The 72,089-nt window shown below is 39.7% G+C and overlaps 2 non-coding genes and 1 pseudogene across 2 annotated transcripts; all 3 read left to right on the plus strand.

Moving 5' to 3' along the window:
- The first annotated feature begins 10,700 nt into the window (after positions 1 to 10,700).
- LOC122049742 lies at positions 10,701 to 10,794 on the plus strand (annotated as a pseudogene).
- A 2,830-nt stretch (positions 10,795 to 13,624) lies between these two features.
- On the plus strand, positions 13,625 to 13,822 carry LOC122050045. The gene has a single exon (XR_006131259.1). It is a non-coding gene; the product is annotated as a U2 spliceosomal RNA (small nuclear RNA).
- A 2,532-nt stretch (positions 13,823 to 16,354) lies between these two features.
- Positions 16,355 to 16,553, plus strand: LOC122049749. The gene has a single exon (XR_006131028.1). It is a non-coding gene; the product is annotated as a U2 spliceosomal RNA (small nuclear RNA).
- The last annotated feature ends 55,536 nt before the right edge of the window (positions 16,554 to 72,089 follow it).

Raw genomic sequence — 72,089 nt, forward strand, 5'->3', positions numbered from 1 at the left:
ACTTGACACGAAGAGAAAAGTCCAAGTGGGTCAAAGGGATTGACCGGACACTTGGTGGGGAGTCTTAGCAGGTCAAGGGAGTGACCGGATGCTAAGCATGATGTACCAACAGGTCAAGGTTGACCGGATGTTGGTTTGGAAGGTTTGGGACTTGGTTTGGGCAAAAACCAAGCTCTGGATCGATCAGTGGATCGATCCAGTGATACACTAGGTATCTGGATCGGTCTGGTGATCGATCAGTAACCAAACAGTAGCCTACTGAGTGTTATCTGATCGGTCTGCAGACCGATCAGGAAACAACGATCAGAAGGCAAGAAGTTCAGGAGAAAAGGAAGGGATATACATGCTGATCAGCCCCCAGGACCGATCAGGGTACGCACAGAGAGTTGGGCAACTCTCTGTGAAGCGTTCTGATCGGTCTGGGGACCGATCAGCATAGAGCCTGATCGGTCCCCACGACCGATCAGATCAGCCCCAGACCAATCAGGGTGAAGCCTGATCGGTCTGGCCCTAGCCGTTGAGAGACAACGGCTAGATTCTTCTGCTGTCTTTGGCCTCTGTTCTTCTCGCAGGTGGATGCAGGCTATAAAAGGGATGAGGGCTTCTACAGTGGACTCTCTCTTACTCTTCTTCTGGTCTGAAGCTTCTGCTTCTTCTTCTTCACTGCTGTGATTTGAGCTTTGGTGAGCTCGCTTCTGCTTGAAGCTTCGTGTGAGCTTCATCGGCTGGGTTCCTGCTGTTGTAGGCGTCGCTTGAAGCTGTTGCTTCATCCAGTCGAAGAGAAGGCAAGTAAGCGATGGTTTTACAGTTGTATTGTATTTTGCTTCTTGCTGTACTTGTACTTCTTCTTGCTGTTGTAAGTTTTTGTGGCGAGGTTTCTCCACCCATAAGGAGTTTATATTAGCCGGTTTTCCGGGGACTCATCCACCGACGGATTGATAGGCTTCGTCCACCTTACGGACACACCGAGGAGTAGGAGTTTCATCTCCGAACCTCGTTACATCGTCGAGTTCGAGTTTGAGGTTTGATCTTTCCTTTTTGCGTTTCTATTTAGTTATTTCCGCTGCGCTAACCCTAATCGTAGGAAGAAACGAGCAATTTGGGGTCGACTATTCACACCCCCCCTCTCTAGCCGCGTCCATCGATCCTAACAAGTGGTATCAGAGCGAGGTCGCTCTTCGTTGGATTGACACCCGGAGGAGCACGAGCTAGAGAATGGAACGATTTGGAGAGGACATCACGATTCCACCATTCTACGATCGCGACGACTTCGCGTATTGGAAGGTAAGAATGAAATATTTTCTTATGACTAATCTTGAAAATTGGAGGTGTGTGCAATTAGGTTTTACTCCTCCATTGGATAAAGAAGGAGAACTTTTGGAGAAGAAGATGTGGACGAAGGAGCAAATCCACCAATCAACCATCAATGATGAGGTAACGAAAATCATTGAATTTTCTTTACCTAATGATGTTTTGTGTAGGATAGGTGGATATAACGATGCCAAGGAGTTGTGGAATAACTTGGCAAAGTTCCATGAGGAGAACTCCACGTCAAGTCATGAAGAGGAGTCAAGTGAGCCAAGTAGCTCACATCATGGAGGCATGGATTTAGAGGTTGAGGGCTACTCAACATCTAAGGAAGAAGAGGAGGAGAGTTCCTCTTCAAGATCGGAGCAAGAAGAAGAAGCTTCTATCTCCGGAAGGGATGAAGAAGAGAGCTCACATCCATCCTCAACCCTAGGTAACTCAAGCCATTTAATTTCAAATAAATTACACATAATGTGCTTTGAGTGTAGGGAATTTGGGCATTACAAGAGTAAGTGTCCAAAGAGGGTTAGGAAGACTCCACCGGCGCCAAAGATCAAGGAAGCCGGAGTCCCGATACGCAAGAGCAAGGAGTACGTGATGTGCTTCCAATGCAAGCGAAGGGGACATTATCGGAGCCAATGTCCGAGGGGGAGGCAATCTCACAAGGATAAGAGACCGAACACATCGATAGGGGGAGATAAGGCAAACCCTAAGGTAATCTCTAAGGCACATTATTGCAATACTAGTAAGATGCATGCTAGTAATTTGATTGCAATTGACAATAATGATAAGCATGATAATTATAGAAATCGATACACATGCTTAGGTGCCAAACATGTGAGCCTAGATAAGGATAACACTAGGAAAGCCAACCCTAGAATTAACCCATTTAAGGTTAAGGATAACCTAGGTAGAAATCCCAAAATAACTAGACATATGCCTAGGAATACCTCAAAGACAAATGACAAGTTAAAACTTGAGGTCTTAGAAAAGGAAAATCAAGTCTTGAGGTCAAGACTTGACTCTTTAGAAAAGACCCTTAAAAATTTGGAAAAGTCAAATATAGGGTCTAAGGGGCAAAAACCAAAGCCCAAGGACATGAAAGGTTTGGGTCACAAACCTAAGTCCCAAGTGGTCAAGCCCACTTATCACAATGTTCCATTAGATTATGGAACAAAATCTAGGGCAAGGAAGACCATCACCAAGGTCACAAGGGGAGTCACCCCTAGAGTTGATCTTGATGAGTCCCAAATGACCAAGGCTTCAAAGCCTAGGAGGGTCATTAGAAGGGTTTCTAGGGAAGTCATCCCTAGTGAATACTTAGTGAACCCAATGAGCTCCAATAGGTATTGGGTTTCTAGGAGCGTGATTCCATCACACTAGATGGTTTAGGGTGTGCCAACCTTACTTGAATAGGTAGTTAACCTAATCATGGCAAAAGGTGGCACCTTAGGAATTTTCAAGGTCTAATCAAGCCTTGAAAATGAAAGTGAAAATTATTCCTAAGATAATTAGGATGTGCCAACCACATTTGAGGAATTTTCTAGAGTCAATCTAGTTGGCACATAGTGATCTAAAAGTCTTGAGGATATGATTTTAGGTCTATTACACTTAGGAATATAGAATTTATGGAAAAATGATCAAAATTATCAAAAATGACAACTAAAGCTAGAATTAGGTATTTTCTATACTTTGACATGTTATTTGCCATATATTGTTTGTCATATGTCATGTCATGACATCATATTTAATCTATGATCATTTGAAATGTCATGATAATGCTTAGGTTATTTATATGTCATGCTTTATTTAAGTTTCATACTTTATGCCATGACATCATGACATTGGCACATGTTATTATGTATGATATCATTTTATGTCATGTCATCATTTCTTGCATTTATAATCAATGAAATTGATTTAAGGTTAAAAACATAATTTGATATGGAGATCAAATTGATGTTTAGAAAATGCATGAGACCTTAGCCTAAGATAACCTAAACCCATATCTCACATCAAAATTGACTTGGATGTGTTTGATACACCTTAGATGTGTGTGAGATATTAGGATGATGAGTTAGGAACAAGGTGCATAGTTCTTGTACCTAGATGAGCCTAATTCAAAATTGGGGATCATAGGGAAAGCTTATGTACAAGTCATGTACATTTAGCCCTAAGATTGTGGTCCTAAATTGAAGGGTTTAAAATCATTTCAAAATTGATTTGAAAAACCTTGATGAAGCTTTTCTAGTGATAGCATTCATCATTGAACAAGGTGATACAAAGATGAGTTAACTTTGAGCTATTTCAAAGACTTGTGAACTTTGTATCAAGATTGAAAAATGGAAGCTATTTTCATAGAAAACTATTTTTCTATGATAGTATATGTTATGAGGAGTGTATCCTCAAAATTTTACAATTTTTGAAATTTTCTGTGATTTTCTAGAGGTTTCTGAATTTCGGGAGAAGAAAAATTCAGAAATCAGAGGTCGTGGACCGATCAGGAGGTTCCCTGATCGGTCCAGGTCTGTGTGGATCGGTCACTGGACCGATCCAGAGGGAGCCTGATCGGTCTGGTGACCGATCAGGGCGTGCCAAATTGCTGAAACTCGACTGGTTGTCTGAAATTTCAGCTCGGAAGTTGGTATTTTGAAGGTTTGAAACTCTCCAAGATATTGTTGGTGCAATGGTCAAGGGGGAGTTGACCTTTAAGGGGAATTTTACCTATTAGTCAAGGGGAGTTGACTTTTAGGGGGAGTTTTTACTCCTAAAGACTTGAGTGATATGGGATTATCACTAAGTTAATTGTTGGACCTTAGTATCAAGGGGGAAATTAAGAGTTTCAATGAAAGGTATGGGACTTTAATTAGGAAGAAACTCTTGACCTTGATTCACTCTTTTTGATGTGTGTCAAAAAGGGGGAGAGTAGAAAGGAGAATGGAGAATGTCTAGAGAATGTTCAGGGAAGAACATTGGAAAACCTAAGTTAGGTTATCGGGTTAACCTAACTTGATTATGGGTTTGTTTATGGGTTTTGTCAAACATCAAAAAGGGGGAGTTTGTTGGTGCAACCTTAGGTCAAGGTTGACCTGGTTGACCAGACTCGAGTTGACTTGACTCAAGTTGTGTTTTGATGTTTGACGAGTTATGTTTGACAATGTTTGACGTGAACAGAAAAGTTGTATATTGATGTTTGACAAGGATACAAGCTTGGGAGATTGTGCGTGCAACCCGTGGTTAAGGTTGACCTGGTTGACCCGAGGTGAGTTGACCTGACTCGGAAAAGTCCAAGCAGGTAGCTTGGCACGGGAAAAGTCCAAGCAGGGAGCTTGGCATTGGAAAAGTCCAAGCAGGGAGTTTGGCATGGTGAAAAGTCCAAGCAAGGAGCTTGGCACGGGAAAAGTCCAAGTATGGAGACTTGGCACGGAGAAGTCCAAGTATGGAAGCTTGGCACATGGGAAGTCGGAGAGGGCTCGGTAGCTCGTTCTCCGGACTATGGTCAGAGAGGGCTCGGGAGCTCGTTCTCTGGACCGGATGGAAGTCGGAGAGGGCTCGGTAGCTCGTTCTCCGAACTGTGGTCAGAGAGGGCTCGGGAGCTCGTTCTCTGGACCGGATGGAAGTCGGAGAGGGCTCGGTAGCTCGTTCTCCGAACTGTGGTCAGAGAGGGCTCGGTAGCTCGTTCTCTGGACCGGATGTGGAAAGTCCTGGTGAGTGAAGCCAGGCAGACGGATAAGTCCTGGTGAGTGAAGCTAGGCAGTGGGAAAGTCCTGGTGAGTGAAGCCAGGCAGTGGGAAAGTCCTGGTGAGTGAAGCCAGGCAGTTGTGAAAACCCTAGTGAGTGAAGCTAGGTGAAAGTCCTGGTGAGTGAAGCCAGGCAGTGGGAAAGTCCTGGTGAGTGAAGCTAGGCAGTTGGAAAGTCCTGGTGAGTGAAGCCGGGCAGATTGGAAATCCTGGTGAGTGAAGCCAGGTGAAAACCCTAGTGAGTGAAGCTAGGTGAAAGTCCTGGTGAGTGAAGCCGGGCAAGGGAAAATCCAGATGGATCAAGGGTGATCGTACATCTGGTGTTGAGAAGGTCAAGTAGGTCAAGGGAGTGACCGGATACTTGACACGAAGAAAAAAGTCCAAGTGGGTCAAAGGGATTGACCGGACACTTGGTGGGGAGTCTTAGCAGGTCAAGGGAGTGACCGGATGCTAAGCATGATGTACCAACAGGTCAAGGTTGACCGGATGTTGGTTTGGAAGGTTTGGGACTTGGTTTGGGCAAAAACCAAGCTCTGAATCGATCAGTGGATCGATCTAGTGATACACTAGGTATCTGGATCGGTCTGGTGACCGATCAGTAACCAAACAGTAGCCTACTGAGTGTTATCTGATCGGTTTGCAGACCGATCAGGAAACAACGATCAGAAGGCAAGAAGTTCAGGAGAAAAGGAAGGGACATACATGCTGATCGGTCCCCAGGACCGATCAGGGTACGCACAGAGAGTTGGGCAACTCTCTGTGAAGCATTCTGATCGGTCTGGGGACCGATCAGAATAGAGCCTGATCGGTCCCCACGACCGATCAGATCAGTGATGCATGATCGGTCTGGCCCTAGCCGTTGAGAGACAACGGCTAGATTCTTCTGCTGTCTTTGGCCTCTGTTCTTCTCGCAGGTGGATGCAGGCTATAAAAGGGCTGAGGGCTTCTACAGTGGACTCTCTCTTACTCTTCTTCTGGTCTGAAGCTTCTGCTTCTTCTTCTTCACTGTTGTGATTTGAGCTTTGGTGAGCTCGCTTCTGCTTGAAACTTCGTGTGAGCTTCATCGGCTGGGTTCCTGCTGTTGTAGGCGTCGCTTGAAGCTGCTGCTTCATCCAGTCGAAGAGAAGGCAAGTAAGCGAAGGTTTTACAGTTGTATTGTATTTTGCTTCTTGCTGTACTTGTACTCCTTCTTGCTGTTGTAAGTTTTTATGGCGAGGTTTCTCCACCCATAAGGAGTTTATATTAGTCGGTTTTCCGGGGACTCATCCACCGACGGATTGATAGGCTTCGTCCACCTTACGGACACGCCGAGGAGTAGGAGTTTCATCTTCGAACCTCGTTACATCGTCGAGTTCGAGTTTGAGGTTTGATCTTTCCTTTTTGCGTTTCTATTTAGTTATTTCCGCTGCGCTAACCCTAATCGTAGGAAGAAACGAGCAATTTGGGGTCGGCTATTCACACCCCCCCTCTCTAGCCGCGTCCATCGATCCTAACAATTAAGATTCTCTGCACATGTTGTTTTCTGAGGAACACGGGCTCTCCAGTGCCTGCCGTGAAGACACGGATGTCGTCAAGGGCATCCCGGGTCATGGCCGCATCGATGTTGCCTGTAACGACTATGACGAAGGAACCCGGCAATGTAGCTCGAAGGATCGACATCGGAAGTCGGCTAGTGACGAGCAAAGCGAATCGGGGGGATTAAACCCATAGACGGCTTCGACAGAGAATTTGATCCGCTTATGAGGGAGCGAGCCGTAGATAAGTTCTAGCTTGATAGTATCACGAGTATAATAATTAAATTATTAATTATAGTCTTTGATTTTTTTTAAATCTATAAATTTAAAATTTTATCGAAATCATGAGCATTGGGTTAAATCTAATTGGGATTAAAAAATCAAAATAAATCGCACTATAAGTTTTAATAGTGTTTAAAATATTTTAATTAGGATTAAAACTAAATATAAATCACACTATAACTTATAATAGTGTTTAAATAATCAAATTTTTTAACCAATTTAATTTTTTATTTTCATTTATTTTCATAATTGAATAAATTGAATAAATCAATGTTTTTTTATGAAATTGTGAAATAACTTAATCAAAATTTTAAATTTGATTAGTTTATTCAATTCAGTTGAGCTACCCTAATTACTGTGGTTTATTTTTTGAATTTGGTTAGAAAAAATGATTTTCTTCCACCCAATCATCTCACATCATTGGCTCCATAACCCCAAAAAGAAAGGTAAACACGTACCGAACTACTTCCTACGAGGGAAGATATTTAATCCTTAGGGAATAAACCCCATAGAATGAAACACCTCTATTACCAAAATAGCAATTCATCTACACCGCAAGGTTAGAGTTTGGTTCAAGTTTAACTTTAGGTTGGTGCGTTCAGATGTTATCAAGTTTTCAATTTAGTTGGTACTAAGTATTCAACTTTCACCAACTAATCCTGGGATGACCAATTCAGCCCATGAAAATTTTCCATCGATCCATCAGTCTAGCATTCTTAAATCAACCTTCTACTAGAGATAATTCATCCGTTAATTAATCAAAACTAAAACTCGGTTCTTAAATATTTGGGAAATTAAAAAAAGTACCCTACTGTTGTACCATTACAACGAGAACATCCTTATTTGATTGTTTAAAACTATTCAACTAGTTATTAAATTTAATAATTTAAACTTATTTTATTTATTTATTTTACAAGTTTATAAAAAATTTATTGATGATGATTATTCACCAATATACATGTTCAAATTTATTCGTAAGTTGTTCCAGCTTGTCAAATTAATTAAAATGATGTATATTGAACGAATATAAATAGTTCCGTATCAAGTAGAACATTAAACTTATTTCTGAACAATCGATTCATTTACCGCCCTATCTGGTACGCTTGGGATATGTACCGAGAGCACAATGTTGTTACCATCTAGATGATCTTGAACCAACTCTAGACCAATGCTTTGTATAAACGGGCTCTCTCAGTTAAACTGATAAGTAGATTGTTCGGTCACACCGAAAGAACTGGCCAAATTAAAGACCATGGGAAAACCTTACCCTACGGTCTAGGGAAGGCCCGAATTATAGGAGAATAACTCGGGGATGATTAGCTTGTGGGTTAGATTAACTAACATGTTAAGGCTCTTTCATGCAAGGAAACAACAGAATTGGGAAATAGGCAACAAAGTTCTTTGATATATTTTGCAATCGGAGAAGGAAGCACAGGGGCCAAAGTAAGATCGACTTTCCACATCTCTTCCCTTCCGGTTATTGTAGGTAGATATAAAAGAAACGAAATGAGTTCAATAGGACGAACCACCAAAACTTCAAGAGTAAGATGCATATCATATGAGAACAGCTAAAACTGCAAGAGTTAGATGCATGAATTAAGACTTCCTCAAAATATTTGATAGTACGATGATCCCTGTAAGTTAGCAACTTTGCCAATATCCTGAGACACGGAGTGCCTCATAATAACATGAGATGAAATTGAAATCCCCCATATAGTTTCAAAATATCTTAGAGATTTTCAAACTCTTACCGATTCATTCCTTAATCATTACCACCATCACTTTATCTTGGCTGACATACCATGCGTATGCCACGCGTCTTTTCCATTGATGATGTTAATGACTAGTGTGAAATGACAGGAGTTTGAAAACTTACCCTTGGATACTCCCAGAGAATTTTGAAAAGGAAGGTAAACTTCAAGAAGAAGAAATGAAAATTTCCTTTATTATTTGGATTTTATAGGCTACATAATACTTGTGAACATATAAAGAATACCTCTCCTGTACCGAGGTGTCTTCCACAAGGTTCGATATCAAATGATATTCTTTGGTTGGTGTGCTCAGATGATCTCTATAGTCTGAGAGGACATATGAAAGCTCATGATGGTTTGTTTACATTGTATAAGAAAAAAAACTACATTCATATATTCTGCAAGAAAAATCACATGAGTCTACCCTGAGAACAAGCAGTGAAAAATATGTTAATGTGTTGATTTAGATAGTAGTACTTTTAGTTCATTGTTTCAAGTAATCTCCCATGTTCATTGAGCATTGTCATCATTACTAAGTGACTTTTTTCTTGTTTGTTATGATTGTTCGTGACACACATGCATATCTATGATGAAATAGTACACAACTACTTTATTGCTTAAACTTGAGTAAAAAAATTTTCATGTGATCACTAGGAATGTGATGTACATTCAGATTGTATGTCCATGGTGAAGTATCAGTATGTCACATAGTTATCGACAGACATTTCTCAACAATCACATAAGAGTATATACGCTCCTCAATTTTAAACATTCGCTATTATGTCACACCCTGAGAATATACTTATCCTCTAAATTGGACGGTATCCCCTAGTGACAATATAGGAAATACAATATCGAAGTAATTCATGCCAACATAAAAATATCGATGTAATATAACAACACCAAGTCACAAAATGATAATATGTGTATATATGCATATACATGTGAACATATTGAAAATCTAATATAGAAAGAAATTGCAACCATAAACAACAGGACCAATAATATAAAGCAACTCAACGGAAACCCAACTTGAACGGGACTAGCAGCCAGGACCTCTGAGCGACACAAGACCTCCTCTATCTGTTAACCTGAAAGTCAAGGGAAAAGTAAAGGTAGTGAGTACAATCACTCAGTGGGTAAAAGAAGATAATACATAAATAATATACTGACATGAGATCAAAGGATGTAGTCTCCGGTAAACATAATTACTACAATCAAAGTTAACTGCGAAATTGAAATCATTACCCGTTCAGCAAGCATGCAAGCTTTGCCAGGAGTCCCAACACCAACTGCAATTAGTTTAACTCCTGCTGCATCAAATTTAGATGAGTTTGCAGGTATCAAAAGAGAAGAGCTAAACTCACCAACAAAAACATCCAAAATGCCTCATGAGCGCAACCACTGAAACTCCCTAATCCACACAAAAGTAGTTGATCATGTATCAATCAATCTGCCAGGACAATGAAACGGAACAACTAACAATTGCCTAATCGAACAAACTAAGAGCAGGTGGCAATTAGATCTAGAGAAGAAAGATTTAGAAAATCAGTAGTTATGCAAGATGAATGCAAACAAGTATGAACCAGGCGACGCAGCTCAAAGGATCGACATTTGATGCCGACTAGTAACGAGCTGAGCGAATTGAAGGATCAAGCCCACAGATAGCTTCGGCAAAGAATTCGATCAGCTTACGAGGGAGCGAGGTGGAGAGAGGGTGACCGACGGAGGAGAGGTCCTGCTCGCCGACGCAGTTGCATCGGCGAAGCAACAAACCTTAACTGCCTCCAGAACAAAATTGCAAGCAACAAGACTCTCCTTTATTTTCCGCAGCCAAGGAGTAGGAGACATGAGAAAGATCAAGGTTTGCAGTGTACTCTCGCCTCTTCTTAAAATGAAACTCTAATAGCCATTTAGACCAGGTGGAGGTGTACTCTCGCCTCTTCTTACAAAAAAAAAAAGAAAAAAGAAAAAAACTGTAATGACCTTTTATAGTAGATGGAGTTTAGAGTTTAGGGTGTAGAATTTAGTCCCATATTGTTTGTTTTTTATTGTCGGAGTGGAACTAGTGCTATAAAAGAAGAGGCTATGACTCTTTCTCATTCATACCTTTCTCGATTTTTTGGTTAAGATTAAGTGTAATATTTGTTCTTATCAGTTTAATATCTGATACATGGACCATTTGTTCCCGTACCCAACCAAGTTAAATTAAATTTTTATATTAAATTAAGTTTATTTTTAAATTATTAATAACAATCCATGAAATTAAAATCTTAAAATTTTGTATATTTAAAAATAAATGCAAAACACATAAAATTTATTGATTTTTTTATTGATTTAATTATTAATTTTTAGTTAATCAATAAGAAATTTTAGAATTGAATAAATTCATGTTTTCTTAGATGAAATTTTGAAATAATTTAATTACAATTTTAAGTTTGATTAGTTTATTCAATTTAATCAAAATAACTTAATTAATGTGGTTTATTTTTTTAATTTTGTTAGAAAAAATGATTTTACTCCGCCCAAGAAAGATAAATCAAGTACCAAAATAACTTGCTAATAGGGAGGATATTTAATCCTTAGGGAATAAAACATTTAAAACACCGATATCACCCGAATACCAATTTGGCTACACCGTGGGGGCAGAGTTTGACTTGAAGTTGGTCCGTTTACATGTTAATCAAGTTCTCAATTTAGTTGGTATCAAGTATTCAACTTTCGCTGACTAATCCTGGAATGATCAATCCATCCATGAAAATTTTCCATCGGTCCATAAGTCCAGTGTTCTTAGATCAACCGTCTATTAGAGAAAATTCATCCGTTAATTCATCGAGATTTAAACTCGATCCTTAAATATTTGAGAAACTAAAAAAGTGTCCTACCGTGGTACTATTACACAAGAACAACCTTACTTATTGCTTGAAACTTATTCAACTATTTATTAAATTTAATAATTTAAACTTATTTTATTTTAATTTATTTATTTAACATGTTTATAACAAAAGTTAATGATGATCATTATTCACCAATATACTTGTTCAAATTTATTCGTAAGTTATTGAAGCATGTCCAATTAATTAAAATTGTATATTGAAAGAACATAAATAATTCCATATTAAATTGAATACCAAACTTATTTTTGAACCATTGGTTCATTTACTGCCCTATCCGACACACTTGGGATATGCAACAAGGGCACAATGATAGGGCATGCTTGGGATGTGTACCGAGAGCACAATGTTGTTACCATCTCGATGATCTTGAACCAACTCCAAACTAATGCTTTGGATAAACAAGCTCGCTCAGTCAAACGATAAGTAGATTGTTCGATCATATAGAAAGAACTGGCTAAATGAAGGACCATGGGAAAACCCTAACCCTATGGTCTACAGAGAACCCGAACTATAGGAGAATAATTCGAGGGGTGATTAGCTTGAGGGTTAGATTAACTAACATGTTAAGGCGCTTTCATATAAGGAAGCAACAGAGTTGGGAAAGTAGGCAACAAAGTTCTTTAATATATTTTGCAATGGGAGAAGGAAGCATAAAGACCAAAGTAAGATTGACTTTCCACATCTCTTCCCTCTAGGCTATTGCAAGTAGATATAAAAGAAACAAAACGAGTTCAATAAGATGAACCCAGCCTCAAGAGTAAGATGCATGAATTGAGACTTCCTCCTCAAAATATTTGACAGTACGATTGAGAACCACCAAAACCTCAAGAGTAAGATGCATGAATTGAGACTTCCTCCTCAAAATATTTGACAGTACGATTGATCATGTCTAAAAATTGAAAAGAGGGTATGCTGGTAATGGTGACTTGGTTATTGATTGGAATAAGACTTTTTACTCTGAGAAAAGGTTTTCCTTCGATCCCGCACACACTAAAACAAGTAAACAAAACGTTAGTGCCCAGAAATCGAAAGAAGTCCTTGGTGATGACCCTCCGACGTTAATGACGCAAAGTCTCTGCGAGAGGCAGCCATGTGCACTGCCACCGGCCAAAATCGAAGAAAAACTCCATGGGTGTCCCTCAAGGCCTACGATGTCGGCAATTGGGGAAGTTCGCAACATGGACGCTATCTTGCCATGTGTTGGCAGCAGGCAACAAAATCAATCGGAGCAGCAGCAAACAAGAGCAAAAAGAAGGGGCAACGATTTTAAACAGGAGATTTGTCATGGATTTAGAACTAACTATGTTCTCTGATACCATTGTTGATATTCTAATTGCATGAATCAAAATGAATTAAAACGGTAAACACCTACAGCGATCTGCGGGATCTGCAATCGATGACGATTGGACTTGCTGTCGGAAGAGCAATCATAGGATCATAAAGCTCTCTACAATTCCACGAACCAAATCCCACCGTCTCAGAAGTTCTTCTCACTCTCTCGTTGTCTCTTTCTCTACACCGTGAATCGCCCCCCATGATCCTTGGATGCACCCGTTATAAAGAAAATAACCCAAGGGTATAGTGGACTTTATCATTAAGAGTAGTGGGGAACGTAGGCATATTCCCACGTTCCCATTTCTTACAAGATCAACATCTGAAGCCGACTAGTGACGAGCCGAGAGAATCGGGGGATCAAACCCATAGACAGCTTCGGCGAAGAATTCGATCAGCTTACAAGGGAGCAAGGCAGAGAGAGGGTGACCGACGGAGGAGAGGTCCTGCTCACTGACGTAGCTGCATCGGCAAAGCAACAAACCTTAACTGCCTCCAGAACAAAATCGCAAGCGATAAGACTCTCCTTTCATTTCTGCAGCCAAGGAGAAGGAGACGTGAGAAAGATCACGGTTTGCAATATACCCTAGCCTCTTCTTAAAAAAAACTCTAATGGTCATTTAGACCAGGTGGAGGTGTACTCTCACCTCTTCTTACAAAAAAAAAAGAAAAAAAAACTGTAAAGACCTTTTATACTAGATGGAGTTTAGGGTTTAGAATTTAGTCCCATATCATTTGTTTTTTAATTAACGGAGTGGAACTAGTGCTATAAAATATGAGGCTATGGCTCTTTCTCATTCATACCTTTCTCGGCCTTTTGGCTAAGATCAAGTGTAGTATCTGTTCTTATCAGTTTAATATCTGATACGTGGACCATTGGTTCACTATGATATTAAATTAATTTTTGTTTTGGGGAGGGATCATTACAGTAGCTTGCTATTGGATCCTTCGCGTGTCATCCCTGTGTTGCACTATTGCAGGGGTTCGGCACACCCGACCAAGTTAAAATAAAATTTTATATTAAATTATGTTTATTTTAAAAATACTTGCTAAACCACTACCAAATAACTTGCTAATAGGGAGGATATTTAATCCTTAGGGAATAATAATAGGGAGTTTAATCCTTAGGGAATAAAACACTTAAAACACTTGTATCACCTGAATACCAATTTGGCTACACCGTGGGGGCAGAGTTAGTTTGTCTTGAAGTTGGTTCATTTAAATGTTATCAAGTTCTCAATTTAGTTGGTATCAAGTATTCAACTTTCGCTGACTAATCCTGGGATGATCAATCCAACCATGAAAATTTTCCATCGGTCCATCAGTTTGGTGTTCTTAGATTAACCATCCATTAGAGAAAATTAATCTGTTAATTCACAGAGATTTAAACTCAATCCTTAAATATTTGGGACACTAAAATAGTGCCCTGTCGTGGTTTTATTACACAAGAACAACCTTATTTATTGCTTGAAACTTATTCAATTATTTATTAAATTTAATAATTTACACTTATTTTATTTTATTTTATTTATTTAACATGTTTATAAAAAAGTTATTGATGATCATTATTCACCAATATACTTGTTCAAATTTATTCATAAGTTATTGAAGCATGTCCAATTAATTAAAATTGTGTGTATTGGATGAACATAAATAATTCCATATTAAATTGAACACCAAACTTATTTTTGAACCATTGGTTCATTTACCGCCCTATCTAACACGCTTGGGATATGCAACAAGGGCACAATGATAGGGCACGCTTGGGATGTGTACCGAGAGCACAATGTTCTTACCATCTCGATGATCTTGAACCAACTACAGACCAATGCTTTGGATAAACAGGCTCGCTCGGTCAAACGATAAGTAGATTGTTCGGTCACATCGAAAGAACTGGCCAAACGAAAGACCATGCGAAAACCCTAACCCTACGGTCTACGGAGGGCCCGAACTATAGGAGAATAACTCGAGGGGTGATTAGCTTGCGGGTTAGATTAACTAACATGTTAAGGGGCTTTCATATCAGGAAGCAACAGAGTTGGGAAAGTAGGCAACAAAGTTCTTTAATATATTTTGCAATGGGAGAAGGAAGCACAAAGGCCAAAGTAAGATTGGCTTTCCACATGTCTTCCCTCCAGGCTATTGCAAGTAGTTATAAAAGAAACAAAACAAGTTCAATAATATGAACCCGGCATATCAAATGAGAACCACCAAAACCTCAAGAGTAAGATGCACGAATTGAGACTTCCTCCTCAAAATATTTGAGAGTACGATTGATCATGTCTAAAAATTGGAAATAGGGCATGCTGGCAATGATGACTTGGTTATTGATTGGAATAAGACTTTTTACTCTTAGAAATGGTTTTTCTTCGATCCCGCACACACTAAAACAAGCAAACAAAATGTTTGTGCCTAGAACCCAGGGGCAGTCTTTGGCGATGGCCCTCCAACGCTAATGACGCAAAGCCTCTGCGAGAGGTGACCATGAGCACTGCCACCGCCCAAAATCGAAGACAAACTCCGTGGGTATCCCTCAAGGCCTACGACGTCGACAATTGGGGAAGTTCACGACATGGGCACTATCTTGCCATGTGTTGGCAGCAGGCAAGAAAATCGATCAGGGCGGCAGCAAACAAGAGCAAAAAGAAGGGGCAACGATTTTAAACAGGAGATTTGTCATGCAGTTAGAACTAACTATGTGCTTTGATACCATTGTTGATATTCTAAATGCATGAATCAAAACGAATTAAAACTGTAAACACTTACAACGATCTCCCGCAGATCTGTAATCGACGACGATTGGACTTGCTGTCGGAAGATTAATCATAGGATCATAAAGCTCTCTACAATTCCACGAACCAAATCCCACCGTCTTAGATGTTCTTCTCAGTCTCTCGTTGTCTCTTTCTCTACACCGTGAATTGTCCCCCATGATCTTGGGATGCACCCCTTATAAAGGAAATAACCCAAGGGTATAGCGGACTTTTCCCTTAAGAGTAGTGGGGATCGTGGCCATGTTCCCACGTTCCCATTTCCTACAGGATCGACATATGAAGCCGACTAGTGACTAGCCGAGTGAATCGGGGGATCAAACCCACATATAGCTTCGGCGAAGAATTCAATCAGCTTACGAGGGAGCGAAGTGGAGAGAGGGTGACCGACGAAGAGAGGTCCTGCTCGTCGACGTAGCTGCATCGGCGAAGCAACAAACCTTAACTGCCTCCAGAACAAAATCGCAATCACCAATACTCTCCTTTCTTTTTCGCGGCCAAGGAGAAGGAGACGTGAGAAAGATCACGGTTTGCAGTGTACTCTAGCCTCTTCTTAAAAAAAAACTCTAATGGCCATTTGGACCAGGTGGAGGTGTACTCTCGCCTCTTCTTACAAAAAAAAAAGAAAAAAAAAATTTGTAATGACCTTTTATCCTAGATGGAGTCTAAGGTTTAGAATTTAGTCCCATATCATTTGTTTTTTTATTGACGGAGTGGAACTAGTGCTATAAAATAAGAGGCTATGGCTCTTTCTCATTCATACCTTTCTCGGCCTTTTGGCTAAGATCAAGTGTAGTATCTGTTCTTATCAGTTTAATATCTGATACGTGGACCATTGGTTCACTATGATATTAAATTAATTTTTGTTTTGGGGAGGGATCATTACAATAGCTTGCTACTGGATCCTTCGTGTGTCATCCCTGTGTTGCACTATTGCAGGGGGTTTGGCGCACTTGACCAAGTTAAATTAAATTTTTATATTAATTTAAGTTTATTTTTAAATTATTAATTACAGTCCATGAAATTAAATCTTAAAATTTTATATATTTAAATATAAACTTACGTTTTCTTAGATGAAATTTTGAAATAATGTAATTAAAATTTTAAATTAGATTTGGTTATTAAATTTAATTGAAATAACTTAATTAGTGTGGTATTTTTAAATTTGGTTAGAAAAAATGATTTTACTCCGCCCAAGAAAGATACATCATGTACCAAATAACTTGCTAATAGGGAGGATATTTAATCCTTAGGGAACAAAACACGTAAACACCTGTATCATCCGAATACCAATTTGGCTACACCGTGGGGGCAGAGTTTGGTTCAAGTTTGGCTTGAAGTTAGTTCATTTAAATGTTATCAAGTTCTCAATTTAGTTGGCATCATGTATTCAACTTTCGCTGACTAATCCTGGGATGATCAATCCAGCCATGAAAATTTTCCATCGGTCCATTAGTCCAGTGTTCTTAGATCAACCATCCATTTGAGAAAATTCATCCGTTAATTCATCGAGATTTAAACTCGATCCTTTAATATTTGAGAAACTAAAAAAGTGCCCTACCGTGCTACTATTACACAAGAACAACCTTATTTATTGCTTAAAACTTATTCAATTATTTATAAAATTAAATAATTTAAACTTATTTTAATTTATTTTATTTATTTAACATGTTTATAAAAAAGTTATTGATGATCATTATTCACCAATATACTTGTTCAAATTTATTCGTAAGTTATTGAAGCATGTCCAATTAATTAAAATTGTGTATATTGAACGAAAATAAATAATTCCATATTAAATTGAACACCAAACTTATTTTTGAACCATTGGTTCATTTACCGCCCTATCCGACACGCTTGGGATATGCAACAGGGCACAATGATAGGGCATGCTTGGGATGTATACCGAGAGCACAATGTTGTTACCATCTCGATGATCTTGAACCAACTCCAGACCAATGCTTTGGATAAACAGGCTCGCTCAGTCAAACGATAAGTAGATTGTTCGGTCACATCAAAAGAACTGGCTAAATTAAAGACCATGGGAAAACCCTAGCCCTACGGTCTACGAAGGGCCCGAACTATAGGAGAATAACTCGAGGGGTGATTAGCTTGCAAGTTACATTAACTAACATGTTAAGGCGCTTTCATACTAGGAAGCAACAGAGTTGGGAAAGTAGGTAACAAAGTTCTTTAATATATTTTGCAATGGGAGAAGGAAGCACAAAGGCCAAAGTAAGATTGACTTTCCACATCTCTTCCCTTCATGCTATTACAAGTAGATATAAAAGAAACAAAATGAGTTCAAAAGGATGAACCCAGCATATCAAATGAGAACCACCAAAACCTCAAGAGTAAGATGTCTGAATTGAGACTTCCTCCTCAAAATATTTGACAGTACGATTGATCAAGTCTGAAAACTAAAATGAGGGTGTGCTGGCAATGGTGACTTGGTCATTGATTGGAATAATACTTTTTTACTCTGAGAAAAGGTTTTCCTTCGATCCCGCGCACACTAAAACAAGCAAACAAAACGTTAGTGCCTAAAAACTAGGGGAAGTGTTTGGTGACGGCTCTCGAACGCTCAAATCAGTATAAATTCTGGATGGGTGAGTGAAAAATAGTAGAGAACATTCATGTTAGAGTAAGCTTGAGATGTTGAACAAAACGCACTCTGGCAACGGAGAGAACCCCTTTTTATACCACCTCTCATAACCTCCGTAATTATTAGGTAACAAAAAATGTTAAAGGTTGTTGGATAATGGAAAGTATACTGCTGGATCGAAAGAGTGCGATAGAGGGGGGGGGGTTAAAATTGCTCTTTTTCAAAAACTTTTCTTTTACTCTTTTAAATCAAAGTCGTGCAGCGGAAAATAAAGAACAGGTTCAGTTACATGGTTCAGAGCCTAGATCAACTCCTACTCCAATGCCCGCAATCCTTGATCACACCGTTGGGCAATCCACTAAAACTCTTCTTTCCGAAAACCTCGGAAAGAAGCAGTACGTATTATATGCAAGAATATAAGATAGTAACAACCTACTATCTTATGTGAATTTAAGTACAATGCAAGCTTTGTTAAATAAAAGTATATCGACATTAATATGGAAGATGATGCTCAGTCAGTGCTTGGACGAGGTAGTTGCTTGTGTGAGTTGTAGAGTAGTAGCATGAGCAGCAACAGCTGGCACAGAGTTGAACTTCGAATCAAACAAATTTTGTTACCCAGCCTCGGACCTCGAACTCACCTTTATAAGAGTCGTCGACGTTCGATTGACCGACCCCTAGGTTCAGTCGACCGAACTAGCTCCCTTCCATCTTCACTAAGATCTGATGCTGATTTGATCTTCAGTATTTATTGACATTAGTGTTTGGTCAACCGATCCCCTTGTTTGGTCGACTGAACAGAGATCCTTATCAGTTCACCGAGATTTGGAATTAATGCTGCATTGATGAGGTATTATTCGGTCAATCTATCTGCAGGTTCGATCGACCGATCAGCTTAGTTTCTTATGACTGAACTGATCAGTGCCACATCGTAAGGGTTCGGTCGACCGATCTTTTGGTTCGGTCAACCGATCCAGCTTTGATCGGATTTCGCTCTGCTTTGATTTGAACTGGTGTCTATTCTGAGTTAGTCTGGTTCGGTCGACCGATCCTCTTGTTCGGTCGACCAATCAGGCTGAATCTGCAAAACAGAGTTAAACAGTATATTCCTGCAAAACAGAGATTAGCACAGTAATAATATATAAAATGCATGAGTAATAAAAATAGATAGTTTAACTGTCTTGGTCTCAACTTGGAAACCTTCCCGATTTCTTCAGTTGGATCAACGACCTTAGGTTGTTCCTTTCAAGAACATGACCTCACTGTCGCTCCTCCAGTTATTTACCTCAACCTACCTATCAAACTTTGATCGATCCTCCAAATCTGTTTGAACTTTTCACTTAGCCTTGATCGGCTCGCCAGGACTTTCTCTCGATCTTCGGTCCTCCAAACCTCTCGATCTCACTGCCAAGTGTCGGGTCCTCTGGACCCACTTGGTCTTTCCACCTAGGTTCCACGATCTGCTAAGACTTCTCCTGTTTAGCCTCCAACTAGGTCTTTCCCGGTTGAGTAAGCAGCCTGCAAACTTAGTCAATTTGTTATATCACAATTAGACTTAACTTGAACCTTTGATAACATTAAAACTTAGATTTGATTCTGGTGCAACTTGCACCAACATATATAACTTGTGCAATAATTGTCCAAGGAATCTTCCCTTACCCACATGTGTATCTCTTTTTTCATTTATAGCTTATGTCATTGATGAGACAGTTAAAGAAATATGCTGTCATAAGTGGTCGGCTGATGAGAAACATGATAATCCCTGAGAAAGGTTCCAGAAGAATATTCTTTGACATAAGGTTGTTACTTTGACAGGTTATTAGGGTTCTCTACTCATGTTATCTCATGAGGAACATGAACTCTCTAGTGCTCACCATGAAGACACGGACGCCATCAAGGGCATCCCGAGTCACGGTCGCATCGATGTCGCTTGTAATGACTGCGGCAGAGGAACCAGGCGACGCAGCCCGAAGGATCAGCATCTAAAGCCGACTAGTGATGAGCCGAGCGAATCGAGGGATCAAACCCACAGACTTCAACAGAGAATTCAATGTGCCTACAAGGGAGCGAGGCGGAGATAAGTTCCAGCTTGATAGTATCACGAGTATAATAATTAAATTATTAATTATAATCTTTGAAAATAATTTTTTAAAAATTATAAATTTAAAAATTTATCGAAATCATAAGCATTGGGTCAAACCTAATTAGGATTAAAAATAAACATAAATCGCACTATAAGTTATAATAGTGTTTAGAATTTTTTTTAATTAGTATTAAAAATAAACATAAATCACACTATAACTTATAATAGTGTTTAAATAATCAAATTTTTTAACCGATTTAATTTTTTATTTTCATTTATTTTTAGAATTGAATAAATGGAATAAATCAATTTTTTTATGAAATTTTGAAATAACTTTATCAAAATTTTAAATTTGATTAGTTTATTCAGGGTGGATTATTTTTTGAATTTGGTTAGAAAAAGTGATTTTACTCCACCCAAACATCACTTATCGTTGGCTCCAGAACCAGAAAAAGAAAGGTAAATCACATATCGAACAACTTTCTAAGAGAATCCTTAGGGAATGAACCCTGTAGAATGAAACACCGTTATTACTAGAATACCAATTCGGCTACACCGCAAGGGCAAAGTTTGGTTCAAGTTTGGATTGAGGTTGGTGCATTAGACATTATCAAGTTTTCAATTTAGTTGGTACCAAGTATTCAACTTTCTCTAATTAATCCTGGGATGACCAATTTGACCCATGAAAATTTCCCATCGATCCATCAATCCAGCGTTCTTAAATCAATTGTCTCTTAGAGAAAATTCATCCGTTAATTCTTCAAAACTAAAACTCAGTCCTTAAATATTTGGGAAACTAAAAAAGTATCCTACCGTTGTACCATTACAATGAGAACAACCTTATTTGATTATTTAAAACTTATTCAACTAGTTATTTAATTTAATAATTTAAACTTATTTTATTTATTTATTTTACAAGTTTATAAAATATTTATTGATGATGATTATTCGCCAATATACATGTTCAAGTTTATTCGTAAGTTGTTCCAACTTGTCCAATTAATTAAAATCGTGTGAATTGAACAAATATAAATAATTTCGTATCTAGTAGAACACTAAACTTATTTCTGAACCATCGGTTCATTTACCGCCCTATCCGGTACACTTGGGATATGTACCGAGAGCACAATGTGGTTACCATCTCGATGATCTTGAACCAACTCCAGACCAATGCTTTGGATAAATAGGCTCGCTCAGTCAAACTGATAAGTAGATTGTTCGGTCACACTGAAAGAACTGACCAAATGAAAGACCATGGGAAAACCCTAATCCTACGGTCTACGGATGTCCCAAACTATAGGAGAATAACTTGAGGGGTGATAAGCTTGTGGGTTAGATTAACTAACATGTTAAGGCACTTTCATACCAGGAAGCAACAGAGTTGGGAAAGTAGGCAACAAAGTTCTTTAATATATTTTGCAATGGGAGAAGGAAGCACAAAGGCCAAAGTATGATCGGCTTTCCACATCTATTCCCTTCTAGTTATTACAGGTAGATATAAAAGAAACGAAACGATTTCAATAGGACGAGCCACCAAAGCTTCAAGAGTAAGTATTGACGATATAATTCATACATATTATTAATGATAGCATATGGTATATATAAATACCATTACAACTGAAAATAGGAAAATACATAAATTAGGAAAATAATAAATATTTCCTAATAATAATTATTCTCTAATAACTATGAAACAAATAACTATTTTCTAATAATAATTATTTCCTAATAACTAGAAAACAAATAACTATTTACTTATAATAATTATTTCCTAATACGCCCTCTCAAGATGATGTCCCAGAAATGATACCAATCTTGCTGCAAATAACAAACAACCGAGGTCAAGAAAGCGACTTTGAAAGTGCATCAGCCAACTGATCCTCAGCAGGAATATGAGTAACTCGCAGTTCGGAGGCCTGCACCAGATCACGAACAAAGTGATAGTCAATAGGCAGATGTTTCATCTGAGAGTGAAAAATAGGATTAGTTGAAAGATACGTGGCATCCAAATTATCAGTAAAAAGCACTACAGGCATGGTAACCGAAAGAAGCAGATCTGTCAAAAGTGACTTAATCCATTTGATCTCAGTTGCTGCAGAGGCAATGACATGATATTCAGCCTCAGTCGAAGAGTGTGCAACCATGTGCTGTTTGATAGATTTCCAGGAAACTAGATTAGCACCTAGAAAAATAATAAATGCACCTGTAGAACACCGACCATCTGGATCTCCTGTCCAATCTGCATCGGAGAAACCATGAAGAGTAAAAGGTGCATCTGCAAGAAGATGAATGCCAAGATCCCTAGTACCATTTAGATACCGAAGTAGACGCTTCACATCACCATAATACATCTCTGAAGGAGCATGCATAAACTGTGAAAGCTTGTTGACCGCAAAGGAAATATCAGGATGAGTCATATAGAGATGTTGTAAGCCTCCAACCACTTGTCGGAACTTAGTCGTATCAAAAGATGAAGACCCAACATGCAAAGTAAGACGAGAGCCAGCAGCAATAGGAGTGGAGACCGGCTTGGAATCAAGCATGTTGTGTTTGGAAAGAAGATCAGTGACATACTTTTGCTGAGACAAGAGAAGACAATTTGAGGTTGGGCGAACTTCAATACCACAGAAGAGGAAAAGAGCCCAAGATCCTTAATCACAAATTTTGCATGATGTTTACATACTATGACGTCAACAAAAGAAGCATCACTCCCTGTAATGATTAGATCATCAACATATACAAGTCAATAGATAATAGTATCATCCCGAGAATAAACAAATAAGGAGGTATCAAGGATGTGATAAAGCTAAGAGAGACCAAGAAAGCACGAAGCTCCAAATACCAGGCACGCGGAGCCTGCTTCAAGCCATAAAGCGCCTTATGCAAACAGCACACATGATCCGGAAACTCAGCATTGTGCATACCCAAAGGTTGCGGCATATAAACCTCCTCTGTAAGATGACCATTAAGAAACGCATTGTACATCAAGTTGGCGAAGACACCACCTCCAATTCACAGCCAAACTAAGAACAATGCGCATTGTTACTAGATTAATAACAAGGTTGAATGTATCATGAAAGTCAACACCAGGGTGCTGATGAAAACCCTTGGCAACAAGGTGAGCCTTATACCGATCAATTGAGCTATCAGAATTACGCTTAATGCGAAACACCCACTTATTACCTACAAGATTTTGGTCTGACGAAGGTGGGACAAGAGACCAAGTCTGATTACGGAGAAGAGCATCATACTCTTCATGCATGGCCTATACCCAATTCGGATCTTTGAGCGCCTGGGTGATAGAGGAGGGTTCACAAGGTTGTGGAAGACTAGTATGAAGAAGATACTTTGGATTGGGTTTGTAGATGGCATTTTTGGAGTGAGTTTACATGGGATGTTGGTTTAGAGAAGCGAGAGAGGGAGAAAGAATCGGTGGGCTAGAGGGTCAGTTTCCACCAGGCAGCATGGATGACCTAACAACAAGAGGTGATGATGGCGGAGATGATGGCGGCGATGATGACAATGGTGAAGAAGTCACTTGTCGATGGCTATGGTTAGTGGCAGGTTATGGCATCGGTGCTAGAGGGCCCCATAAGTGAACTGGTGCAGCAGAGAGCTCAGAGTCAGTGTCTATTACTATGGAATCCAAGGAGGAGGTGATGGTAAATGGAAAAATATGCTCCACAAACTTAACATGACGAGATACAAAGACTCTTTTGAGAGCTACATCATAGCATAGGAAGGCACTTTGGGTGAGAGAATAACCAAGGAAGACACAAGAGGTTGACTTGGGATCAAGCTTGTGGTGAGAGTAGGGGTGTAACCACGGAAAGCATAGACATTTGAAAACTCGAAGCTTAGAAAGATCATGAACGACAATGAATAATTTTTCAAAAGAGGACATATGGGAGAGACTGACCTTAGGCATGCGGTTAATCAAATAGACTGCAGCAGCAAAGGCATAATGTCAGAAAGTGAGTGGAATAGATGCTTTGTGCAACAAAGTGAGACCGATTTCGACTATATGACGATGATGACGTTCAGAGTATCCATTGTGTTCAGGAGTGTGTGGAGGAGTGGTAAGATGACTAATACCATGAGTAGTAAGAAAGGAGCGAAGGGCTAAGAATTCACCTCCATTATCAGTGAATAGTATTTTGATAGTCATCGAGAACCAATTTTCAACAAGATTTTTGCATGCAATAAAGGTAGAGTATACATCTGATTTATTGCGTAAAGGATAAAGCCATATATACTTTGTAAAATGATCAATAAAGATAATATAATATTTGAGTCCATCAAATGATGATATAGGAGATGTCCAAACATCAGAAAAGATAATATCCAAAGGAGCATGAGAAGAAATACTAGATTTATGAAAGGGCAATTTATGACTCTTATTAATATTGCACAAAGTGCATGAAAAATTAGACAAAGTATTCGCAGGAAATGAAAGACCCAAGGATAAAAAAAATGTTGCAAAAATTCTAATGATGGATGACCTAAATGACTATGCCATAAGGAAATAGATGACGAGACAGACATAGAAAAGGTGAAAGGTGATGATAGCGTTGACATAAATTTTGGCCATTAATAGACACCATCTCTATGGAGCCCGCTGACCAGTGTCGCTCCCATACGACGATCCAACACCTAAACATATTAATCAAAGAAAAGAAATGTAACAGGATTAGTAGCACAAAGTGCTACGATAGAAATCAAATTTTTTGACATAGATGGCACAAATAAAATAATGGAGAAAACTAAAGGGAAAGATGGAGTAGAGAAAGAACCAGTGTATGTAATAGTAGTATAGAACCATCACCAATGACGACGCTATCATTCCTAGAGTAAGGCTCATGCAACGAGAGAGTAGCGAGATCAGAGGTGACATGATGAGAGGCACCAGAGTCAACAACTCATTCCCGAGAATCAGACGAAGGTGTATAATGAACGGCAGTGTGTGCAAACAGCGCACTATACGTGGGACGCGGAGCACGCGGAAGCAGAGCAAGCATCGAGGCAGTCATATGACCGCACTGACGAGCAGAGTGACCTTGGACACCACAAATCTGACAGCGCCCAAGATAACAATTGGGACTAGACACAGCTGGATGTGCAGGAGGATGCGCAGATAGCCTAGGAGTAGACATGCGTGGCTGATGGGATATAGGCGGAACCTACTGGCGACCACCTCGATAGTTTGAATATCAATTATGAGAATTCCCTGTTGGAGCCACAAGAGCAGTCATTGACATCGAAGATGAAGATGGTGTTGAGACTTTTAACTGGGCTTCATAGCTAAGGAGCTACTTGAATAGCTCATCAAAGGTAATAAGGATGCCACGAACTTGTAGAGCATGTGAGATATTGCAGTAATCTTGGCTAAGACCATTCAGGACATGAATAGAGAGCTCATCAAAGCCAACTTTGACATTCATAAGTGCAAGAGCGTCAATATTTCTTTTGATGTCCTACATATAATTAGTGATAGACCTGTTACCCTGTTGAGGACTGGCAAAATTTTGACGATGAGTCATAATCCTGCCACGTGAGGGAGCGGCGTAGGTTCTCTCCAGCGTCTGCCATGCGTATCTAGCTGAAGTTGATGAAGAAATAAATTGCACATGAGTAGGTGTAACGCCCGAAAATTCTCAAACTTTGCATTAGAATTATTCTACGATTTTTCCGGAATTTTTAGATATTTTTCCGGAATTTTCCGAGTAGCGGAGGTAGCAAAAATAAATATAAGCGTAAAACGGCCTAGGCGGGGATTGAACCCGAGACCTATGGTTTAGTGGACAAGGCTAGTAACCAGTGGACCCAGCAGGGCTGTGCTGAAAGGAAAGGGGAACAATCCTAGTTAAGTGGGATGTGGGCGGAACTTATCACTAAGTATAAATAGAAAACTTAAGTTGGGGTTTGGTTTATTTTAAGTTTTGGTTCGGCACATCCTCACCTCACGCCACTTTTCCCTCTCCAAACCCTCACCGCCGAACACCCCTTCTCCTCTCCCTCTCTCGGAGCCCAAGCCCAAGGCTCTCGGATCACTTTCCGGCGACGACTCCAACACGAAAAAGGGTCATCTCCGCGAGAGGAACGCGAAGACGTGAACGGATCGTCGAGAGGATCAGTTTTCCGGAAAACCTAGCGGATAGAATCGTAAGAAAACCTTACGATTGAGGTAAGAAACCCCTCACCTGCAGTATAATAGCTCCGTTTGAGTTTTATGCTTTAGTAGGATGTATGCAGATTGTTTTATCGATATCTAGGGTGGATTTAACTCTCTTTTCAGATTAGGGTCTTAGTTGAACACCTTTAGATGGGCCGGGCATGTCTTCCCTCCTCAGATAGGAGGTTAGACGCTGTCGGGTGCCTAGAGGTGGTCACCCTAATAGAGAGGAGAGTTAGGGCACGCTAGGTGTTTGATAAAATAGCTAGTTTAGTAAAAATGCACCCTAGGCATCTCCAACAGCTCAGTTAGATACATTAGAAGTATCTATTCAGTATACTCAGTTGTTATAGCTGATATGGATTAGATATCCAATGGGTGGGCTCCCATAGTCGCCTCTAGGTCCAGATAACCTAGTTTCAGCAAAACAGTATTAGCTACTTCAGTATTTTACTTTCAGTTGGCACCGTACTGGATTAGATATCCATTGGGCTGGGCTCCCATAGTCGGTCCCTAGGTTTAGATAACCTAGTTATCCTTACCAAATTCGGGACTTGCAAACCCGGGTCTAGTAGGGATGCGCGCACAACAAGTACAGTTGCCGGGCCCAACAGCATGTTTATTATTTTCACTTATTATGTATTAGTTTTCAAAACTCAAAAACAGTGATGTTAGTTGAGTTTGATTGCAGCTTCAGTTCAGATAGCTTAGCTCAGCATGTTGTTTCATTTCAGTTTCTATGTTAGCTTTAAGTTCAGTTTATATGTTCAGTGTTAGATATGCCATGCTTGTATGATACCATGCCTTGCCATGCTTGCATCTTCAGTATGTTTTTTTTTTAAAAAGCATGATTTAAAAGCATATTTGCATCGTATGCATGATTTAGTGAGGTAGATGGTTTCTTACTAAGCTCTTAGCTTACAGATACTATTTTCCTTATACTGCAGATACAGGTAAAAGGAGGATGGACTAGCAGTGGAGGCTGGAGGTCAATGCGAAGGTGGTGTGTGTGGCAGGAACTGGAATCAAAGGTCCTTAGGGGACTTAGCAGGATGAACATTAGACTTCTTAGCATGTTTACCTTAGCATTTTATAGTTTATGGTTTAATACTTTCATCTTTATGCACCTTTAGTTTTGGAACATGCATTGAACTATGAAAGAATGTTTTAGAATGTCAGTAATCATGTTAGAATGTTATTGCATGTTGTTAGAATAGTTCCTGATGCATTAGTTAGAGGTTATGTGGGGTTCTGGCACGCCAAAGTGCTGAAGTCTGATTTTCCGGGCGAAATCAGACTCTGATCGGTCTCCGGACCGATCGGAGCTTGATCGTGCCACTGGATCGGTCCGCCGATCGACGGATCTGATATGCTCATCCTCTGGATCGGTCGACCGACCGATCCGGTATATCTGATAACCGGAGAATTCCGGGTTCTGGATCGGCCGACCGATCGAGACATCTGGATCGGCCGACCGATCCGGTGAGAACAGAATCATAGAGGTCCGATCGATCCGTGGATCGATCGGCAGGTCTGAAAGTAAATTATGAGTCCCTAGCTCGGTTGGGATGTTCAGCTTTCCCTCTTTAGCACATGTACACCAAAGAAAGGAGGTCTTTAGACCTTTCTTATCATGTCTAGTTTAGTCGAGTAAAATTTTAATTAGCCCAGCTTTCCGCAGTATAGCTTAGCGGTGATGTAGCGATTCGCCTTACACCTAGTACCCGGAAGGCGGGTCGTTACAGAGTGGTATCAGAGCCAAGTTCCATACTTCCTACACACACATCAGCATTGTACCTGCAGCTTCCAAGTAAGAATACCTCTACTCTCTTTATTGTTCTTGCTTATAGCTACAGTTCATGTTATATGCTTCTTGCTTATAGTTACAGCTCATGTTATATGCTTGTTGCTTGCTAGTACATGGTAGTTTAAACACGATATCAGAAATTATATAACTGTGATAGTATTAGTTATACATATGTTCTCTATGTCATTAGAAATGGCACGAGGACGCCCAGCTAGAAGGGCACTAGCTACTGAGCCCCAGCAAGAGGCAGGCAGTTCAGTGCCTCCTCCAGATCTTACAGCATTAGTGGCTCAGTTACAGCAGCAGCTAGCTGAACAGCAACAGGAGATAGCCACCTTAAAGGCTAACCAGCAGAATACCCCCACAGTCACCCCGGAACCGAATTTGACGACTCCGGTAGTCTTAGAGGTTCCACCAGCTCAGCCTACAGCACCAACACCAGCAGTCCCAACAGCTGAGCCAAGGAAGGAAGCCTATCTGATCCAGTGGCAGCGAGTCAAGCCAGAGAACTTCTCAGGCACTAGTGAACCATGGGATGCACAAGCATGGTTCAAAACACTGGAGAGCACGATGGAGCTTCTGGACTGGCCAGAACACGAGAAGGTGAAGTGTGCCTCCTTCTGCCTGACAGGAGACGCACGCATGTGGTGGGAAAGAATCAGAACGAAGCGCCCAGTGAATCAGATGTCATGGGGGGACTTCGAGAAGGAATTCTTTGAGGAGTTCTTTCACATGCGGGTTACCAACCGCCACTACGATGAGTTCACGGAGTTTCGTCAGGGCAACCTTTCAGTGGAGGAAGCCGTGAAGAAATTCAACAGGTTGGCTCGTCTATGTCCAGAGTTAGTCAGCACAGAGAAGGAACGAGTCCGGTTGATGCTCAAGATGCTGAGGCCCGAGATCGCAGTGAACGTGGCTGGTGGCATTCATAGGCCACAGACCACGGAGGAGCTAGTGAGCAGTGCCTTGACCACAGAGCATTACCAGAACAGCATGAAGCAAGTCTCCTCGAGTCCAAAGGCCAAGGAAGCTCTCACCCTCAGAAGCAGGCCACAGCCCCAACTGGAAAGGGAACTCCAACAGCAAATCGGAGTGACTCCAAAGGAGGACCATCTAGCAAGCGAACCGGTTATCCAAAGTGTGCCACTTGTGGGAAATTCCACCCAGAGTTTGGGCACGCGAGGATGCTTTGAATGTGGACAGAAGGGCACATGGCCAAACAAAGTGCCCGAACAAGGCCGGTCTTCCTCACCACAGCAGATTCAGCATGGCCAGCCAGCTCAGTTACATCAGATGCAGCCGCTCTAGAAGGTCCACTTATCGGCCAGGCAGATTAGAAGCTCCTGCTTTAGCGAACGCGAGGATCTACGCACTCACCGAGAGGACGTAGCCAATGCCTCGACGGTTGTCACAGGTCGATTAGCATTTTTCAGTATAGTGCTATTATTTGATACTGGGGCAACCCATTCATATGTAGCCAGGATGTTCTCCGAAAAATTAGAGTTACCTCCAGAGATACTCAGCGGTCAGTTTTTGACGGCGCTACCTTCAGGAGAGATCATGGCGTCCACGCACTGGCTCAGAGCAGTGCCGGTCATTATAGCAGACAGGGAGCTCTTTTGCGATCCGATAGTGCTAGAAATGACCGACTATGACGTTATCTTCGGAATGGACTTTTTGGTCAAATACGGTGCCTCTATCGAGTGCCGTAAAGTCACGGTCCAACCTGAAGCGGAAGCTTTGAATTGGCCGGGAACCAAGGAGAAAGGCCAAGAGGTTTCTCTCAGCTATGAAGGCACTGAGGTTACTGGATTCGGGATGCACAGGATTCTTAGCACACGTGGTCAACGCCAGCGCTAGCAGAGGTCCGAGTCGTTTGCGACTACCCAGCAGTCTTCCCTGAAGAGCTACCCGGCTTAGCACCAGACAGGGAGATTGAATTTGAGATAGAGCTTATTCCCGGCACAAATCCAATTTCCAAGGCACCATACCGCATGGCTCTAGCAGAACTGAAGGAACTTCAGGAGCAATTACAGGAGCTCCTTGACAAGGGTTTCATACGCCCGAGTCACTCACCATGGGGAGCGCCTGTGTTGTTCGTGAAGAAGAAGGATGGAAGCATGCGACTGTGCATAGACTACAGATCACTGAACCAAGTCACGATCAAAAACAGGTATCCTCTTCCCAGAATAGATGACCTATTCGATCAGCTGAAGGGGGCATCAGTGTTCTCTAAGGTAGATCTCAGATCAGGTTATCATCAAGTAAAGGTTAAAGAAGGGGATATACCAAAGACAGCATTCAGAACCAGATACGGACACTACGAGTTCGTGGTCATGCCCTTTGGCGTGACCAATGCTCCAGCTACATTCATGGATCTCATGAACAGAGTATTCAGGGAGTATTTAGATAAGTTTGTTATTGTGTTTATCGATGACATTCTTATCTACTGTGAACTCGGGAAGAACATGCGAGCACACAAACTAGTATTGCAGACACTTCAGAACCGACTTTTACGCCAAGTTCACGAAATGTGAATTTTGGCTAGATCAGTGTCCTTCGGGTCACATCATCTCAAAGGATGGTATTATGGTGGATCCCAGCAAGATAGAAGCGATAAATCGGAAGCAAAGAACGCCAAATCGGGAGCTTTACGGGATTAGCGAGGATATTACAGGAAGTTTGTAGAGGATTTCTCGGGTAGCCTCCCCACCGAGCTCTTACCGGAAAGAATAGGAAATTCCAGTGACGGAGGACTGAGAACAATGAGCTAAAAAGGAGACTGACCAGTGCTCCTATTTTGGCTCTACCAGACGACACCAGCAACTTTGACATCTATAGTGATGCCTCTAAGTTGGGACTAGGAGCAGTACTGATGCAAAACGGCAAGGTGATTGCCTATGCCTCCAGACAACTCAAGGATTATGAGAAGAATTACCCTACTCATGACCTTGAGCTTGCAGCAGTCGTCTTCTCTCTCAAAATTTGGAGACATTACTTATATGGAGCTCAGTGCAGAGTGTATACAGATCATCAGAGTCTGAAGTACTTCTTCACTCAGAAGGATCTGAATATGCGACAGCGCAGATGGCTTGAGCTGGTCAAGGACTACGATATAGACATCCTCTACCATCCAGGGAAAGCCAATAAGGTAGCAGATGCACTTAGCAGGAAATCCAGTGCTACCTTATTGTCTCTTACAGCCATGTCGCCGCCCCTACAGAAGGAGATCGTGGATTTCGGTCTCGAGCTCATCGTGGGACAGCTCTACTATGACCTTAGAGTCTACCTTGCTTGGTGATATTCAGTCAGCTCAGGATCAGGACCCTGAAATTCAGAAAATCAAGCAAGGGCTAGCAGAATCAGAAAGTGGAGAATTCAGAGTGTCCGACAGCGGGGTGTTGTATTTTGGCGACAGACTCTGTGTTCCAGATCGGGAGGAGCTACGGAGACAGATTTTAGATGAGGCTCACAGGACTCCCTATGCGATGCATCCAGGCTCCACCAAAATGTATCAAGACCTGAAGAAGCGTTTTTGGTGGCCCGGGATGAAGCGAGACATCGCCAGATATGTTAGCATCTGCCTCACCTGTCAGAGGGTCAAGGCAGAACATCAGCGACCAGGAGGAGTTCTGCAGCCTATACAGATTCCAGAATGGAAGTGGGAGGATATCTCCATGGATTTCATAGTGGGACTACCCAGAACCACGAATGGTTTTGACGCCATCTGGGTAATAGTCGACAGGTTGACTAAATCAGCCCACTTCTTAGCTATCAAGGTATCCTATTCCATGGAGAAGCTAGCTCAGTTGTATCTCCAGGAGATCGTCAGACTACATGGAGTCCCACGAACCATCATTTCAGACAGAGACAGCAGATTCACATCACACTTCTGGGAGTGTGTACAGTCAGCATTGGGCACGAGGTTAAAATTCAGCACAGCATTCCATCCTCAGACAGATGGTCAGACGGAGCGAGTAAATCAGATACTCGAAGATATGCTCCGAGCTTGTGCCCTAGATTTCAAGGGAGGTTGGTGCAAATATCTGAGCTTAGCAGAATTTGCATACAACAACATATCGAGCCACTATCGGCATGGCACCTTATGAGGCACTCTATGGGCGGAGGTGCAGATCACCAATCTACTGGTATGAGAGTGGTGAAGAAGGAACTAGAGCTTGACAGATCTAGTAGCGCTACCACAGCCCATACCAGATTCGCGGAGGATAGAGACGACAGGCGGAAGAGCTATGCCGATACACGCCAGACCCCTAGAGTTCTCGATTGGGGATACAGTTTTCCTCGAGTAGCTCCCATGAAGGGAGTCATGCGTTTGGGAAGAAGGCTAGCTCCCGATATGTGGGACCATACCTTATCACGAAGAGAGTGGGCAAGGTAGCATATGAGCTAGAGCTACCTCGGGAGATGTCACCGTCCACAACGTATTCCATGTCTCCATCTTTGAAGAAGCATATTCAGACGCCACCGGTGATTGAGCCCGGTTAGTACAGTCCGTGATCTTATCTCATGATCGGCCTATTCGGATAATAGACCGAGCAAGAAAGAAATTACGGAACAAGGAAGTACCGTTAGTCAAAGTCATGGCAAAATCACACAGCAGAGGCGACTTGGGAGACAGAAGATGAGGTATCCACAATTGTTCTAAGTTCGAGGATGAACTTTTTATAAGGTATGGGGGATTGTAACGCCCGAAAATTCTCAAACTTTGCATTAGAATTATTCTACGATTTTTCCGGAATTTTTAGATATTTTTCCGGAATTTTCCGAGTAGCGGAGGTAGCAAAAATAAATATAAGCGTAAAACGGCCTAGGCGGGGATTGAACCCGAGACCTATGGTTTAGTGGACAAGGCTAGTAACCAGTGGACCCAGCAGGGCTGTGCTGAAAGGAAAGGGGAACAATCCTAGTTAAGTGGGATGTGGGCGGAACTTATCACTAAGTATAAATAGAAAACTTAAGTTGGGGTTTGGTTTATTTTAAGTTTTGGTTCGGCACATCCTCACCTCACGCCACTTTTCCCTCTCCAAACCCTCACCGCCGAACACCCCTTCTCCTCTCCCTCTCTCGGAGCCCAAGCCCAAGGCTCTCGGATCACTTTCCGGCGACGACTCCAACACGAAAAAGGGTCATCTCCGCGAGAGGAACGCGAAGACGTGAACGGATCGTCGAGAGGATCAGTTTTCCGGAAAACCTAGCGGATAGAATCGTAAGAAAACCTTACGATTGAGGTAAGAAACCCCTCACCTGCAGTATAATAGCTCCGTTTGAGTTTTATGCTTTAGTAGGATGTATGCAGATTGTTTTATCGATATCTAGGGTGGATTTAACTCTCTTTTCAGATTAGGGTCTTAGTTGAACACCTTTAGATGGGTCGGGCATGTCTTCCCTCCTCAGATAGGAGGTTAGACGCTGTCGGGTGCCTAGAGGTGGTCACCCTAATAGAGAGGAGAGTTAGGGCACGCTAGGTGTTTGATAAAATAGCTAGTTTAGTAAAAATGCACCCTAGGCATCTCCAACAGCTCAGTTAGATACATTAGAAGTATCTATTCAGTATACTCAGTTGTTATAGCTGATATGGATTAGATATCCAATGGGTGGGCTCCCATAGTCGCCTCTAGGTCCAGATAACCTAGTTTCAGCAAAACTTTACTTTTCAGTTGGCACCGTACTGGATTAGATATCCATTGGGCTGGGCTCCCATAGTCGGTCCCTAGGTTTAGATAACCTAGTTATCCTTACCAAATTTGGGACTTGCAAACCCGGGTCTAGTAGGGATGCGCGCACAACAAGTACAGTTGTCGGGCCCAACAGCATGTTTATTATTTTCACTTATTATGTATTAGTTTTCAAAACTCAAAAACAGTGATGTTAGTTGAGTTTGATTGCAGCTTCAGTTCAGATAGCTTAGCTCAGCATGTTGTTTCATTTCAGTTTCTATGTTAGCTTTAAGTTCAGTTTATATGTTCAGTGTTAGATATGCCATGCTTGTATGATACCATGCCTTGCCATGCTTGCATCTTCAGTATGTTTTTTTTTAAAAAAGCATGATTTAAAAGCATATTTGCATCGTATGCATGATTTAGTGAGGTAGATGGTTTCTTACTAAGCTCTTAGCTTACAGATATTATTTTCCTTATACTGCAGATACAGGTAAAAGGAGGATGGACTAGCAGTGGAGGCTGGAGGTCAATGCGAAGGTGGTGTGTGTGGCAGGAACTGGAATCAAAGGTCCTTAGGGGACTTAGCAGGATGAACATTAGACTTCTTAGCATGTTTACCTTAGCATTTTACAGTTTATGGTTTAATACTTTCATCTTTATGCACCTTTAGTTTTGGAACATGCATTGAACTATGAAAGAATGTTTTAGAATGTCAGTAATCATGTTAGAATGTTATTGCATGTTGTTAGAATAGTTCCTGATGCGTTAGTTAGAGGTTATGTGGGGTTCGGGCACGCCAAAGTGCTGAAGTCTGATTTTCCGGGCGAAATCAGACTCTGATCGGTCTCCAGACCGATCAGAGCCTGATCGTGCCACTGGATCGGTCTGCCGACCGATCCAGACGGATACAGTATGCTACTGTATCCTCTTGGATCGGTCAGCCGACCGATCCAGCGCAATACAGTAGCTTCCGGAGAATTCCCAGGTTCCTGGATCGGTCTGCCGACCGATCCAGCTGGGGACAGAATCATAGTAGGTCTGATCGATCCGTGAATCGATCAGCAGCTAGCTGGAAAGTAAATTATGAGTCCCTAGCTCAGTTGGGATGTTCAGTTTCCCCTCTTTAGCACATGTACACCAGCAAAGGAGGTCTTTAGACCTTTCTTATCAGCTGTCTTAGTTATAGCAGAGTAAAATTTTAATTAGCCCAGCTTTCCGCAAAGTATAGCTTAGCAGTGATGTAGCGATTCGCCTTACAGCCTAGTACCCAGAAGGCGGGTCGTTACAGTAGGAGACATCGAACCTATAATAGCATTGAGGAGAAGTTGATCCTGAAGACGCTGGAATTTTGTTCTGTTTAAATTTCCCTGTACAAAAATTGTACAAGAACATAACTTTTCCTAGCAATTCGCATGTTTGATTAAACATGTGTTTCATCAATCAAGCAAGTTCTTGAATGATCAAAGCACGCCTTGGTCGAAGTATAAGATCGTTGGCCTCTTGTGTTGGTATTCAAGATCGATACAAAGAAAACATCTAATTACGCAGCGGAATTAAAGAACTAGTTGTACCTTTCCTTTGTAGCTGAAGACCTCTTGATCTTCTGTCGTATTCCTCTCCTCTTCTTGGACGTTGTGTGGGTGACGATCTACCAAGACAACACCACCCTCCTTCTCTTCTTTGTTTCCAAACCACCGGCCACAAAAGGAGGCTCTAGGATGGGGCACCTTCTAATCTTCTTCCTTCTCTTCTTCTTCCTCTTCTCCAATCCACCTACCACCAAGGAGGAGGGGGCGCCGGCCCCCAAGGAGGAGGGGAGGGACCCAGGCCCTAGCTTGGGAAGAAAGGACGCCGACCCTAAGGAGAGAAGGGGGGGGGGGGCGCCGACACTAAGGAGAGAAGGGGCTTATGGAAAATTAGGTTTTAGGGAGCACCACCTACTCCTTTTATAACCTTTATCGTCGGTTACAAAGAAATAAAAATAACAGAATTCTATTTAGAAAAAATCTCCCTTTCTAAAACCAAACCAAAATCAAGTTAAGCCAAACCAAATTAAACTAAACCGGATGGGTGGATGCGAGCCTTATATATAGAGGCTACAACAGGAACCTAGAGGGAGAATTGGTTTAGGCCTCTTGATGGCCTTGAGATTCCTGTGTTTGACCCAAACACTCAACTCAAATCCATCAATAATAACTCATACCACTAAAGGGTTATTATTGAACTACCGCACCAATCCCATATTACAATATGGGCTTCGTCTTATCATGAGTGTGTTAATCTCCCTATGTTTAAGATATCATATGTCCGTTAATTAAATGAGTTACTGATAACTCAATTAATTAACATCTGATTCCAAGAGTAGTACCACTCAACTTTATTATCATGCTGGACTAAGTCCACCTGCAGGGTTTACATGATAATCCTTATGAGCTCCTCAAAGGGACATCATCAATCTAATAATTAGGACACAGATTCATTCTATAATCAAGAACACACCATATAACAGTATCATTTCCCAACTCATCGGGCTTATTGATTTAACGAATAAATCTCACCCATTGATAAGTTAAAGAAATAAAACTAAGTATACGTGCTTGTTATTATATAGGGATTAAGAGGACGCACATCCATAATAACAGAGGTTCTAATCTTCTATATAGTCAGTACAAATCAAACAACCTCAAATGGTCCTGCTCAACACACACATAGTGTACTTGTGTAATTTTATAGTCAAGATAGACTAATACCAAATTACACTACAACCGTTCCAATGGTTTGTCCCAATCCATCTTGGTTGTGAGCTACTATTTATAATTTATAAGGAACTGATAACATAATCTTCTGTGTGGCACCAAACACCATGTTATCTACAATATAAATTAAATAGGCAACTGCATTGACATATATATAAATATAAAATGTAAATATTTGACCAAAGTGAATCTCATTTCAAAATATTTCAAAATAGATGTTGACCAGTCATGGCCGGTCCCAAGCCCGGATAAAGGAGGAGGGTTGCGTTAGGTTGCCAGCCAGCGTCAAACTATGGCAAAATTTCATGAATGAATCCATTAAACTATTGTGCTAATGCTAGGTTGTTCCCCGGAAGGAACGCGTTGCAGGGTCCGACTGTAACGTCTCGGCAAGGACCGCTACATCTCCAGAACTCGGGTGTAGTGATAAATATGCAAGAGTTCGCGTTACAGGGTCCGACTGTAACGTCTCAGCAAGGACCACTACATCTCCATGAGAACTTGGGTGTAGTGTTAAATAGGCAAGAGTTCTCACACCATAGGTTAGATAAGAACAAATATGATAGGAAAACTAATAATCTAAGATTTGGAACATGGAATATAGGAACTCTCACTGGTAAATCAATGGAGGTAGTAGATATGATGATTAGGAGAAAAATTAATATTTTATGTGTACAAGAGACAAAATAGACAGGTGAGAAGGCAAAGATGATAGAGAACTCGGGTTTTAAGTTATGGTACACTGGAAAAAGTAAAACAAGAAATAGAGTGGGTATTATTGTAGATAGTTTGTTAAAGGATGAAGTTGTAGGAGTAGTTAGAAAAGGGGATAGAATTATAACTCTTAAGATAATAGTGGCGAAAGAAACTATGAACATAATTAGCGTATATGCACCACAAGTAGGATTAGATGAAGCTACCAAATTAAGGTTTTGGGAGGACTTAGATGAAATATTATAAAATATTCCACCAAATGAAAGGATTTTAATAGGAGGTGATTTAAATGGCCATGTCGGAGTGAAAAATGAGGAATATGAGAGAGTACATGGGAGTTATGGGTTTGGAACGAGAAATGAGGAAGGGAAAACTATATTAGATTTTGCGATAGCATATGACCTTATATTAGCTAATACATTTTTTAAGAAAAGAGAAGAACACTTAGTCACATTCAAAAGTGGGAATAATAAATCGCAAATTGACTTTCTTATGGTTAGGAAGAAGGATAGAAAGATTTGTAAAGATTGCAAAGTCATCCCTGGAGAAAGCTTAACTACCCAACATAGGGTAGTAGTGTTGGATATATGCCTCAAACATAGTATCGATAGAAAGAAAACATATACAATTCCTAGAATTAAGTGGTGGAAGTTAAAGGATGGGAAGCAACATATATTTAAAGAGAAGGTAGAAGTACAAGCATTAGGTGAAATATACGATGACTCTAATACAACATGGGATAAGATGGTATCAAAGTTGAAAATAGTAGCTAAGAGTGTCCTCGGTGAGTCAAAGGGGCATGCACCGCTAAGCAAAGAATCTTGGTGGTGGAATGAGAAAGTACAAGAGAAAGTGAGGGAAAAACGAATAGCTTATAAGGAATTATATATTTGTAAGAACGAGGAAAATTTAAAAAAATATACAATAGCCAAGAAAGAAGCTAAGAAAGTAGTGAGTGAAGCAAAAAATGAAACTTTTGAACGGTTATATCAAAAATTGGATACAAAAGAAGGGGAAAAAGATATTTATAGAATAGCTAAAGCGAGAGAAACTTTAGAAGTAAAATGAGCAAAAGAAGGGGAGACCAACTTAACTTAGGTAATTTAATTAGGTCAAATGAGCATCGAAGTTTTAATTTTTATCGTAGAATTCAAACTTCAGAAGTAAAACAAGTTTTAAATGAGATGCACAATGGAAAAGCCGTTGGACCAGATGATATTCCGATAGAGGTATGGAAGTGCTTAGGGAAACAAGGTATTGAATGGCTTACAAAATTATTTAACATGATATTGAAAACGAAAAAAATGCCTGATCAATGGAGGATAAGTACTCTAGTTCCCTTATATAAGAATAAGGGAGACGTACAAAATTGTGCAAACTATAGGGGTATTAAACTAATGAGTCATACTATGAAACTTTGGGAAAAAGTAATAGAAAAAAGATTAAGGAAGGAGACCATAGTGACAGAAAATCAATTTGGGTTCATGCCTGGAAGGTCGACAATAGAAGCTATACATCTTCTTAGACAATTAATTGAAAAATATCGAGAGCAAAGACAAGATCTACACATGGTATTCATTGACTTAAGAAAAGCATATGATAGAGTCCCAAAGAAATTATATGGAAAATTTTGAGGTGTTAGCGTAACATATATTGAACTAATTAAGGATATGTATGAGGATGTAATGACCAGAGTAAAGACTTCATAGGGAGCAACTGAAGCATTTCCAATAAATAGGGTTACATCAAGGATCAGCTCTAAGTCCCTATCTTTTTACATTAATTATGGACGAACTCACTGCACACATTCAAGACACGATACCATAGTGCATGTTGTTTACAGATGATATTATTTTGGTAGATGAGACACGTGAAGGAGTAAATGCTAAGCTAGAATCTTGGAGGAAAACACTAGAAGGAAATGTTTTAAGCTTAGTAGATTAAAGACATAATATATGGAATTTAAGTTTAGCAATATTAGAAGTAATGAGACAATTGTTAAGATAGGAGAGGATGAGTTGCTCGGAACCGAGAGATTTAAATATTTAGGATCATTTTTGCAAAACGATGGAGGGATTAAGAGAGATGTCTTACATAGAATACAAGCAGGATGGGTGAAATGGAGGGGAGTGTCGAGTGTTTTGTCTGACCGTAAAGTACCTCTTAAACTTAAAGGTAAGTTCTATAAAATCACAGTTAGACCTGCTATGTTATATGGAGCTGAATGTTGGGCTATGACTCGAGCACATGAGCAGAAAATGAGAGTTGCAGAGATGAGAATGTTAAGGTGGATGTGTAGACATACGAGGATGGACAAAATAAAAAATGAGAGCATTAGAGAGAAAGTCGGAGTTGCATCTATTGAGAAAAAACTCCGAGAGACACGTTTAAGATGGTACGGACATGTACTTAGACGACCAATAAATACTCCAGTTAGGTGATGTGAAACTATGATAAACATGCATATAAAACGAGGAAGAGGAAGACCAAAAAAGACTTGGTTAGCAACAATAAAACAAGATAAAATTTATTTAAATATAGATGATGATATAATAGGAGATAGAGCTCAATGGCATAAAAGGATTCATACAGCCGACCCCACTTAGTGGGAAAAGGCTTGGTTGTTGTTATTGTTGTAGCTAAAGCGAGAGAAAGAAAAACAAGAGATCTTAGCCAAATAAAATGTATTAAAGATGAATGTAATAGGGTATTAGTAAGCGATGAAGAAATAAAAGAGCGGTGGAAGAGGTATTTTCATCAACTTTTTAATGAAGGTTTAGGAGACCAACTTAACTTAGGTAATTTAATTAGGTCAAATGAGCATCGAAATTTTAATTTTAATCGTAGAATTCAAACTTCAGAAGTAAAACAAGCTTTAAATGAGATGCACAATGGAAAAGCTGTTGGACCAGATGATATTCCGATAGAGGTATGGAAGTGCTTAGGGAAACAAGGTATTGAATGGCTTACAAAATTATTTAACATGATATTGAAAATGAAAAAAATGCCTGATCAATGGAGGATAAGTACTCTAGTTCCCTTATATAAGAATAAGGGAGACGTACAAAATTGTGCAAACTATAGGGGTATTAAACTAATGAGTCATACTATGAAACTTTGGGAAAAAGTAATAGAAAAAAGATTAAGGAAGGAGACCATAGTGACAGAAAATTAATTTGGGTTCATGCCTGGAAGGTCGACAATAGAAGCTATACATCTTCTTAGACAATTAATTGAAAAATATCGAGAGCAAAAACAAGATCTACACATGGTATTCATTGACTTAGAAAAGGCATATGATAGAGTCCCAAGAGAAATTATATGGAGAATTTTAGAAAAGAGAGGTGTTAGCGTAACATATATTGAACTAATTAAGGATATGTATGAGGATGTAACGACCGGAGTAAAGACTTCGGTGGAGTGGCTGAAGCATTTCTAATAAAGATAGGGTTACATCAAGGATCAGCTCTAAGTCCCTATCTTTTACATTAATTATGGACGAACTCACTGCACACATTCAAGACACAGTACCGTGGTGCATGTTATTTGTAGATGATATTATTTTGGTAGATGAGACACGTGAAAGAGTAAATGCTAAGCTAGAATCTTGGGGGAAACACTAGAAAGGAAAAGTTTTAAGCTTAGTAGATTAAAGACAGAATATATGGAATTTAAGTTTAGCAATATTAGAAGTAATGAAACAATTGTTAAGATAGGAGAGGACGAGTTGCCCGGAACCGAGAGATTTAAATATTTAGGATCATTTTTACAAAATGATGGAGGGATTGAGAGAGATGTCTTACATAGAATACAAGCAGGATGGGTGAAATGGAGGGGAGCGTCGAGTGTTTTAGGTGACCGTAAAGTACCTCTTAAACTTAAAGGTAAGTTCTATAAAACCGCAGTTAGACCTGCTATGTTATATGGAGTTGAATGTTGGGCTATGACTCGAGCACACGAGCAGAAGATGAGAGTTGCAGAGATGAGGATGTTAAGGTGGATGTGTGGACATACAAAGATGGACAAAATAAGAAATGAGAGCATTAGAGAGAAAGTCGGAGTTGCATCTATTGAGGGAAAACTCCGAGAGACACGTTTAAGATGGTACAGACATGTACTTAGATGACCAATAAATGCTCCAGTTAGGCGATGTGAAACTATGATAAATATGCATATCAAACGAGGAAGAGGAAGACCAAAAAAGACTTGGTTAGCAACAATAAAACAAGATAAAATTTATTTAAATATAGATGATGATATAATAGGAGATAGAGCTCAATGGCGTAAAAGGATTCATACAGCCGACCCCACGTAGTGGGAAAAGGCTTGGTTGTTGTTGTTGTTGTTGTATACAAAACCTAGTCTTATAGTATACATCCCAACAATTTTCCACTTATACTAAAAGACTATGCTGCCATAAATGTTGTCATACATCTGATTCTCATCCCCTCAATATGCCTATCAAAAGTTCTCACTGAAAGGGCCTTAGTGAAAGGATCTGCTAGGTTACCTACTGATGTAATCTTGACAACAATAACCTCTCCTCATTTTACGATGTCTCATATCAGGTGGTTCTTGCGCTCAATGTGTTTACTTGCCTTATGGGCTCGTGGTTCCTTCGAGTTTGCTACTGCACCACTGTTGTCACAATAAATTGTGATAAATTTGGGCAAACCAGGATCACATCTAAGTCCATCAAAAAATTTCTGAGCCATACAGCTTCTTTGGCTGCCTCAGAAGCTGCCACATACTCAGCTTCCATGGTGGAGTCTGAAATGCATTTCTTCTTAACACTCCTCCATACTATGGCTCCACTTCCTAAAGTAAACACATACCCCGAGGTTGATTTACTATTCTCCCTATATGATTAGAAGTCCGAATCTATGTAACACATAGGGAGCAAATCATCTGCCTAGTAAACTAGCATATAATCTCTAGTCCTTTTCAAGTACTTTAATATATGCTTTACTGTAGTCCAATGTCCCGGACCGGGGTTACTTTGATATCTGTTAACCATGCCCATGACAAAATAGATATCTGGTCTCATACATAGTATCGCATACATTAAGCTTCCTACAGCCGAAGCATAAGGAACTCTAGTCCTTTTCAAGTACTTTAATATATGCTTTACTGTAGTCCAATGTCCCGGACCGGGGTTACTTTGATATCTGTTAACCATGCCCATGACAAAATAGATATCTGGTCTCATACATAGTATCGCATACATTAAGCTTCCTACAGCCGAAGCATAAGGAACTGCCTTCATCTCCTCTATCTCCTCAAACTGCTTGGACATCCATAACTTTACGTCTGACAACACTTTGATATTATTGCCAATGAGTAAAATGTCATCTACGTATAGTATAAGAAATATCACCACATTTTTGTCACTTTCTTGTATACACAAGACTCATCCAGACACAGAATGAATCCATGAGACTGGATCACTTCATTAAACCGGATGTTCCAAGATCTCGAAGCTTGCTTCAGTCCATAAATGGACCGATTGCGCTTACATATAAGATGCTCTTTGCCCTTCGCAATGAATCCCTTTGGTTGCTTCATATAGATATTTTCTTCAAGACTTCTGTTAAGGAAAACTGTCTTGATATCCATTTGTCAAACCTCATAATCCATATGAGCAGCAATAGATAAAAGAATCGAGATAGACTTAAGCATAGCTACCGGCGAAAAAGTTTCCTCATAATCTATTCCCTCTTTCTAAGTATACCCCTTCGCAACAAACCTCGCTTTAAAGGTTTCCACCTTCCCATCTATTCCTCTTTTTCTTTTGTAGACCCATTTACATCCAATGACTTTTACACCATTTGGTAGTTCTACAAGCTCAGCCCTGATTAGAATGCATAGATTCTATTTTAGAGTTCATTGCACTTTGCCAAGATACTGCATCTTTATCTTGGAGTGCTTCATCATATGTCGAGGGATCAGCTTCATGTTCACTAGGGATCAAGTCCAAGGACTCTCCCAAAATATGAATTTATCAGGTTGTTTAACAACCTTCCCACTACGATAAGGCACTACCTGTAATTGTGCATCATTTGTGACACGTGTTGCAGTTACTTGTGGTATCTCATCTTGTACCATTGGTACTAAAGTAGAAGTGTCCTCTCTTATTTTCTCAAGAATAATTTTACTCATGGGCTTGTGGTTCATTACATAGTCCTCTTCTAAAATCGGACATTGGTGCTAACAATGACCTTCTGATCTTTAGGACTATAAAATAAACCACCTTTCGTTCCTCTAGGATATCTCACGAACAAGTGAACTTCTGTACGTGATTCCAACTTATCAGCGTCTCCCTTCAGCACATGTGTTGGACTACCCAAAATCTGAATGTGTTTCAAACTAGGCTTACGCCTATTCCATAATTCTGTGGGAGTAGAGGGTACTAACTTAGAAGGTAGCAAGTTCAGAATGTACGCCGTAGTTTCCAAAGCATATCCCCAAAATGAATTTGATAATTCTGAATAACTCATCATTGACCTAACCATTTCCATAAGAGTCATATTCCTTCGTTCCGCCACACCATTCTGTTAGGTGTACCAGGTGTAGACAATTGGGATTGAATCTCGGCCTCTGATAAGTAACTCCTAAACTCTCCTAAGAGGTACTTGTTGGAGCAATCTAGTGACCCTAGGTTTTGATGTTTGGGCAAAGGTTTAAGTTAGGTTTATTGTTGTATTTGATATGCAGTGTGAGTGTACAGGATACAGGTACAACAAGGAAGTCCAAGTGTGATCTTGGCAAAGGAGGAAAGTCCAAGGATGAGTCTTGGCGGTGTAAGTCCAAGCATGTAGTCTTGGCAACGTAAGTCCAAGTGTAACTTGGCAATGGATGAAGTCTCGGAGGCGCGACCTCTTGGCAAAGGAAGACCCGACAACAATGACAAGGCCGATGGAAGCTCCAGAAGGCAAGACGTGAAGGATGGGGAGGCATCCGAGGGACGCAAGGCTGATGGAGGAGGCTAGAAGGCTAGGTCTAGGTTGGTCGGGCAGGGACGAGTGCTGAGAGATTGTACTCGGAGTAAAATATAAGAATTAGGGTTCTTGTGACGTTCTTGTGGCGTTGCTTTGGCGCTGCCTTGAGATGTTTTCGTGCCTTTGTGATGCGATCGTTTTTAGCAATCGACTGGCATCGAACAGAATGTGTGAAATCGAGCCGTTGAGGTGTAGCGGTTGAATTTCCACGGAGGCGATCGCATGTTTTAGCGATCGGTAGGCGGGTTTTCAACCGGGCTATAAAACCAAAGCTTGGGAGCTTGGTTTGAGTTGACGAAATTAGACTTGGTTAAGGTCTAATTAGTAGTCTCAAGTGCTCAAGAGTTTTCCTTGTGTCCAAGAGGTCTTGGTGAGTTTGTGGTGAGGTTTCTCCACCCACAAGGAGTTTGAGCTAGCCGGAGGTCTTCCGGGGAGTAATCCACCGACGGATAGGGATCGTCCACCTTACGGACACGCCGTGGAGTAGGAGCTTTATCTCCGAACCACGTAAATGATCGTGTAGCTTGGTTTGCATTCTTTCTTGTCTTGTATTTTGTTTAGCTTGTTTATTTTTGTATTATTCTGCTGCGCAAGCTAACAACGTAGGAAGCGAACGATTTGGGTGAGCCGCTATTCACCCCCCTCTAGCGGACGTCAAGGTCCCAACAATTGGTATCAGAGCGAGGTCGCTCTTCTACGGACTAACCGCCAAGAGAGCAAGAAGCTAGAGGAAGAAGAAGATGGAGTCCGAAGGACCGCTCGGATGGGATATCCGAATTCCACCTCCGTACGACAAAGAAGACTTCAATTATTGGAGGAAGCGGTTGGAGACATGGTTCCAAATGGATTGGAACCAATGGGTTGTCTTGAGTGACCCATTTGAAGCTCCTACGGATAAGAAGGGTAAACGCCTCCGACCTTGGCATTGGACCGAAGAGCAACGAGAGCAATCGGAGGCAGACAAGGAGGTAACGAGAATTTTGAATAATTTACTACCTTCTAATATTTTGTTGAGTGTAGGTGAAACCACAAATGCAAGTGATCTTTGGAAAAAGATCATTGCCTATCATGAAGACCCTATAAAAATCCAAGAAGTGGAAGAGCCCAAGGAAAATGGCTCATTGGTCCAAGAAGAGAAGGACCAATCCGATGTTGACAAGAGGTCAACATTCGAGGAGGAAAAGGAAGAGGAGGAAGAGAAAGAGAAGGAAGAGGTGGAAGAGGAGAGATCTTCCACATCCTCAAGAGATGAAGAAGTGGAAGAGTCCACATCTTCAAGTGAAGAGGAAGAAGAGAAATCCGAGGAAGAGGAGATCTTGGAAGTTCAACCCTCTAGTTCAACTACCAAGAAGAGCATAAAGGACCACATCAAATGTTTTGAGTGTGGTAAGATGGGGCACTACAAGAGTAGGTGTCCTTCGCTCAAGAAGGTAAACCCTAAACTCACTAAAGTTAATTTAGAAACTAATGTGAGTTGTAGGAAGAAGAAGAAGGAGAAGAAGCACATTAGGTGCTTTACATGTGGTGAGTGGGGTCACTACCACACAAAGTGCCCAAGGAGAGGAGAGCTCAAGAAATTGGCGCACTTAAAGAAGTGGGAGAAGAAGGGAGCTTCCAAGGTAAAAACCAAGGTATCATTTAATGAATCCATTCCGTTGACATATGATAAAAGCATGCTAGAAATAACTCTTATCATCTTAATGCTATTTATCATGAGAATAGGAGGCATGATAACCTTAAGGATAAATATATTCCTCCTTATGCTAGATTTACCACACCTAAGGTTAGGAAGGTAAATAACAACTTAGGCAATAACACCAAGGATTTTAGATATATGCCTAAAAATAGAAATGCTCAAGGATTCAATGAAAAACCAAAATCTAGAGATTTATGGGGTGAAAATCAAGTCTTGAGGACAAGACTTGATAATTTAGAAAGGACCTTAACAAGAATGGAAAATATTCTTAGGGGTCAAAATGAGCATAACCTAAGAAAAGCTAGACAAGAGCCATCCAATGGCTATAGAGGTTTGGGATACAAACCTAAAGTCAAGAAGGATGTGACTTCCTTTCATAGGGTTCCATATAGTTATGGGACCAACCCTAGGTTTAGAGGTCAAGTTAAAGATACTAGGGAAGGAATCCCTAAGAGTATTTTTGGCAAGACCAATGTGACTAAGGCTCCAAAAAGGCCTAATAAAGTCACAAATAAGGTTACAAAGGGAGTTAACTCTAGAAGTGACCTAGTGGAAGTGACCAAGGCTTCTAAGAAGCCAAGAAAGGTCGTTAGGAAAGTATCTAGGGAAGTCATCCCTAGTGAGTACCTAGAGCATCCAAGGAGCACCAATAGGTATTGGGTTCCTAGGAACATATTCTCTACACCCTAGATGGGTTTAGAGAGTGTCAACTCCAATTGGAAAGGTAGTTAACCCAACCTTGGGAAAGTTGACACTTGAGAGCATTTTCAAAGTGATTGTTAACCTTTGAAAATGAAAAGGATGATAAGTGTTACTCTTTGAAAGAGTAAAATGTGTCAAAATTTGAGGAGTTAAATCTAATTTAAATTGACACACTAGAGAGAAGCAAAAGTGATGCCAAATTTAGAATTCGACATTTTCTTATGGAATTAAGGGAAATGTAAACCTTAATCCAAATTGTCACTCTTGGAAAAGAGTAACATGTGGCAAATCTTAAGGAATTATGTTTGAATTAAATTGGCGCAATGTGGAAAAACATAAGAAATATCAAATTGGGATTTTGGTATCTTCTTAGAGTAATTAAAGAAAAATCTAGGTCATAATGTAAGATGTTCACTCTTTGGAAGAGTGAAATGTGTCAAACTTTGAGGTTTTGAACTTAATTTAAATTGACACATTTAGAAAAGGATAAGAAATGCCAAGTTGGGGTTTTGATATTTTCTTAAAAGGTAAAAGGCAAATCTAAGTTTTAATTTGATTTCATTTACTCTTGGAAAGAGTAAAATGTACCATACTTTGAGAAATTTGTTTAAGTTAAAATGGCACAAATTTAGAAAGGAAAAATAAATGTCAAAATTGGGTTTTGGCATTTTCATGGAAAATCATGGGCAATTTAGGGTTAAATTTTGAGTTAGCTAGGGTTAAGAATACTTAGATAGGTAATCTAGGTAAATTTTATTTATGCTAACTTGCCATGTTTTGTTTGCCTATCATATGTCATGACATCATATTTATATTTAGCATTCATATTTTATTATGAAAAATACAAAAATACCATGTCATGTCATACATACATCATGTAGCTATAACTTGCTTTTCATTTTGAAAATTGCTTATTTTGATGTATGCCATGTAACATCATGCATTACTTTAATTCCCTTGTTATTTAAGGACAAATGGCATCTATTATAAATGGTAAATATCCCAACAAGAGGGATTATATCAAGTGGCATCCTAGATGGATGATCATGATTTTTACAATGCCTAGATAGAGATGCATGATCCCTTAGTTTAGGGCAAGACCAAATATACATCTCACAAAGAACTATAAGGTGACTTGTATGTGTTTTAATACACGTTAGATACAAGTGAGATGTTAAGATGGTGAACTAAACTCAAGATGTTGATCTAGTGCATCTTGTTGAGTTTTAGGTTCATCAAAACACATAGTTATGTGTCTTCCAATCATTGGGAAAACTAATGTACAAGTCATGTGCATTGAGCCCAAAGAACGTGGTTGGATATTGGTTTTAAAAATGATTTCAAAATACTTTTGAAAAACCTTGGTGAAGACTATCTTTTGATAGTAATCATCATTGGAAAGTTAGACACAAACTAGGAGAAAACATTGAAATTTTCAAGAGTTTTCAAATTTGTGTCAATCTTTGAAAATAGGAAGTATTTTCATAGAAAACTATTTTTCCTTGATAAAGTATAATCTAAATAATGTCTACATGAGTTTTCATGATGAAAACAAGTATGGTTTGGTTAAGAAAAACCAAAGTGAAGTTTCGGTTGAGGTTAGTTTCATTATTGAATTTTTAACCTCAAAACTTCAAGTTTTGGCTTTCCTAATTATTTAGGAACCCCAAGTCATTGTTGGTGCAATGATAGAAGTTTAACCATGTTTTTAGGGGGAGTTACTCCTTTAAAACATAAAAATCTTTTCCAAGACCAAAAGGACGTCAAATGTTAAGGTAGCACATGACATTGGTATGGGAGGCGTTGCCAAGGACAAGGGAGAGTCATCCAAGGCCAATAAGAAGGAATATGCTAGGGTAGCATATAATTATAGCAAGGATGAGGTGTCCAAGATTAAGGACAAGAATAAATTAATCAAAGACAAGGTGTCTAAGGTTAAGAAGGTGAGTTTAGTAGGCCAAGTGTCACCCGAGGTGCATCGAAGTGACCTAGCTATAGTGGATGAGTCACCAAGGGAGGTGACTAAGGTTAAGATTCCTAAGGTTAGGAAGAGCCTTTGGGACCCATGGTAGATGGGTTATCAAATGTGCCAAGTGGTTAGGAGACGGACTTAAGTCTCTAACATAGTGGGTTGGCACAATTGAGTTGAGTTTCATGCATAGAAATATGAATTGGGTTCATATTGCATGAAAATTAGTTTTTGATGTATAGATGCCATATAAACTAATGCTAGTGATGCATTATGGTTTAGTATGGGCAAATATATCAAGAGGAAGCCAAAACTAGGACTTTAGGTCAAGGTTCAATTGAACTTTTTAGCTAGTTATGTGTTTTGTATCAATCTTGGGATTGGTGATAGATATATTTTTATATATATTTTTCCCAATTAGATATTGATATAATAGACCTCTCCACAAAATTTGGAGATTTTTAGAGGTCTGTGGAATTTCTGGCGCATTTCTGAAGTTGGCCAGAAAAGGTTGATTTTTTCATGAATAGTGTACCAGTCGACTGGTACAGTTACCAGTCGACTGGTAACACTGTTCACGAGCACAGAATGTCTCTGTAAGCTTGTTTTTATAGGGGCAGTCGACTGGTACTTCTTGCAGTCGACTGATATGGTCTAAAAATATTTTTCAGCACTAGAAAATGCCTAAAAGAGAGGTGAACATGTATGTAATCTTATGGGGGATTAATACATGATATTTATGGTCATTAGAGGTCAAAGAGTCTAATAATTGGGATATTGTTGGAGCTCTTTTTGATGTATGGCAAAGGGGGAGAAGTTTAGGTTTAAGTGGGAAACTTACATACCTTTGCAAGAAATCCTAGCTCAAGGGGGAGCTTAGGTGAAAGGGGAGCGATTGCTCATTTATTAGCAAAAGGGGAGAAGTTTACCTTTGCAAGAAATCCTAACTCAAGGGGAGCTTAGGTGAAGGGGGAGCCTAGGATTAGGTTCCATGATTTATGCATGTGTAGATTGCATGTTTATTTGCATTATTATTGATATATTGTTTCCTAGCTCAAGGGGGAGCTTAGGTGAAGGGGGAGCCTAGGATTAGGTTCCATGATTTATGCATGTGTAGATTGCATGTTTATTTGCATTATTATTGATATATTGTTTCCCTAACTTAAACGGTTTGCCAAACATCAAAAAGGGGGAGATTGTTGGAGCAATCTAGTGACCCTAGGTTTTGATGTTTGGGCAAAGGTTTAAGTTAGGTTTATTGTTGTATTTGATATGCATTGTGAGTGTGCAGGATACAGGTACAACAAGGAAGTCCAAGTGTGATCTTGGCAAAGGAGGAAAGTCCAAGGATGAGTCTTGGCGGTGTAAGTCCAAGCATGTAGTCTTGGCAACGTAAGTCCAAGTGTAACTTGGCAATGGATGAAGTCCCGGAGGCGCGACCTCTTGGCAAAGGAAGACCCGACAACAATGACAAGGCCGATGGAAGCTCCAGAAGGCAAGACGTGAAGGATGGGGAGGCATCCGAGGGACGCAAGGCTGATGGAGGAGGCTAGAAGGCTAGGTCTAGGTTGGTCGGGCAGGGACGAGTGCTGAGAGATTGTACTGGGAGTAAAATATAAGAATTAGGGTTTACTGAAGCAGTACTGTAGCGTTACTGTAGCAGTACTGTAGCGTTACTGTAGCGCTACTGTAGCAGCGAACAGAATGTGTGAAATCGAGCCGTTGAGGTGTAACGGTCGAATTTCCACAGAGGGCAGTCGACTGCATGTTTTAGCAGTCGACTGGTAGGCGGGGTTTTCAACCCGCGGGCTATAAAACCAAAGCTTGGGAGCTTGGTTTGAGTTGACGAAATTAGACTTGGTTAAGGTCTAATTAGTAGTCTACAAGTGCTCAAGAGTTTTCCTTGTGTCCAAGAGGTCTTGGTGAGTTTGTGGTGAGGTTTCTCCACCCACAAGGAGTTTGAGCTAGCCGGAGGTCTTCCGGGGAGTAATCCACCGACGGATAGGGATCGTCCACCTTACGGACACGCAGTGGAGTAGGAGCTTTATCTCCGAACCACGTAAATGATCGTGTAGCTTGGTTTGCATTCTTTCTTGTCTTGTATTTTGTTTAGCTTGTTTATTTTTGTATTATTCCGCTGCGCAAGCTAACAACGTAGGAAGCGAACGATTTGGGTGAGCCGCTATTCACCCCCCTCTAGCGGACGTCAAGGTCCCAACAATTGGTATCAGAGCGAGGTCGCTCTTCTACGGACTAACCGCCAAGAGAGCAAGAAGCTAGAGGAAGAAGAAGATGGAGTCCGAAGGACCGCTCGGATGGGATATCCGAATTCCACCTCCGTACGACAAAGAAGACTTCAATTATTGGAGGAAGCGGTTGGAGACATGGTTCCAAATGGATTGGAACCAATGGGTTGTCTTGAGTGACCCATTTGAAGCTCCTACGGATAAGAAGGGTAAACGCCTCCGACCTTGGCATTGGACCGAAGAGCAACGAGAGCAATCGGAGGCAGACAAGGAGGTAACGAGAATTTTGAATAATTTACTACCTTCTAATATTTTGTTGAGTGTAGGTGAAACCACAAATGCAAGTGATCTTTGGAAAAAGATCATTGCCTATCATGAAGACCCTATAAAAATCCAAGAAGTGGAAGAGCCCAAGGAAAATGGCTCATTGGTCCAAGAAGAGAAGGACCAATCCGATGTTGACAAGAGGTCAACATTCGAGGAGGAAAAGGAAGAGGAGGAAGAGAAAGAGAAGGAAGAGGTGGAAGAGGAGAGATCTTCCACATCCTCAAGAGATGAAGAAGTGGAAGAGTCCACATCTTCAAGTGAAGAGGAAGAAGAGAAATCCGAGGAAGAGGAGATCTTGGAAGTTCAACCCTCTAGTTCAACTACCAAGAAGAGCATAAAGGACCACATCAAATGTTTTGAGTGTGGTAAGATGGGGCACTACAAGAGTAGGTGTCCTTCGCTCAAGAAGGTAAACCCTAAACTCACTAAAGTTAATTTAGAAACTAATGTGAGTTGTAGGAAGAAGAAGAAGGAGAAGAAGCACATTAGGTGCTTTACATGTGGTGAGTGGGGTCACTACCACACAAAGTGCCCAAGGAGAGGAGAGCTCAAGAAATTGGCGCACTTAAAGAAGTGGGAGAAGAAGGGAGCTTCCAAGGTAAAAACCAAGGTATCATTTAATGAATCCATTCCGTTGACATATGATAAAAAGCATGCTAGAAATAACTCTTATCATCTTAATGCTATTTATCATGAGAATAGGAGGCATGATAACCTTAAGGATAAATATATTCCTCCTTATGCTAGATTTACCACACCTAAGGTTAGGAAGGTAAATAACAACTTAGGCAATAACACCAAGGATTTTAGATATATGCCTAAAAATAGAAATGCTCAAGGATTCAATGAAAAACCAAAATCTAGAGATTTATGGGGTGAAAATCAAGTCTTGAGGACAAGACTTGATAATTTAGAAAGGACCTTAACAAGAATGGAAAATATTCTTAGGGGTCAAAATGAGCATAACCTAAGAAAAGCTAGACAAGAGCCATCCAATGGCTATAGAGGTTTGGGATACAAACCTAAAGTCAAGAAGGATGTGACTTCCTTTCATAGGGTTCCATATAGTTATGGGACCAACCCTAGGTTTAGAGGTCAAGTTAAAGATACTAGGGAAGGAATCCTTAAGAGTATTTTTGGCAAGACCAATGTGACTAAGGCTCCAAAAAGGCCTAATAAAGTCACAAATAAGGTTACAAAGGGAGTTAACCCTAGAAGTGACCTAGTGGAAGTGACCAAGGCTTCTAAGAAGCCAAGAAAGGTCGTTAGGAAGGTATCTAGGGAAGTCATCCCTAGTGAGTACCTAGAGCATCCAAGGAGCACCAATAGGTATTGGGTTCCTAGGAACATATTCTCTACACCCTAGATGGGTTTAGAGAGTGTCAACTCCAATTGGAAAGGTAGTTAACCCAACCTTGGGAAAGTTGACACTTGAGAGCATTTTCAAAGTGATTGTTAACCTTTGAAAATGAAAAGGATGATAAGTGTTACTCTTTGAAAGAGTAAAATGTGTCAAAATTTGAGGAGTTAAATCTAATTTAAATTGACACACTAGAGAGAAGCAAAAGTGATGCCAAATTTAGAATTCGACATTTTCTTATGGAATTAAGGGAAATGTAAACCTTAATCCAAATTGTCACTCTTGGAAAAGAGTAACATGTGGCAAATCTTAAGGAATTATGTTTGAATTAAATTGGCGCAATGTGGAAAAACATAAGAAATATCAAATTGGGATTTTGGTATCTTCTTAGAGTAATTAAAGAAAAATCTAGGTCATAATGTAAGATGTTCACTCTTTGGAAGAGTGAAATGTGTCAAACTTTGAGGTTTTGAACTTAATTTAAATTGACACATTTAGAAAAGGATAAGAAATGCCAAGTTGGGGTTTTGATATTTTCTTAAAAGGTAAAAGGCAAATCTAAGTTTTAATTTGATTTCATTTACTCTTGGAAAGAGTAAAATGTACCATACTTTGAGAAATTTGTTTAAGTTAAAATGGCACAAATTTAGAAAGGAAAAATAAATGTCAAAATTGGGTTTTGGCATTTTCATGGAAAATCATGGGCAATTTAGGGTTAAATTTTGAGTTAGCTAGGGTTAAGAATACTTAGATAGGTAATCTAGGTAAATTTTATTTATGCTAACTTGCCATGTTTTGTTTGCCTATCATATGTCATGACATCATATTTATATTTAGCATTCATATTTTATTATGAAAATACAAAAATACCATGTCATGTCATACATACATCATGTAGCTATAACTTGCTTTTCATTTTGAAAATTGCTTATTTTGATGTATGCCATGTAACATCATGCATTACTTTAATTCCCTTGTTATTTAAGGACAAATGGCATCTATTATAAATGGTAAATATCCCAACAAGAGGGATTATATCAAGTGGCATCCTAGATGGATGATCATGATTTTTATAATGCCTAGATAGAGATGCATGATCCCTTAGTTTAGGGCAAGACCAAATATACATCTCACAAAGAACTATAAGGTGACTTGTATGTGTTTTAATACACGTTAGATACAAGTGAGATGTTAAGATGGTGAACTAAACTCAAGATGTTGATCTAGTGCATCTTGTTGAGTTTTAGGTTCATCAAAACACATAGTTATGTGTCTTCCAATCATTGGGAAAGCTAATGTACAAGTCATGTGCATTGAGCCCAAAGAACGTGGTTGGATATTTGTTTTGAAAATGATTTCAAAATACTTTTGAAAAACCTTGGTGAAGACTATCTTTTGATAGTAATCATCATTGGAAAGTTAGACACAAACTAGGAGAAAACATTGAAATTTTCAAGAGTTTTCAAATTTGTGTCAATCTTTGAAAATAGGAAGTATTTTCATAGAAAACTATTTTTCCTTGATAAAGTATAATCTAAATAATGTCTACATGAGTTTTCATGATGAAAACAAGTATGGTTTGGTTAAGAAAAACCAAAGTGAAGTTTCGGTTGAGGTTAGTTTCATTATTGAATTTTTAACCTCAAAACTTCAAGTTTTGGCTTTCCTAATTATTTAGGAACCCCAAGTCATTGTTGGTGCAATGATAGAAGTTTAACCATGTTTTTAGGGGGAGTTACTCCTTTAAAACATAAAAATCTTTTCCAAGACCAAAAGGACGTCAAATGTTAAGGTAGCACATGACATTGGTATGGGAGGCGTTGCCAAGGACAAGGGAGAGTCATCCAAGGCCAATAAGAAGGAATATGCTAGGGTAGCATATAATTATAGCAAGGATGAGGTGTCCAATATTAAGGACAAGAAGTAATTAATCAAAGACAATGTGTCTAAGGTTAAGAAGGTGAGTTTAGTAGGCCAAGTGTCACCCGAGGTGCATCGAAGTGACCTAGCTATAGTGGATGAGTCACCAAGGGAGGTGACTAAGGTTAAGATTCCTAAGGTTAGGAAGAGCCTTTGGGACCCATGGTAGATGGGTTATCAAATGTGCCAAGTGGTTAGGAGACGGACTTAAGTCTCTAACATAGTGGGTTGGCACAATTGAGTTGAGTTTCATGCATAGAAATATGAATTGGGTTCATATTGCATGAAAATTAGTTTTTGATATATAGATGCCATATAAACTAATGCTAGTGATGCATTATGGTTTAGTATGGGCAAATACATCAAGAGGAAGCCAAAACTAGGACTTTAGGTCAAGGTTCAATTGAACTTTTTAGCTAGTTTTGTGTTTTGTGTCAATCTTGGGATTGGTGATAGATATATTTTTATATATATTTTTCCCAAGTATATATTGATATAATAGACCTCTCCACAAAATTTGGGGATTTTTAGAGGTCTGTGGAATTTCTGGCGCATTTCTGAAGTTGGCCAGAAAAGGCTGATTTTTTCATGAATAGTGTACCAGTCGACTGGTAACACTGTTCACGAGCACAGAATGTCTCTGTAAGCTCGTTTTCATGGGGTCAGTCGACTGGTACTTCTTGCAGTCGACTGATACGGTCTAAAATTGTTTTTCAGCACTAGAAAATGACTAAAAGAGAGGTGAACATGTATGTAATCTTATGGGGGATTAATACATGATATTTATGGTCATTAGAGGTCAAAGAGTCTAATAATTGGGATATTGTTGGAGCTCTTTTTGATGTATGGCAAAGGGGGAGAAGTTTAGGTTTAAGTGGGAAACTTACATACCTTTGCAAGAAATCCTAGCTCAAGGGGGAGCTTAGGTGAAAGGGGAGCGATTGCTCATTTATTAGCAAAAGGGGAGAAGTTTACCTTTGCAAGAAATCCTAACTCAAGGGGGAGCTTAGGTGAAGGGGGAGCCTAGGATTAGGTTCCATGATTTATGCATGTGTAGATTGCATGTTTATTTGCATTATTATTGATATATTGTTTCCTAGCTCAAGGGGGAGCTTAGGTGAAGGGGGAGCCTAGGATTAGGTTCCATGATTTATGCATGTGTAGATTGCATGTTTATTTGCATTATTATTGATATATTGTTTCCCTAACTTAAACGGTTTGCCAAACATAAAAAAGGGGGAGATTGTTGGAGCAATCTAGTGACCCTAGGTTTTGATGTTTGGGCAAAGGTTTAAGTTAGGTTTATTGTTGTATTTGATATGCAGTGTGAGTGTGCAGGATACAGGTACAACAAGGAAGTCCAAGTGTGATCTTGGCAAAGGAGGAAAGTCCAAGGATGAGTCTTGGCGGTGTAAGTCCAAGCATGTAGTCTTGGCAACGTAAGTCCAAGTGTAACTTGGCAATGGATGAAGTCTCGGAGGCGCGACCTCTTGGCAAAGGAAGACCCGACAACAATGACAAGGCCGATGGAAGCTCCAGAAGGCAAGACGTGAAGGATGGGGAGGCATCCGAGGGACGCAAGGCTGATGGAGGAGGCTAGAAGGCTAGGTCTAGGTTGGTCGGGCGAGGACGAGTCTGAGAGATTGTACTCGGAGTAAAATAAAATTAGGGTTACTGTAGCAGTACTGTAGCGTTACTGCAGCAGTACTGTAGCAATACTGTACCAGTCGACTGGCAGCGAACAGAATGTGTGAAATCGAGCCGTTGAGGTGTAACGGTTGAATTTCCACAGAGGGCAGTCGACTGGTAGGCGGGGTTTTCAACCCGCGGGCTATAAAACCAAAGCTTGGGAGCTTGGTTTGAGTTGACGAAATTAGACTTGGTTAAGGTCTAATTAGTAGTCTACAAGTGCTCAAGAGTTTTCCTTGTGTCCAAGAGGTCTTGGTGAGTTTGTGGTGAGGTTTCTCCACCCACAAGGAGTTTGAGCTAGCCGGAGGTCTTCCGGGGAGTAATCCACCGACGGATAGGGATCGTCCACCTTACGGACACGCCGTGGAGTAGGAGCTTTATCTCCGAACCACGTAAATGATCGTGTAGCTTGGTTTGCATTCTTTCTTGTCTTGTATTTTGTTTAGCTTGTTTATTTTTGTATTATTCTGCTGCGCAAGCTAACAACGTAGGAAGCGAACGATTTGGGTGAGCCGCTATTCACCCCCCTCTAGCGGACGTCAAGGTCCCAACAGTACTCTCCACCACGATCAGACCGTAGTGTCTTGATACTTTTACCATGACGTTTCTCTACATCAGTCTTGTACTCTTTGAACTTATCAAAGCACTCAGACTTGCGGTGTATCAAGTAAATGTACCCATATCTCGAATAGTCATCTATAGAAGAGACAAAGTATTCAAAACCACCTCTTGCCTAGATAGCATAGGCCCACACAAATCAGAATGAACCAATTCCAACACTTCTTTGGCTCTATACCCCTTTGCCTTAAAAGGCCTTTTGGTCATTTTTCCTTTCAAGCAAGACTTGCAGGTCGGAAAGTTTTCCACTACCAATGAACCCAAAGGTCCATCGGCTATTAACCTTTGAATCCTACCCAAGTTAATATGACCCAACCTTAGATGTCAAAGATATGTTTGGTTCATTTCCGAAGGTTGCTTTCTCTTATTAGAATTAGAATATGTGTTATTAATTTCCATTTGTTGCATCGTGGGAGTTATTAGATTAAGAGTATACAAATTACCAACCAACGCACCAGAACAGATAACCACCCTATTTTTCTTGACAACCACTTTATCATCAAAAGAAACAGAATATCCATCCATGAATAATTTAAAACTAAAATCAAGTTCTTTCTAAAACATGGTACGTAAAGATAATTTTTCAAAATCAAAGTTTTATTCCTATCAAAAGATAAATAAATATCTCCCACTGCAACAGCCGCCACTCTCGTAGCATTGCCCATGTAGACGGTGATCTCCCCTTCATGTAGTCGTCTGGTTTCCTGGAACCCCTACAATGAATTGTAGACATGATCAGTGGCTCCCGTATCTACACACCATGTACCGGTAGATAACACGAGTAAACATGTTTCAACAACTAATGAATAAGATATACCTTTATTGTTCTCCTTTCTGCGAGGACATTCCACCTTCTAATGTCCAGACTGCTTGCATGTGAAGCACTTGCCATTCGGCTTCCTCATACCTGCCTACGGCCCAGTCCTTTGAGGTCGAATCACTTTCTTTGTCGAACCAACTTGTTTCTTCTTCTTCTTTTCGCCTTCCGTCTTAGAAGTAGAAACGTTTTCAGCAATGTGAACTTGAGAACTTTGACGGAATATCCCTTCTGCCGCTTGGAGTTCTGTCAGAAGTTTCGTCAATGAATAAACCTTTTTGTTCATATTGTAGTTCAGGCGGAACTGCTCAAAACTCTTGGGCAGCGTTTGGAGAATGATATCGACCTGGGTTCCCCATCAATTTCAGCTCTAAGGACTTCTATCTCATTTAAATGAGCCATCATCTTGAGGATATGATTCCTCATGGGTGTTCCCTCAATAATTGTGGTCGTCATTAAGTTTCTCATGGCCTCCTTCCTGGCAGCCCGATTATGGTGTCCGAAGAGTTCCTTGAGATTGAGCATCATGTCATAGGCAGTGAGTAAGGCCTGATGCTGATGTTGCAGCACATTTTACATAGAATCCAAAATGTTACACCACGTCATCTCATCTGCCTTGACTCATTTCCTGTCTCTCTATCTCCTCTTCACTAGAATCCTTATCAGGCACGCTAGGACAGATCTCAAGAAGTACGAACTTGTATTCTTCAACAGTTAAGATAATGTTCAAGTTTCATTTCCAATCAATATAATTTTGACCAATAAGTTTATTTTCTTTTAAAATAATAGCAAGAGGATTGAAAGCCATTTTGAAATCCTGAGAATCACAAAATAAAATATTTGGTCAAAACTTTAAAATTTAAATTAATATTGATTCCTTAAACAATATTATTTAAATTCACCAACACCTCAGAACACCGTGAATTTCGTATGTCACGATAGTATGGACGTATACTAATTCAAACATTTGTAAGAGGAGGTTTTACCCATTAATTTTATTATCTTGTCAACCTAACTTTATGACAAATAAAATTAATAGTTGGTTCATCTTCGGTCACACAAATAATAGCAGTGACTCCGATAGGGAGGATACTATTAAATGCGCCTAAGTATATACCATTACTTGATACTTAGTCCATTAATTAGGATTGTGCCCCTTCATATGGAGAAGATCACACATACCTAAATAATTTCCTATAATCATCCATAGAGGAAGTTTGATCTAGTGATCCACAAACAAACTCATCCGATATGGAGGAAGGCACTTAAAGTCAACGCCCAAGTTTGAATGCATCACTTACAAACCAGTAATGGAGACCGTGAAATTTATTTAAATAATTCCTCTCCTACTTAGTTATTTAAATTGAGGAATTTTAACATGCACACACATCACAGCACATAAAACAGCATATAAAGGCAATAAATATGAAAATAAAATTTCCAACTATTATCGCCTCATCCAACGTTGTCCTCCAATATATCACCAATGGATCACTTTCCTCCAATATGCCTCCAATGGATCAAGCCGTCGCATCTATCTCGCTTCCTTCTCCGCCATGCCTCCGGTCCTCAAAATAGCACCACGCATAGAAAGGATACAAGCCGCAACAAAAAGAAATAAAATTTACATTTATCAATCCTATATTCCACAAAGGAATTTGCATGTAATCTAGATCGAACAAAATGTAAAAAAATAATAATTCGGCAACCTACCGTATTTAATTATTACAATCATGCACACACAACAATCTCGACATACCCGAGGGTTTAAATCACTCACAAACACAAAAGACCATAATAGTTGGACTTAGGACGTATGCAACCATAGACTTAATCTTTCTTGCACATCCTACTATTATCCGGCCTAAATTTATATATGATCAGTGCATAATTTAACCGAAAAACAATCACACATAACCATAAAACTTGCTCTGATACCACTTGAAGGGTGCTGGAATTCCGTTCTGTTTAAATTTTCCTGTATAAAAATTGTACAAGAACAGAACTTTTCCTAGCAACCCACATGTTCGATCAAATATGTGTTTGATCAATCAAGCAAGTTCTTGAATGATCAAAGCACACATTGATCGAAGTACAAGATCGCTGACCTCTTGTATTGGTATTCAAGATCGATATAAAGAAAACAAAACTAATTACGTAGTGAAATTAAAGAACTAGTTGTACCTTTACTTTATAGCTAAAGACCTCTTAATCTTCTTCCATATTCCTCTCCTCTTCTTGGACATCGTGTGGGCGACGATCTACCAAGACAACACCACCCTCCTTCTCTTCTTTGTTTCCAAACAACCGACCACAAAAGAAGGCTCTTGGATGGGGCACCTTCTAATCTTCTTCCTTCTCTTCTTCTTCCTCTTCTCCAATCCGCCAGCCACCAAGGAGGAGGGGAGGGGTGCCGGCCCTAGCTTGGGAAGAAGAGGCGTCGGCCCTAAGGAGAGAAGAGGGGGGGGGGTCGGCACTAAGGAGAGAATGGGCTTATGGAAAATTAAATTTTAGGGAGCACCACCTACCCCTTTTATAACCTTTGCCGTCAGTTACAAAGAAAGAAAAATAACAGAATTCTATTTAGAAAAAATCTCTCTTTCTAAAACCAAGTTAAGTCAAACCAAGTTAAACCAAATCAAGTTAAACCAAACTAGATGGGTGGATGCGAGGATTTATATAGAGGCTACAACAGGGACCTAGAAGAGGAATTGGTTTAGGCCTCTTGATGGGCTTAGGCTTCCTGTGTTCGGCCCGAACACTCAAATCAAGTCCATCAATAATAACTCATATCACTAAAGGGGTATTATTGAACTATCACATCAATCCCATATTACAATATGGACTCCTTTTATCATGAGTGCATTAATCTCCCTGTGTTTAAGATACCGTATGTCCATTAATTAAATGAGTTACTGACAACTCAATTAATTAACATATGATTCCAAGAGTAGTACCAATCAACTTTATTATCATGTCAGACTAAGTTCACCTGCAGGATTTACATGATAATCCTTATGAGCGCCTCAAGGGGACATCATCAACCTAAATAATTAGGACACAGATTCCTTCTATAATCAACAACACACCATATAACAGTACCATTTTCCAACTCATCGGGCCTATTGATTTAACGAATAAATCTCACCCATTGATAAGTTAAAGAAATAAATACTAAGTATACGTGCTTGTTATTATATAGGGATTAAGAGGATGCACATCCATAATAACAGAGGTTCTATTTTTTTATATAGTTAGTACAAATCAAACAACCTTAAATGGTCCTACTCAATACACATAGTGTACTAGTGTAATTTTATAGTCAAGACAGACTAATACCAAATTACACTACAGTCGTTCCAATGGTTTGTCTCAATCCATCTTGGTTGTGAGCTACTATTTATAATTTATAAAGAACCGATAATATAATCTTTTGTGTGGCACTACATACCATGTTATCTATAATATAAATTAAATAGACAACTACATTGACATATATATAAATATAAAATACAAACATTTGACCAAAGTGATTCTCATTTCAAAATATTTCAAAACAGATGTTCATACAAAAGTTAGGCTTATAGTATACATCCCATCAGATCCTGGAGGAGCCAGAGAATATGATCAGGATTTTCCTGAGGGAGTGTGACATCTGTAGTCGTTATCTGTTGGTGTAGCGGGGTTGGCAAGAGGGGGTGAATTGCCTGTAAAACAAGGTATACCCTCCTCAAGACTTTCAACTCAAAAAGATAGCAACAATAATAAAAGAATTAACAATAAATAAAAGGGAGACTAGAATTTAACTTGGTTACAATCCAGAGGGTTGTTAATTCAAGGTGGTGGGAAAACGCACTATAAAAGTCTCCTTCTCTAAAAGCGAAGAAGCCTTTTACACAATGAGAGAGCACAGAAGTTGCTAGGAAGTTATTACAGTGTTGAATGATTATTTCCTAGCTTCAGGGGCCTTTATATAGCTCCTGAAAAGTCTATCTCGAGTGTTGAAGGTGCCTCCAAAAGGGTTCAAGGCGCCTCCAATGGTTTGGCCGGATAAAACTCTATCTGATTGTAAACGGCCACTTAGACTGAGTCGAAGGTGCCTCAAACAGCCTTAGAGGTGCCTTGGACTGTCTGAGGTGCCTTCAAGGTGATGGAGGCGGCTCAAACTGGGCAGGCAACACAGGCGCCTTCAGCACTTCGTTGAAGGCACCTCCAGCTAGCTTTCCAGCTCCTTTTGACTTCATTTTAGCTTCCGATGCTCCGATAGTTTGGGTGATTGCGGCCAACTGGAATAGGGCTCACTCGAACCCAATTCCCGGCCTTTTCCTTGAACAGGCTTCCGTCCCGGCTTCTCATCTCTCGAACGTCGCGCACGTTTTCTCATCCACCAGAGTATTCTTCCGCAGCTCTCTCATCCTTCGGACGCACCGAGCCCATCGGCTCCCTTCTCGTGTCGTTCTTCTCGCTAGTTGTCTTTTCTGCTTGACTTCCTGCACTCCTAAGTTCCTGCACACTTAGACACAGGGATCAAATAACAAAGCAGGACCTAACTAACTTGGTTGATCACATCAAAATACCCACGGGGTCCAACAATCTCCCCCTTTTTGATGTACATCAACCCAAGTTCAAGTTAGGGTTAAACAGACAAGTAGTAATTTTGAAGAAATTACTAAACTAACCTTTTTAGCATAAATTTGTAATTAAAATAAATTGCAACATAAGATTTAGCTCAGATCTAATACCAATTTTTGAATAGAATATCATTTTACAAAAATTCAAAATAGAATTTTAAAATATTTCTAACTCCCCCTTAACTTGTGTCTATCTCTCCCCCTTTGATCATAGCAAAAATGGTGTCTAAAACATGTTCAAAATTCTAAGTCTTTTGAAACAGGTTCTAAGTCTTTTGAAAACATATTTAAAAGATTTCTTTAAAAAAAAATTATAACTTAGGCACTTTTAAAAAGAGTTAAAAAAAATTCGAAGTAAAAAAAAAATTAAAACAAAATTTTAACTTAGGCCTATCTCTCCCCCTTTGAAACAAGATTTTAACATATTCTAAAAGATTTTTTAAGGAATTTCCAAAATGTTTTTAAAAGAAACTTTCTAAAGCATTATTTAATCTTAATTTTAATGATTTATCAGAAAGTTAATTAAATATTTTTATTCCAATATTTTGGCTTCCAAGTCGTGGCGAGGCACTCGGTGTTCTTGGTTATTGGAGCAACAACCACTTCCTTAGACAAAGCCTCATAAAGAAATTTTAATATTTAATTTTCTCGCTGAAAGCTTTTAAAAATTTTTATTTGAAAAAATTTAGTCTAGAAAAGATTTTGAAACCTAGTAAAGGTTCCTTCCTATTGGATTAAGAACTTAGGGGGTACATAGTTTCTAGGAACTTTTCTAAGTTGTCCCTGATGCTTTCTAATATACCAATTTAATTTTCCATAAACTCTAAGTTTTGATTTTGGAAATTTAATTAAGCATGCATGATTATTTTTTAATTTTTCAATTTCAATTTTCAGTTTCTCATTTTCTAATTTTAAAATATCATACATTTCTAGTGGACATGCTTTTGCTAATTGTAATTTCAATTCAACATTTTCTTTTTCTAATTTCGCTAGATCTTTTATAAGAACTTTGATAAATTCAAAAGACTGAGTAGGGATGAGATCGCGTACCTTACTTACCTCACTTGGTGATGCTCCCCCTTCGTCGCAGGTTTCTTCTTCTTCTGATGATCCTCCCCCTTCATCTATGCTCATCTCCGAGCTGGTTTCTTCGAAAAGATGGTTGGCCATCAATGCTACTCCCGAGAAGGCTTCGACTTCTGATTCGGAGGATGAAGATTCATCCCATGTAGCCTTCAAACTCTTGCGTTTAGAGGGCATCGGTCTTCGAGACTTTTCCTTATCCTTTTTCTTTAATTTGGGACAGTCATCCTTGATGTACCCTTCCTTGTTACAGTTGTAGCATCGGACCGTCCTTTTGTTGCGTTGATTATTCCTTGACTGCGATCGAAATTTATTAGTTTTAAGAAATTTATTGAAACATCTTACCAGTAGCGCCACTTCGGTTTCGTCGATTGACACTTTGGAGTCGGGATCATCCTTTTCGGCTTGTAGGGCAATGTTGAGGTTCGACTTCTCTACTTGTTTAGGCTCTGCAAGTCGAGACTCGTGAAGTTCGAAAGTAGAAAATAAACTTTCTAGACTACTTACCTCAAAGTCCTTAGAGATGTAGTAAGCATCTACTAAGGATGCTCATTCAGAAGTTTTGGGGAAGGCGTTGAGCGCGTATCGGATCGAGTCTCGGTTCATTACCGATTCACCGAGGTTGTTGAGTTGAGTTATTAGCTCCTTGATCCTCGCTTGAAGTTGCGCTACCTTCTCACCAGTATTCATCCGGAGGTTCGTTAGCTAAGTCTGGAGGATGTCCCGCCTTGCCAATTTTGATTCTGAGGTACCTTCTTGAAGCTCCAGGAATTTTTCCTAGAGGTCTTTGGTGGAGTCGTAGTTTCCGATCTAACTTACCTCCTGGGGTGGCAGAACGTTGAGTAGGTGGAATTTCACCTTTCCGTTGGCCACAAAATCTGCTTGCTTCTTCTTCGTCTAGTTGTATTCTTCCTTGTCTTTAGGTGCCGCAAAACCATATTTCATAATAAGAAGAATATCAAACTCTATTTTGAAAAATACCTCCATTTTGCGTTTTCACGTAGCGAAGTCTCCGTCGAACTTCGGGGGATGAATGGTCGCGTCGGCCATTGTCTTGATCTTTGTGCTTCAATCAGAGGTTAATCCTTCTAAGGTTGTCGGGCTTTGATACCACTTGTTGGTGCAGCGGGGCCGGCAAAAGGGGGGTGAATTGCCTGCAAAACAAGGTATACCCTCCTCAAGACTTTCAACTCAAAAAGATAGCAACAATAATAAAATAATTAACAAGAAATAAAAGGGAGACTAGAATTTAACTTGGTTACAACCCAGGGGGTTGTTAATCCAAGGCGGTGGGAAAGCGCACTAGAAAAGTTTCCTTCTCTGAAGGCGAAGAAGCTTTTTACACAATGAGAGAGCACAAAAGTTGCTAGGAAGTTGTTACAAAGTTGAATAATTATTTCCTAGCTCTAGGGGCCTTTATATAGCTTCTGGAAAGTCTATCTCGAGTGTTGAAGGCGCCTCCAAAAGGGTTCAAGGCGGCTCCAATGATTTGACCGGATAAAACTCTATCTGATTGCAAACGACCACTTTGGCTGGGTTCGAGGTGCCTCGGGCTATCTGAGGCGCCTTCAAGGTGATGAAGGTGGCTCAGACTAGGCAAGCAATATAGGCGCCTTCAGCACTTCGTTAAAGGCGCCTCCAGCTAACTTTCCAGCTCCTTTTGGCTTCATTTTGGCTTCCGATGCTCCGATAGTTTAGGTGATTGCAGCCAACCGAAATAGGGCTCACCCGAACCCAATTGCTAGCCTTTTCCTCGAGTAGGCTTCTGTCCCGAATTCTCATCCCTTGAATGTCGCGCACGTTCTTCTGATCCACCGGAGTACTCTTCCGCAGCTCTATCGTCCTTCGGACGCACCGAGCCCGTCGGCTCCCTTCCCGTGTCGTCCTTCTCGCTAGCTGCATCTTCCGCTCGACTTCCTGCGCTCCTAAGTTCCTGCACACTTAGACACAGGGACCAAATAACAAAGCAGGACCTAACTAACTTTGTTGATCACATCAAAATACTCACGGGGTCCAACATTATCTGCGCAGGGGGGCAGTGACGTGAGTCATCAACAAACCCCAATAAGTCATATCCAAATAGAAGAGACATGAACTGCAAGTGCCAGGCAAAATAATTGGAGGTGGTGAGTTTCAACGGTGTCTGAGCATTGACGTTGAGAACCACAAGAGAGGCAGGAGAATCAAGAATATTTGTGAGAAATAGTCGACGGATAATGTCGTCGGCAGTAGCCATTGTAGAAGGCGGTTGGAGTCGGCGGTTGATGTCGTCGGCGGCAGCCATTGTGGAAAAAAAGAAAGAAAGAAAGAGAAAAAAAAAGGGTTACAAATAACTATTTTCTAATAATAATTATTCCCTAATAATTAGAAACAAATAACTATTTACTTATAATAATTATTTCCTAATAGTAAGATGCATATAATATGAGAACCACCAAAACTCCAAGAGTTAGATGCATGAATTGAAATAATTTGTCCCCAGGGCATAGCACAGCTAGGGGCGCATGGTTTTATGGTCGAGAGGTCCAGGGTTCGATCCTTGGGGTGTCATTGCCTGGGGTCAGCGTCCCGGTCATGCGCTTTCAGATGTGTACCTACATTTACCTTCCTCCATATCCATGGGACCGGTTCTAGGGGGCCGCTGATGTGACGATTTCATTTTTTTTTTTTTTTTTTTATTAGATGCATGAATTGAGACTTCCTCCTCAAAATATTTGACAGTACGATGATACCAGTGAGTTAGCAACTTTGTCAATATCATGAGACACGCAGTGCCTCATAATAACATGAGAAGGAATTGAAATCCCCCTTTTAGTTTCAAAATATCTTAGAGATTTTCAAACTCTTATCGATTCATTCCTTAATCATTACCACCATCACTTTATCTTGGCTGACATGCCATGTGTGTGCCACGCCTCTTTTCCATTGATGGTGTTAATGACTAGTGCGAAATGACAGGAGTTTTGAAACCCACCCTTGGATACTCCCAGAGCATTTTGAAAAGGAAGGTAAACTTCAAGAAATGAAAATTTCCTTTATTAGTTGGATTTTATAGGCTACATAATACTTGTGAACATATAAAGAATACCTCTCCTATATCGAGGTGTCTTCCACAAGGTTCGATATCAAATCATATTCATTGGTTGGTGTGCTCAGATGATCTCTATAGTCTGAGAGGACATATGAAAAGCTCATGATGATTTGTTTACATTGGATAAAAAAAACTACATTCATCTATTCTACAAGAAAAATCATATGAGCCTGCCCTAAGAACAAGCAGTGAAAAATATGTTAATGTGTTGATTTAGATAGTAGTACTTTTAGTTCATCTTTTCTAGTAATCTCCCATGTTCATTGAGCATTGTCATCATTGTTAAGTGACTTTTTTTCTTGTTTGTTATGATTGTTCATGACACACATGCATATCTATGACAAAATAGTACATAACTACTTTATTACTTAAACTTGAGTAAAACAATTTGCATGTGATCAATGTACATTCAGATTGTATGTCCATGGTGAAGTATCAGTGTGTTACATGGTTATCGAGAGACATATCTCAACAATCACATAAGAGTATATAAGCTCCTCTATTTTAATCATTCGCTGTTTATGCTATTAATAATATTTTCTGAAGGATACATGACAATTATACTACTCAGACCTGAGAGCAAGTTACTGCAATGAATGAGAATCCAAAATATGTAGCACAATTGTCTCCACAAATTTTTACGCGTGATTGACTTATGCAAGTGTCCAATTAGAGAGGCCATGCTGGAGTGTTGATGTTGAAAAGAAGTATTTATGAGATAGATGAAAAATCCTACCATTTCACAACGATCACATGAAAAAGCAGAAGCTCCTCTTCCCTCATTATCCTATTCATAGTATCTTCATTCATCTCTCTTTGTTGATAGATGTAAGATATCTAAGTCTATATGTAATAAGAATTCTGTGTCAATAAATTCTAAATAGTGTTTCACTTTGATTGTAACATGAAAGGACTCAGATAAATATAATCAATAAATTTCACAACAAAATCTTTTTCGTGTAAGACAAGAACAGATGATAAGAACTTACTGGTATACAATCCCAACTATATTGCGAATATCCCAGCACAATATGTATGGATCCTGGAAGCACCATGAACATAAATAACAGGTTTTGAAAATGTGAAGAAAAAGACAGATTAATGAAAATATATGGATTGTATAAGCAACAGGTTATTATTGTAATAGGTTTACATAATTGATCTTATCCGGAATTTGAGTCAGACGAAGGTCGGTTGAGGTGTAATTAGTGTTGACGGAGAGATGACTCAGGGACACTTGGCGTATGTGTACTGGAAAACAGACCCCCACGTAGAATTGAAGGATGGAGGTGATCTACCCTGCAGTACTTAGGCTCAGTGCATACTCAAACAAGCCCATGGAACGTTAGAGACCAAAAACTAGGGAAAAAGTCCCCAGCGCAGGTCCTCCGACGCTCAAGTAAAGTATTTTTTTCTCCAAAAGAACAATGTACGAAGGAAATAACTATAGAAAACAAGTGCGAATGTGTGAGAGAGCGTCTCTGCTCAAGGGAGAGGACCTCCCTTTTTATATGGCCATGCGTACCTCTGGAGCCTGACCGATGTCAGAGAATGTCGGGTGTCAGGACCTGTCGGGTGATAGAAGACGTTTATGATAAATGTTGTTGGAGTGTATACTAAAAGCCTAGCTTTTGGTATAAACATTTATCTAGAAATAAGAATCACATTGGTCGAATGTCTACATTTATGATAAATGTAGTTGTTCAATTAATTTATATTGTAAATGACATGGTGTGTGGTGTCACACACAGAAGATCATGTTATCAGTAGCTTATAAATTATAAACAGTAGCTCACGACCATGATGGAAAGGAACAAACCATTGGAAGGTCGTAGTGTAATTAGGTATTAGTTTATCTTGACTATATAATTACACTAGTACACTCAGAGTGTATTGAGTAGGACCATTTGAGGTCGTTTCTTTTATACTGACTTTATAAAGAAACAAAGACCTCGGTTATTATGGAAGTGTGTGCTCTTAATCCTAATGTAATAACAAGCACATATATTTGATATTTATTTCTTTAATTTATCAATGGGTGAGATTTAGTTCGTTGAATCAATAAACCCGATAAGTTGGGAAATGGTATCACTTATAGTGTGTGTTGTTGATTATAGAAGAAAACTGTGTCCTAGAGATACTAGGTTGATAATGTCCTCAAGAGGAGCTCATAAAGATTGTCATGTTAAACCTCGCAGTGGACTTAGTCCGACATGATAATAAGGTTGAGTGGTACTACTCTTGGACTTAGATATTAATAAAATGAGTCGTCAGTAACTCACATAATTAGTGGAAATTTGCTATCTTCAACACCGGGAGACTAACACACTCATAATAAGAAGGAGCCAAAAAATGTAATTTGGGATTGGTGCGGTAGTTCAATGATAATTCTCTAGTGGAATGAATTATCATTGATAAAATTAAGTTGTGTGTTGGGCGAACACGGATGCTTAATTTTATCGGGAGACCAAAACCAATTCCTCCTCTCGGTCCCTATCGTAGCCTCTTATTTGTAGAAGTTTTATACCCACCTATACCCACCTTCTATACCCACTAATAAGGGGCCAGCCAAGCTAGCTTGGGAACCAAGCTAGGGCCGGCCTAGGTATATTATTGGGTGGCCGTTGAACCCAAGCTAGTGGGGCCAAATTAAATTAAAAAGAGATTTTAATTTTAGTTTTTATTATGTGGAAGAAATAATTTTTAAAGAGAATTAAAATTAAAATATCTCTCTTGTAAAAGATCTACAAAGATTAAAGAAAGAGATTAGATCTCTTTCCTTATTTGTAGATTGATGAGTTATTTTATTTTCTCTTTAAAAATTATCCACATGTTGATAAAATTAAAATTATAGAAATTTCCTTTATCAACCATGAAGAGATTTTAAAGAGAAATTTTATTTTTTAAAATTTTCCGAAACAAATTAGGAAGTTTTAATTTGTTGATTAAAACTTGTCTAATTTATTTCCTCTAGAAGTGGCCACCATTAGAGATTAAATTGGGAAATTTTATTTAATTTTTCTCAATTAAATCATGTCAAGGAAATTAAGGAAATTTTATTGTAATTAAATTTCCTAATTTGCCTAGGCCAAGGAATATAAAAGAAGGGGTGAGGGTGCCTTCACAAGACACAACATCTATTATTCCTCTCCCTCTTTTGTTCCTTGGTGTGGCCGGCCAACCTCTCCCTCTCTTCCTCTTGTGGTGGCCGAACCCTACCCTTCTATTGGAGCTCTTGTGGTGGCCGGATACTACTCGGAGAAGAAGAAGAAGAAGGAGAGAAAGCTAGCATCTCTTAGAGCTTGGTTAGTATTTTGTTTTTCTTCCTTGGTGAAGCTTCCTCTTTGTTGGCCGAACCTAGCTAGGAGGAGAAGAAGGTGATTGGTGGTTTCTCGTCTCGGAAGATCGTTGCCCACACAACGTCCGAGGTTAGAAGAGGAATACGGTAGAAGATCAAGAGGTTTTTTACAAGGTATAACTAGTAATTTCTATTTCCGCATCATGCTAGTTATTTATGGAAATAATACCAAATACAAGAGGCTTACGTTCTAGAATTTCGAATATGTTTTTCGAAGTTGTGTTCTTTTGTTTCTTTCTTTTCCTTGTGATTTGATTGTTCCTTTTGGTTAACCTAAAGTTATTTTAGGAAATTAAATATTAGCTTTCTATTAAAGGTTTTGTCTAGTCGGTGGTGGTTGCTCCCATATCCAAGAAGGCCATGTGCCTCGCCACGTCAGTACTGGGAACCTTTTATGGAAATTAATATTTAATGGAATTAATAACTTAAGGAGACTTGGGTCGAACGTGTTAAGTTCCGCAGGAGATCCAAGTCAAAACCTAAAAGAACAAATAGATTAAGTTTTGGATCAAACGTGTTAAGTTCCGCAGGCGATCCAAAATTTAATTTAAAAGAACACATGGTAGCTAGGAAAAGGTTCAGACCTTTGTACAAAATTTTTGTACAGTGGAACCTATAGGTTTTCCGAGTAGCAACCAACAGTGGCACCCTCCCATGGACTGGAAGAAGGTTCCATTCGCAGATGACCGTAGACCATTGGAATATTCCTTGACATACAATAGTTATTCTTTGACAGGCGGTTACGATTCCCTAACCTTGTGTCGCCTAGTGCCTTCTGTCTCACCTGGGTTTGACTAGGGGCAGCTCAGGATGATCTTTCATGTATAACACTGATTAGCTATGAATAGATACATTATTTTTGGGTTAATATGTGGTGTTATTTATACATTTGCATATTTAACCTCCAATTATAATCATATTTTCCAAACAAGGTCTTTATTAGCTTTGTGATGTTTTTTCCTTCTAATGCATGATTTACTCCTCATTATGTGAATTTGGTCCTGTAGGGTATAATGGACTCATGATTCAAGTGGAGGCTTGGTTCACCCAACTAAATGAAGAAGTGCAAAACCACATCTGGGCTTAACCGAACCTAGATTCCAACTAACCTCAACTAAGCCTGAACCCAAGTCACACCTCAATTTGAGCAAAACCCTAAGTATAAAATGGAAAATCTGGCATAGTGAACAGTGAGCTTGCGCTACTGTTCATCGTGCTGTTTCTCTCGACACGATTGCTTTCTCCTCTCTACTCCCAGATCTGTGAACCAACTCGTCCTCATCGGCGTGGAGTTCCTCAGCATCCGGTGACTAGCTTCCGATCGTCGTTCTTCACCAGCGAGTCGATTTCGTGGGCTGAGCACTATAGCTGTGAATCGCGTCTTCTTCCTCAGACCAACGACGTTCTTCTGGTTTGAGCTTCCATTCCTCTACAGAATTACCGGCGGTGTTCCTCCGATGATCCTGGACCATTCCCGACAGCAATCCATTGTTCGTAGCTTCCTTTTTAGCGTGCGATAGTGAACGTTTTAAGAATCCTGAACTTGATGAAGATTTGTGAGGAAATACAGGTTAATCTGAGTTCATCTTGAAGCTTGAGGACACCATTCCGACACCAGTTGGAGCGTTCTCTGCGGTTCCTTGTGTGACGGCAAGGAGAAGACGAACTTGGTCTGAGATTTGGGTTGTATGGATGTTTAGCTTCTTTGCAGTTTGATTTTTAGAGTAGATTCTCTTGTTTTGTAATTTTGATTTTGAATTTACTAGTTCATAGAGTAGAGCTGTTGGTAATTCCTTTCTCTACACGATTTTATTCTTCAATTTTTGCTCTGTTTTGCTCTGTTAGTATTCTGTTTAGTTCAACATTTTCTGCTGCATTTTTGTTTTCTATGTTTTGTTTAGTAAAGTCTGTTAGAGCCATTCATTGGTTGAAAAGTTAGTAGTTAAATTGAGTAATTAATTTCTAGTTTGATTAGTTAGATGGTGTGTTAAGCTCTTACATGTTTCTGTTCTGCAATGCACTGGGTTGAAATGTTGCATTTTCGCTTCCATTAGGTCAATTTAATTAGTTGAGTAGATTTAGTTTTATATTAATTTCTGGTAGCCTAAGGTTAGTTCTCTAGTTTGTTTTAGATCAATTCAGAATTTGTAGGCTTTGATAATTGCAATTTT

This window comes from Zingiber officinale, chromosome 2B (genome assembly GCF_018446385.1).
Source record: "Zingiber officinale cultivar Zhangliang chromosome 2B, Zo_v1.1, whole genome shotgun sequence".
Taxonomy (NCBI): domain Eukaryota; kingdom Viridiplantae; phylum Streptophyta; class Magnoliopsida; order Zingiberales; family Zingiberaceae; genus Zingiber; species Zingiber officinale.